The sequence below is a fragment of the Anomaloglossus baeobatrachus genome, chromosome 9 (assembly GCF_048569485.1).
Source record: "Anomaloglossus baeobatrachus isolate aAnoBae1 chromosome 9, aAnoBae1.hap1, whole genome shotgun sequence".
Taxonomy (NCBI): domain Eukaryota; kingdom Metazoa; phylum Chordata; class Amphibia; order Anura; family Aromobatidae; genus Anomaloglossus; species Anomaloglossus baeobatrachus.
In genome coordinates this window covers 190,641,356-190,713,444 of record NC_134361.1, presented here as the reverse complement: position 1 = coordinate 190,713,444, position 72,089 = coordinate 190,641,356, and the positions used below count along the sequence as shown (strand labels likewise).

General features: G+C 47.4%; 1 protein-coding gene across 1 annotated transcript; it reads left to right on the top strand.

The window, feature by feature from the left end:
- Positions 1 to 22,443: 22,443 nt before the first annotated feature.
- ARPC5L (actin related protein 2/3 complex subunit 5 like) lies at positions 22,444 to 64,585 on the top strand. The gene is made up of 4 exons (XM_075324132.1): positions 22,444 to 22,774; positions 57,354 to 57,425; positions 61,146 to 61,322; positions 63,186 to 64,585. Exons 1-4 carry the CDS (start codon positions 22,628 to 22,630, stop codon positions 63,246 to 63,248), a joined length of 459 nt encoding a protein of 152 aa, XP_075180247.1. The 5' UTR covers positions 22,444 to 22,627; the 3' UTR covers positions 63,249 to 64,585.
- The last annotated feature ends 7,504 nt before the right edge of the window (positions 64,586 to 72,089 follow it).

Below are 72,089 nucleotides of genomic sequence, written 5' to 3'. Positions count from 1 at the left end.
TCAGGGACACTCGGTGATTCCTTACCTAGACGACTTATTGGTCAAAGCTCCCTCTCGGGAGGCATGCCAACTCAGCCTGAATGCTACGCTGGAGACTCTACAGTCTTTCGGATGGATCATCAACTTTCCAAAGTCGATCCTATCACCGACTCAGTCACTAACGTATCTTGGCATGGAGTTTCATACTCTAGCAGCGATAGTGAAGCTTCCGCTGGACAAGCAGCGGTCACTACAGACAGGGGTGCAATCTCTCCTGCAGGGCCAGTTGCATCCCTTGCGGCGCCTCATGCATTTCCTAGGGAAGATGGTGGCAGCCATGGAAGCAGTTCCCTTTGCGCAGTTTCATCTGCGCCCACTTCAATGGGACATTCTCCGCCAATGGGACGGGAAGTCAACGTCCCTGGACAGGAAAGTCTCGCTTTCCCAGACGGCCAAAGACTCTCTACAATGGTGGCTCCTTCCCACATCATTGTCTCAGGGAAGATCCTTCCTGCCCCCATCCTGGGCAGTAGTCACGACAGATGCGAGTCTGTCATGGTGGGGAGCAGTATTTCTCCACCACAGGGCTCAGGGGACGTGGACTCCGCAGGAGTCCACCCTTCAGATCAATGTTCTGGAGATCAGAGCAGTGTATCTTGCTCTACTGGCCTTCCAACAGTGGCTGGAAGGAAAGCAGATCCGAATCCAATCGGACAACTCCACAGCGGTGGCATACATCAACCACCAAGGAGGGACGCGCAGTCGGCAAGCCTTCCAAGAAGTCCGGCGCATTCTAATGTGGGTGGAGGACAGAGCATCCACCATATCCGCGGTTCACATCCCAGGCGTAGAAAACTGGGAAGCAGACTTCCTCAGTCGCCAGGGCATGGACGCAGGGGAATGGTCCCTTCACCCGGACGTGTTTCAGGAAATCTGTCGCCGCTGGGGAGTGCCGGACGTCGACCTAATGGCATCCCGGCACAACAACAAGGTCCCGGCATTCATGGCGAGGTCGCGCGATCAAAGAGCTCTGGCGGCAGACGCCTTGGTTCAAGATTGGTCGCAGTTTCAGCTCCCATACGTGTTTCCGCCTCTGGCGCTCTTGCCCAGAGTGCTACGCAAGATCAGATCCGAGTGCAGCCGCGTCATACTCGTCGCTCCAGACTGGCCGAGGAGGTCGTGGTATCCGGATCTGTGGCATCTCACGATCGGTCGACCGTGGTCACTGCCAGACCGACCAGACTTACTGTCCCAAGGGCCGTTTTTCCATCAGAATTCTGCGGCCCTGAACCTGACTGTGTGGCCATTGAGTCCTGGATCCTAGCATCTGCTGGATTATCTCAGGGAGTCATTGCCACAATGAGACAAGCTAGAAAGTCGAATTCGGCTAAGATCTACCACAGAACGTGGAAGATTTTCTTGTCCTGGTGCTCTGCTCAGGGAGTGTCTCCCTGGCCATTTGCATTGCCCAAGTTTCTTTCCTTCCTGCAATCGGGGTTAGAAAAGGGCTTGTCGCTCAGCTCCCTTAAAGGGCAAGTTTCGGCACTATCCGTGTTTTTTCAGAAGCGTCTAGCACGTCTTCCTAAGGTGCGCACGTTCCTGCAGGGGGTCTGTCATATTGTGCCCCCGTACAAGCGACCGTTAGATCCATGGGATCTGAACAGGGTACTAGTTGCTCTCCAGAAGCCGCCCTTCGAGCCTCTGAAGGAAGTTTCCTTTTCTCGGCTGTCGCAGAAAGTGGCGTTTCTTGTTGCAATCACATCGCTTCGGCGAGTGTCTGAGCTGGCAGCTCTGTCATCTAAGGCTCCCTTCCTGGTGTTCCACCAGGACAAGGTTGTGCTGCGCCCCATTCCGGAGTTTCTCCCTAAGGTCGTATCCTCTTTTCATCTTAATCAGGATATTTCCTTGCCTTCTTTTTGCCCTCATCCGGTTCACCGGTATGAAAAGGCCTTACGTTTGCTAGATCTGGTGAGAGCACTCAGAATCTACATTTCCCGCACGGCGCCCATACGCCGTGCCGATGCACTTTTCGTCCTTGTCGCTGGTCCGCGCAAGGGGTTGCAGGCTTCTAAAGCCACCCTGGCTCGATGGATCAAAGAACCAATTCTAGAGGCCTACCGTTCTGCGGGGCTTCCGGTTCCTTCAGGGCTAAAAGCCCACTCCACCAGAGCCGTGGGTGCGTCCTGGGCATTACGTCACCAGGCTTCGGCTCAACAGGTGTGCCAGGCAGCTACCTGGTCCAGTCTGCACACTTTCACCAAGCATTATCAGGTGCATACCTATGCTTCGGCGGATGCCAGCTTAGGTAGAAGAGTCCTGCAGGCGGCAGTGACACCCCCATAGGGGAGGGCTGTTTTGCAGCTCTAACATGAGGTATTTATTTACCCACCCAGGGACAGCTTTTGGACGTCCCAATCGTCTGGGTCTCCCAATAGAGCGCTGAAGAAGAAGGGAATTTTGTTACTTACCGTAAATTCCTTTTCTTCTAGCTCTTATTGGGAGACCCAGCACCCGCCCTGTTGTCCTTCGGGATGTTTTTTTGTTGTTTGCGGGTACACATGTTGTTCATGTTGAACGGTTTTTCAGTTCTCCGATGTTATTCGGAGTTAATTTGTTTAAACCAGTTATTGGCTTCCTCCTTCTTGCTTTGGCACTAAAACTGGAGAACCCGTGATACCACGGGGGGGTATAGCCAGAGGGGGAGGGGCCTTGCACTTTTGATGTAGTGCTTTGTGTGGCCTCCAGAGGGCAGTAGCTATACCCCAATCGTCTGGGTCTCCCAATAAGAGCTAGAAGAAAAGGAATTTACGGTAAGTAACAAAATTCCCTTCTTTCTTCTCCAGTAAAAGCACAAACTCAATGTCATTGAATTTGTTCAATACTTAGATAATAAAAAAAGATATTTTAATAATTGAAATTAAACAAAAAAAAAAACTCCTTTACCTAAATTGATTTATATTTTTTTTAGTTCTCCAAATAGAGGTATTGTGGGGTTCCCTAACAACTTATATAAATATTTCAATTACGTGATCTCGGGGGGATCTGGGATCAGAAGGTCACAGCGTATTGCTGGACGCAGATCCGCTTTAGTGACTGCTCATCATTTACCTTGATTTGGAGCGTATATAATTCCTTCCGGTACTGAAGGAGTTAAGGTTCATTTCTATTCTGCAGTGATCTAACAGGTAGTTGTAACCTCAGCTGCAGCCACTCCCTTCTGCTATAATTATCCACCCCTCACTCATGCCGGCTATAGCACATACCTATGCTGTCGATTTGGAAGGAGCCAGTCTCTGGAGAAAGCTGAGGTGTTGCTTCAGTTGCAGCTGATAAGTTCCTGATGGACTGTCTCCCCTTCATTGTGTTGTCTTATTGCAGTGGTTAGACTAGCGTCTCACTGGCCTTCATTAGTCAGGGTTAGTTCAGGGCCAGTAAGGGCGTAGGCACGTGATCGAGAAGAAGGACCTGTCTAAGGACAATAGGAAGTTCAGTGATCAGCCTCAGGTTAGTGTTAGGAAGTGACCCCGCACCCTAGCACCAGGGCCATCCGTTGTATTATTACCCTGGTTTTCCCTCTGTGTTACGCCTCTCGACGGGTGTATTTTCGGACCCAGAGCGACAGGTGCAGTCACATTGGGACACACTGATTTAATTAAAACCATCAATATTAGTAACTGGGAAAAAGATCTCAGGGCAAATTTTCAATTGGAGGAATAGGAGAGAGGCTTGAGAATTATATATAAATGCAATATATGTTTCACGTTACATGAGACATAAAATATTTGCCAGGTGGTATCTACAGTTGAGTGAACCTTTGGAAGTTCGGTTCGCCGGGTACACTTCAACCCTAAAAAAGTTTGGATTTTAACCCCGACTTGATCTAAACCTCAATGGAAGTCAGTAATTGGGCATTTCGTGGCTCCACTCACATGCTGCCAGCCATGAACAGAACACATCCAGGGGCGGGTGGATGGGGTTTTTCAAATTTTTTTGTTTGTGTGTGTACCCTACATCTGATCACGCTGATTTTACCCCCAGTGCGAGCCGTTCAAATATTGCACATCGCTTGCACAGGGCTGACCATCCTTCATACCCAAGCACAGCGCTGCTCACTTGATTGGTTTGCACTGGTAACTCACTCTAACTTCGAACCTAAACTTTGTTTTTTTGGAAGTTGGTTTCTGAACCCGAACTCAGAATATCGAACCCCAGGTTCGCTTATCTTTATATCTAACTCTTAAAGATTATTAAACCAAATATTCCTGTCTCAATCACCTTTATATTGGAGGGAATGTGGTAATAAAGGGAATTTCAAACATTTGTTTTGGGATTGCAGAAATATTAATAATTTATGGAAAAAGGTGGAGAGTCTCTTATTCAGGACGTTATTGGCAGTAGTATCACACTCGCAGCTCAATTGGCAATGCTTAACTTAGGTATTGATAAGTTATAAAAAGAACAATACATTATCTCTCATATCCTAATGACCACCTGGAAAAGGAAGACTATTCCTACAATTGATATTAGCACGGTGGCTCAGTGGTTAGCACTGTTATTTTGCAGCACTAGGATCTTGGGTTCAAATCCCACCAAGAAATTCAACATCCGTAAAGAGTTTGTATGTTCTCACCGTGCTTGCTTGGTTTTTCTCCAAGTTCTTCGGTTTCTTCCCACATTTGAAAGACATACAGATAGGGAATCTATATTATGAGCCCCAATGGGGACAGTGATGATAATGTCTGTAAGTGCTGTGGAATATGATGGTTCTATATAATCAAAACATAATACTACTAATCATTTTAAGAATAGCCTTACACAAAATTCATGAGTATAAATATGACAATATATCAGTGTATAAAATAAATTGGGTCTTATAGGAATAAAGGGTGCATTACACGCAGCGACATCGCTAACGATATATCGTCAGGGTCACGGTGTTTGTGACGCACAACAGGCGTCATTAGCGACATCGCAGCGTGTAACACATATGAGCGACCTTAAACGATTGCAAAAGAGGCAAAAAATCGTTTGTCTCAGAGAGGTCGTTCACTTACCATTTACCGTTGTCTGGTCAGTAGCGATGTTGCTTGTCGTTCCTGCGGCAGAACACATCGCTATGTGTGACACCGCAGGAACGAATAAGAACATCGCACCTGCGGCCACCGGTAATGAGGAAGGAAGGAGGTGGGCGGAATGTTAGTTCCGCTCATCTCCGCCCCTCCGCTTCTATTGGGCGGCCGCATAGTGACGTCGCTGTGACGCCGAACGAACCGCCCACTTAGAAAGGAGGCGGACCACCGGCAACAGCGACGTCGCTAGGCAGGTAAGTATGTGTGACGGGTGTAAGCGACGTTGTGCAACACGGGCAGCGATTTGCCCGTGACGCACAACCGACGGGAGTGGGTACGCTCGCTAGCGATATCGGTACCGATATCGCAGCGTGTAAAGTACCCTTAAGAAATTCCTAACCTCACTATTCAAATAATCCATACAGCTCCTAACAGGTGAAATACGTCTCGAGCGACTGGTAGACGAATAATAGAATAATAATGTAGATTTGTGCTCATAATTATTTTGACAAATGATTGAACAAGCTATCATAATTTTCTTTTAATTTGCTTTTTAGATATATACAGTACATTAATTGACTTGTTTTTCCTCTTCTCTTCCCTTACATTCCCAATTTCCACCCTCCCGCTCTTCCACATATCACTGAATAAAGATAATTCTATGCTCCCATCCTTTGCACCCTCCCTCTATAAAATGTTTTAATATGCTGACAAGTTTTACGTTTGTTATAGTTAAAACCTAATAAAAACCACTTGAATAAGACGTATGTTTTCGTTTTTACTTGACCTGTGGGTGGTTAGAAATTATGTGGTTTGTTGTTTGTTGTAAAAAACTGGACTTCTCGTGTTTCCTCCATCTCCTAACCTTGATGAACTCAACTACGTTGAGTAGTTAGTGATTTTTTTACCTCAGTATTTGTAAGGCCACGTGCAGAAGTTGAGAATTTGGTGATTTTTTACCTCAGTATTTGTAAGGCCACGTGTAGACGTTGAGTATTTAGTGTTTTTTTACCTCAGCATTTGTAAGGCCATGTGCAGAAGTTGAGAATTTGGTGATTTTTTAACTTCGGTATCTGTAAGGCCATGTGCACATTTTGAGTTTTTGGTAATTTTTTTTTACCTCGGTATCTATAAGGCCACCTCAGTAATCTATAAAACCATGTGCATATGTTGAGTATTTGGTGAATTTTTTATCTCAGTGTCTGTAAGGCCACATGTACACGTTGAGAATTTGGTGAGTTTTTTACCTCAGTATTTGTAAGCCAAAACCAGGAGAGGAACAATCAGAGGAAAAGTATAAGGCTAGAGCCCCACTTTGCGTTTTCCTACGGTGCTTGCAGTTCTAAACGCACGTTTTTTGCTTAATTGATTTGATCAAAGTTGCCTTTTTCAGAAATTTAGTGCTGAAAACGCATGCGTATTTACCGCGTTTTAGATGCGTTTTCAGCGCTTTTTACCTGCTTTTCCACCTGCGTTTTGTTAGATGCGTTTTGAACATCATGACACTGCTAAATAAAGTTTAAATAGTCAAACTCAATGAAAAAATTGGAAAAAAAGAAACAAATTTATATTTTTGCAAAACATAATGAAAATAGAATAATTTAATGAAATTATAGCGGTAATATGATATTTAATGGAAAAATAGCAATAATTTATTAAAATTGTTATTTTTAATTGTCGGACTATGTGTGTGTGTAAAGGGACATATGAAATCATTATATTGATGTCCAAAAAGCATGCGTTTTTGAAGTCCAAAACGCATGTTTTCTGCACAGGAAAAGCAGGTAAAACGCAGGAATTTGCTAGAATCTTGGTTTTTGCCATTTCTCATAGACTTCAATGTTAGGAAAACGCACCCAAAATGGCTAAAACAATTGACATGTTGCTTCTTTGAACGCATGTTTTTTGCCACAAAATATGCAAATTAAGCGCAGCATTATAAAACGCAAAGTGGGGTCAGAAATTGCACAATTTCCATAGGATAACATGGAAAAACAAAACGCAAGCCATTTGGGCATAAAACGCTGCTACTCAAAACGCTGCAGAAACGCAGGTTAAAAACGCAAAGTGGGGCCCTAGCCTAATAGAACCACGGGCACCACTTCTGCATTTTTTACTCCTTGTTTTGGCTTACAAATACTGAGGTAAAAAAGTCACTAAATATCCATGTACTTGTGGCCTAAATGAGGTTTGTAGATTTTATTACCGCAACTTGTCATCATAGTCTCCTTTGCTGACAAGATAAAGCACAGAAAGCGCTCGTAGAACAATTGTCTAACTCCATCTTGTGTAAAATAGGCCAATACCAAAGTGACCCATTTCCGAATTAAGTACTGGGCCTTTGGGGACTACGTGTACTAATATGTGAGATCCAGACGTCCACCTGACACACATTGGATTTAACTGTAAGAAATAAAATAATCACTTTAAGGGCTCTCTCACATTGATGTTAAAAAAAAAAATCGCACTAATGTTACACAATTAGGCACTGCTAATCTGCAATTTTTTTTTCTTCAGCTATTTTCGGCCTGAGGAACAAACTGCAGCATGCTGTGTATGGTCACGTTAAACGACTGAGACTTGAGAATGCAAGTCTATGGGAGTGAGAAAAAAATGGACGTCACACGGACCATGCCTATGCCGTCCGTTTTTACGAATACACAATTTTGGACACCAGAGTCCAAAATGTCTCCATTTGCCTCATTATAGTGAATAATTCTGTTGTGGATTTCACCTGAATCGTATTATTGTGAGATTTACATCCAAACCAGACGTAAGTGCTCAGCATAGGACACAAGAATGTGATGCCAGTCGTATACAAAAAGTGATCAAAAAACGTTACCATGAAAAACCATAACTTATCCCGCACAAAACCAACCCCTACTCAGATTCTTCATCTGTCACTGTTGATATCGGGGTGCTCCCCCCCTCTTTCTGAGCACCCCAACCTGACTAAACCATAGTAAGTGTCCACATTTGTGGCATTATTGTAGGGTGAAGAGGCCAAGTAACAATTTAAAGGGTGTGTTTCGCCAGAAGAACAAGCTGGGCACAATGTATGGGGGTAATACAATATCTGTGTGCACTATGTTTGGGTAATAAATTGGCATATTTGCAATTCTCCAGAAAAAAAGCTTGTGGTTGAAGTTATAAAACAGTCACTGCAGCTGTAGATGAATTAATTGAGAGGTGTAATTTCTACAATTGGTTACTTTTGGGATTTTTCTCCTGTTTTGGCATCTTAGGGGCTCAGCAAATGTCACCTGAAAACTATTCCAGCAAAATCTGTGCTCCAAGAGCCAAATAAGCGCTTCTCAATGCTCAGCTCTGCCGTGAGGCCAGACATTAGTTTCTGAGGACATATGGGGTATCTCCGCATTCGGGACAAGTTGCAGAATAAATTGTGGGGTATAGTTTAATCTTTTGACAATTGTATAATTGATAAATTTGCAGCTAATAATTTTTTTTTATGAAATGTACATTTCCATGTCCTAATAATATAAAATTGTGAGGCACTTGTGGGTAATATCCACTACACCTCTAGATTAATTCCTTAAGCAGTGAAGTTTCCATTATGGGGTCACTTGTGGGGGTTTCTCATCTGACACCTTAGCTGTGCTGATTAGAGAAGCTATAAAACTGACCTTCCTTTGAGCTAGTTGAGAATCTGGAACAGTACATTTGTTGGTTCCATTAAAGGGAACCTGTAACCACTTTTTTGGCCTAAAAAACACTTTATAATACTTACCTCACGGTCGCGCTGTGGGCCTTATGGGCATTTCCGTTGTCCGGTGCCGGCGCCTCCTCTTTCGGCCAGCTTCGTCCTCTTTCTGAAGCCTGGGTGCATGACGCGGCTACGTCATACACACTCGCCGGCCCTGCTCAGGACCTGAATGCCGGCGATTGTGTATGACGTCGGACCGGCTAGAGAAGAAGAGATGCCGCTTCTTTTGGCCATCTTTGTTCTCCTTCTTCTCTAGCCGTGGGTCCGGCGTCATACACCCATAAGGCCCACAGCGCGACCATTAGGTAAGTATTATAAAGTGTTTTTTATGTTATACCCCCGGCCTGGGCTCTTATATACAGCATGTAAGAATGCTGTATATAAGAGTTTGGTGGTGGTGGCTGCAGCGTATAGGCCAAAAAAGTGGTGACAGGTTCTCTTTAAACCCTTAAAATTTCCAGAAAAAGAGAACTTTCATGTGAAACTCAACAGTCTATTCTTGTTCTTAGAAATTAAGGATATTCCATGTGAGAAATTGCCAAGAAACTGAAGATTTCCTACAATGGTGTGAACTACTCCCTTCACAGGAGAGCACAAACAGGCTCTAACCAGAGTAGAAAGAGAAGTGGGAGGCCGCGCTGCACAACTGAGCAACAAGACAAGTACATTAGAGTCTCTAGTTTTAGAAGTGGGAGATTTGTACAAGGTAAAAGGGATTTTGAATAATGAAGGCTATCTCTCCATTTTGCATTGCCATGTCATACCCTGTGGCAGCGCTTGATTGGCCAGGACAATGACCCAAAGCACACCTCCAAATTACGCATGAACTATTTAGGGAAAAGCATGCAGCTAGTATTCTATCTGTAATGAAGTGGCCAGCCCAGTCACCAGATCTCAACCTTATAGAGCTGTTGTGGGAGCAGCTTGACCGTATGGTGCGCAAAAAGTTCCCATCAAGCCAATCCAACTTGTGGGAAGGGGGAAGCATGGGGCGAAATATCTCCAGATTACCTCCGCAAATTAACAGCTAGAATGCCAAAGGTCTACAAAGCTGGAATTGCTGCAAAAGGAGCATTCTGTGACGAAAGAAAAGTTTGAAGGAGAAAATTATTATTTCAAGTAAAAATAATTATTTCTAAACTCGTCAATGTCTGGACTATATTCTCTATTCATTATGCAACTCATTTGATAAATAAAAGTATGATTTTTCATGGAAAAGACAAAATTGTCTGGGTGACCCCAAACTTTTGAACTGTAGTGTATTTCAGCCAAATTTGGGTTCCAAAATTCTAATGGTGTTCCTTCCCTTCCGAGCCCAGCTGTGTGTCCAAACTGAGGTTTCTGACCACATGTGGGGTATTAGCGTGCTCGGAAGAAACCAGATTGTGGGGTCCATTATGTCGTGTTATCCCTTGTAAAAGTGAAAAATTTGGGGCTAAAGCAACATTTTTTTCTTATTGCCATTTTACTTTGCATTAAGTCCTATGTAGCACCTGAACGGTTAATACATTTTGTTACAGCAGTTTGGAAGTATATGTGGTACAGTTTTTAAAATGGCATCACTTTTGGGGAGTTTCTAATATATAGACCACTCATAGTCAATTTAAATCTGAATAGGTCCCTAAAGAAACAGGTTTTGTAGATTTCAGGAAAAAAAAATTGCTGCTAAACTTTTTACCCATCTAACATCCTCACAAAATAAAATGACGTTTGAAAAAAAATGATGTGCACAATTAAAAACAAATAAAAATTACACATATTTTGTATCACCGTATTCCGAGATCTCAGATCTATCAAAATATAAGATAAATTAATCTGATCGGTAAAGGGCGTAATTAGAAAAAAATAAAAATGTCAGAATTACGTTTTTTGGGGTCGCCAAAACATTGGAACAAAAGCCAATAACAGGTGATTAAAACATCGCATCTACCCCAAAATAGTATAATTAAAAACATCAGGTCAAGACGCAATCAATAAGCTGTCACTGAGCCCCAGACCCCGAAAAATGAGAATGTTACAGGTCTTAAGGCCGCTTTACACGCAACAACATATGTAACGATATGTCGTCGGGGTCACGGAATTCGTGACGCACATCCGGCGTCGTTAGCGACGTTGTTGCGTGTATCACCTACGAGCCACCGCTAGTGATGAAAAATACTCACCTAATCGTTGATCGTTGATACGTCGCTCATTTTCAAAATGTCGTTGCTCGTTGTGGACGCAGGTTGTTCGTTGTTCCTGAGGCAGCACACATCGCTACGTGTGACACCCCAGGAACGACGAACAACAGTGTTTCTCAGTTCTCCGGCAACGAGGTGGGAGTGACATTAAAGCGGCTGGTCTCCGTCCCTCTGCTTCTATTGGTGGCCCGCTGTGTGACGTCGCTGTGACGCCGCACGGACCTCCCCCTTAAAGAAGAGATTGTTCACCGGCTACAGCGACGTCAGTAAGAAGGTAAGTACGTGTGACTCCTACTAGCGATATTGTACGCCACGGGCAGTGATTTGCCTATGACGCACGAACGACGGGGGCGGGTGCTATCGCTAGCGTGTAAAGCGGCCTTTGGAAATTAGTGCCAAAAGCACCCTTTTTTTTGTCAAATTTCTGGTTTTTTTTTTCACCACTTGAAAAAAAAACAAAACTATACATGTTAGGTATCTACGAACTTGTACTGACCTGGGGAATCATAATGCCAGAACAGTTTTACCATATAGTGAACATGGTAAATAAAAAACCTAAAAACCATTGTGAAATTGAACATTTTTTTGCCATTTCACCGTGTTTGGATTTTATTTTCCCATTTTCCAGTACACTATGTGGCAGAATGAATGGTGTCATTCAAAAGTGCGACTCTTCCTGCAAAAACAAGACCCCATATTGGCTATCTTCACGGAAAAATAAAAAAGTTATGGGGCTTGGAAGAAGGGGATGAAAAAATTAAAACGTAAAATGGAAAATGGCCACAGTGGGAAGGGGTTATTGTTGATTATTTTACATATTTAGGGTATGTTCGCATGTTGTGTATTTCCATGCGTTTACGCAGCGCTTTGCACTGCAGCGTAAACACATGCGTCCTGCGTCTCCAGCAAAGTCTATGTAAATTGTGCAAATTCCATGAGCACGTTGCGTTTTAGAACGCAGCGATTTGCATGCTGAAATTTGTGGCCAAATCGCTGCGTTCAAAGAAGCAACATGTCACTTATTTTGTGTGCTTTGGATACTGCTCCCACTCTGTCTATGGCCCCCTTCACACGTCCGTGATACACGTGCGTGTTTGGTCCGTTTCCGTATATACCGGAGACACGGCCAAACGTGCACCAATGTTATGCAATGTTTGAGGACATATGTGCGTTTTTCATTAAGGTCTGTGTGTCCGTGTGCGTGCTACGTTTGTGTCTCCGTTTTGCATGGAAGCATGTCCGTTTTCAGCACGCAACACGCAGCACGGACCCAATGAAAGTCAATGGGTCTGTGCGCACGTCCGAGTGACACGGACACATCTCTGTTTGCTCCCTGTACGTTTTGTGCTTTTTTCATGTGATGTCGGTCTTTTTTCTTTTTCTGTTTCGTTCTCTCCCTCAGTCCGTCGGTCGGTTTCTCTCTATGTCTGTCGGTCGGTCTCTCTGTCTTATCTGTCCCTCTCACTGTCTGTCGGTCAGTTCCCCCCCCCCCTCTCATACTTACCGTTCCCCGATCTCCGGCGCGGTGCTGCACTGCTGTTATAAAAGCTCCGGCGGCTTTTCCTCTTTTGAAAAAGCCGGCCGCTCATTAATCAATCTCGTATTCCCTGCTTTCCCCGCCCACCGGCAAATATGATTGGTTGCAGTGAGACACGCCCACACGCTGAGTGACAGCTGTCTAACTGCAACCAATCGCAGCCGCCGGTGGGCGTGTCACTATGGAGCAGAGAAATAAATAATTTAAAAAAACGGCGTGCGGTCCCCCCCCCCTATTTTAATACCAGCCAGATAAAGCCATAAGGCTGCAGGCTGGTATTCTCAGGATGGGGAGCTCCACGTTATGGGGAGCCCCCCACCCTAACAATATCAGTCAGCAGACGCCCAGAATTGCCGCATACATTAGATGCGACAGTTCTGGGACTACCCGGCTTTTCCCGATTGGCCCTGGTGCGTTGGCAATCGGGGTAATAAGGAGTTAATGGCAGCCCATAGCTGCCACTAAATCCTAGATTAATCATGTCAGGCGTCTCCCCGAGATACCTTCCATGATTAACCTGTAAGTTACAGTTAAAAAATAGACACACCCGAAAAATCCTTTATTAGAAATAAAAAACACTAACAAATACCCTCCTCACCAATTTATTAACCCTAACAAAGCCCTCCATGTCCGGCGTAATCCACGGACCTCCAGCGTCGCATCCAGCTCTGCTGCATGAAGGTGACAGGAGCAGCAGAATACACCGCCGCTCCTGTCAGCTCCACGCAGCAAATGAGGTGAGTAGCGCGATCAGCTGAGCTGTCACTGAGGTTGCCCGCGGCCACTGCTGGATCCAGCGGTGGCCGTGAGTTACCTGACTGACAGCAGCTGATTGCGCTACTCACCTCAGTTGCTGCGTGGAGCTGACAGGAGCGGCGGTGTTTTCTGCTGCTCCTGTCACCTTCATGCAGCAGAGCTGGATGCGACACTGGAGGTCCGTGGATTACGCTGGACATGGAGGGCTTTGTTGGGGTTAATAAATTGGTGAGGAGGGAATTTGTTAGTGTTTTTTATTTCTAATAAAGGATTTTTCGGGTGTGTCTATTTTTTAACTGTAACTTACAGATTAATCATGGAAGGTATCTCAGGGAGACGCCTGACATGATTAATCTAGGATTTAGTGGCAGCTATGGGCTGCCATTAACTCCTTATTACCCCGATTGCCAACGCCCCAGGGCCAATCGGGAAGAGCCGGGTAGAGTCCCAGAACTGTCGCATCTAATGTATGCGGCAATTCTGGGCGTCTGCTGGCTGATATTGTTAGGCTGGGGGGCTCCCCATAACGTGGGGCTCCCCATCCTGAGAATACCAGCCTGCAGCCGTATGGCTTTATCTGGCTGGTATTAAAATAGGGGGGGACCGTACGCCGTTTTTTTAAATTATTTATTTATTTATTTCTCTGCTCCATAGTGACACGCTCACCGGCGACTGTGATTGGTTGCAGTTAGACAGCTGTCACTCAGCGTGTGGGCGTGTCTCACTGCAACCAATCATATTTGCCGGTGGGCGGGGAAAGCTGGGAATACGAGATTAATTAATGAGAGGTCGGCTTTTTCAAAAGACGAAAAGCCGCCGGAGTTTAGAGAACAGCCGTGCTGCGCCGCGCAGGTGATCGTGGAACGGTGAGTATGGGAGAGGGGTACTCCATTCAGTCACTCTGGTGATTAGCGGTCACCGGTGAGTCCTTCACGGGTGACCGCTAATCAGGATGCGACACAGACAGAGCAGTGGTATGACAATGAAGTCGGGTAAGGTTCACCCCAGTTCATTCTCTACGTGCGACTCTGTCTGCTGTCAGCGGGTATGTATCTACGACATTGTGCATCACAAACACGCATACATTCACACGGACTACACATACACGTGTCAGTTATTTCTCTCAAGAATAAACGGACAATCAACACGCAAACACGGCTAGCATACGGCATTCCCACAGATGGCACACGGACACAAAAAAAGGACACAAAAATGGAAAACGGACCCGAAAAACGGACGTAACACACGTGCGTGTTTTTTCATGGATGTGTGAAGGGGGCCTATGGGAGAGGAAGCATCCAGAGCGCATGAATGCTACATCAATTCAGCAGTCACAATACATCCATATCGGCTGCATTTTGAAACGCACATGCGTTGCCAAATCGCTGCAGAATTTTCAGCATGACAATACGCAATGTGCGCACATAGCCAAACTGCTTTAGGGATAAAAAAATTGAAAGTTTGAAAATAGTTAATTTTTCAAATTTTTTTGTCAAAATTGTGATATTTTTAGAAATAAATGCAAAAAATACCGACCTAAATTTACCACTAACATGAACTACAATGTGTCATGAAAAAGAATCGAATCTTTGGCCACGGTCACATGCCGAGTTATTTTTACCTCCGTATTTGTAAGTCAAAACCAGGAGTGGAACAATCAGAAGAAAAGTATATGGCTGTGTCCGCACTTTGCGACGTCCTAGTTGCAGTTCTAAACGCATCCTCTGGCAGAAATTGCTTTTGACCACTAAATCACGGTAAATACGCATGTGTTTTTACCGCGTGTTAGCGCTTTTTACTTGCTTTTCCATTGCGTTTAGACAGATGCGTTTTGAACATAAAGACAGTGCTAAATAAAGTCTAAACAGTCAAACACAACGCATGCGCCCGGCAGGGCCATTCACTGTAATGGAGCGCACTGCGTTAGCGTGTGCTCTGTTTTGTGCCATAGAAAGGCATAGAAATAGAGAAAGAACAGCCACCGGTGGGCGCGCCCATATCGTGTAGTACAATAAATAAATAAATAATTTTAAAAAATACAACGTGCAGTACCCCCCAATTTTGATACCAGCCAGGGTAAAGCCACATGGCTGATGGCTGGTATTGTCAGGATGGGGAGCCCCACGTTATGGGGAGCCCCCCAGCCTAACAATGTCAGCCAGCAGCCGCCCGGAATTGCTGCATCCATTAGATGCGACAGTCCCGGGACTCTACCCGGCTCGTCCCGAATTGCCCTGGTGCAGTGGCAAACGAGGTAATAAGGAGTTAATGGCAGCAGCCCATAGCTGCCACTAAGTCCTAGGTTAATCATGGCAGGCGTCTCCCCCAGATACCTCCCATGATTAACCTGTAAGTTAAAGAAAATAAACACACACATCCAAAAAATCCTTTATTTGGAATGAAAGACAAAAAACACCCTCTTTCACCACTTTATTAACCCCTCAAAAACACCTCCAGGTCCGACGTAATCCCCGCAAGGTCCCATGACGCATTGAGCTCTGCTACATTGGAAGCTGACAGGAGCGGCAGTAGAACACCGCCGCTCCTGTGAGCTCCATGTAGCAACTGAAGTGAGTCGCGCGATCAGCTGTGCTGTCACTGAGGTTACTCGCGGCCACCGCTCTCAGGTGGAGGACTACAGCTGTGGCCGCGAGTAACCTGAGTGAAAGTACAGCTGATCGTGCGGCTCACTGCAGTCACTAAAGGGATTTGCGATCACAGGTGACCGCAAATCAAGCTGCGACACAAAGAGAGAGCCGCGCGATGTCAGTGAAATTGGGTGAAACTCTGACATCACTGCTGCGGACTCCTGTGTCCTGGCACTGACCTCGGAGGTTCATCTGAGTTCATGACAGCACACAGAGACAGAGCCGTGGAATGACAATGAAGTCGGGTGTTCATCCGAGTTCATTCTCATTGCCCGACTCTGTCTGTGTCTGCTGTCAGCAGGCATGTAGCCGAGCTGAATTGCCGGGGGACCGCACTGACAAAAATGCATCCAAAACGCATGTAAAATGCATGCAAAATGCATCCAAAATACATGCGTTTTGGATGAATTCTTTTTGTCAAAATGCAGTGTCAAGTCTGCCAGCGGGTGCGCTTGTTTCTGCACTGATCAGGACGCAACGTGCGCACATAGCCTTAAGGCCACGAGCACACGTATTTGGTGAAATTTTTACCTCATTATTAAGGTCACATGCAGACGAGTGTTTGGTGAGGTTGTTTACCTCGGTATTAAGGCCACGAGCACACGTTGCGTATTTTGTGATTTTTTTACCTCAGCATTAAGGCCACGTGCACATGTTGAGTATTCGGTGAGTTTTTTACCTCAGGATTTGTAACAAAACCAGTAATGGGTAAAAAAAAAAATGCAGAACTGGTGCCCGTGTTTCTATTATAGTTTTCCTCTGATTTTTCTGCTCCTGGTTTTGGCTTACAAATTCTGAGGTAAAAAAGTCATCAAATACTCACCGAGTCTACATGGCCTTAATACTGAGGTAAATGACTCACCAAGCACTCATGGTGTGAACATGGCCTTACTCGTCTAGTAAAATGGATGGAATTCAGCCCATGTGCATACATTGAGTATTTGGTGAGGGGTTTTTTTTTTTTTTCCAAAACGTTTTTTATTGATTTTTCAAATTTGTAAAAACATGACAAGTATCATTGCAAAAGAAGAACATTCGTCTGACAAAATGTGACATAGAGGTGGGTGATACCCCAATTTGGAGTTCCATGTTGCTGTTCGATTTAAGATAGTATACAGTAACATTAAACCAAAACATAGGTAATGAAATATAATATAACATATGCAATACAATTCGTTAAATCTCTGTGTCGTCCCTGAATGATTTCAATTTTGCTAGCGTGTCTTGGTATTCCCAACCGTCTCGTCTCCCCCTCCCACCAGAGCCCCCTCCTAGGTGATTCTCAGTTTACCCAGGCTGTCCTGGATATCGCTCAGGATATACCACTCCGAGTGAACAAAAGGTGCCATCAGGTTAATTATTTCTCCCTGTGTGAATTGGCTTTCAATAAAATGTCTCCATCTCACAAAAAACTTGGCTGTCAACCCATCTTTATCCCTCTCCGCTTCTAGTTTTTCCCACTTCAGAAGGTTGTGTAGTTCGCCCACAACCTCCTTTATGGATGGGCCCTCCCTTTGAATCCAGTGTTTTAAGATGCAACGCTTAGCTATCATGGCTATGTCATGCGTTATTGCGTATTTCCTCTTTTCCTGCGTGCTCGGTCCTCCTCCTACTCCTCCCTCAAAGGAGTGGAAAATCCACACCATTAAGTCTAGTTTGCTGAAAATTCCCCATGTTGACTGGGCAAATAGTCTGACTTGGTTCCAGAACCTAGCGATTGTCTCACATTCCCATAGCCCATGCAGCATATCCGTTTTTTCTTTTTGACACTTAGGACACCACCTATCCCTACCTGGTATGTTGAAACCTATAATGGCCCTATGTAGAATTCTGAATTGAGTGTCTCTCCATCTCTCATTGGTAATGTGTTTCCGCACTTGTACCCATCCTCTCAGTATATCATCCACCACTTCTTCCCTTCCCAATTGTTTCCCCCACGCTTTTAAAGTCCGACTATCCTCCCGAGAGATAAGCACCCCCCTTAGCGATCGATAAATTTTAGAGACATTTATACTTGTTACATCACATTCCAGTAACTCATCAATCGAACTTCTGTTCAGCTCTCTTCCAACCACACCCAGGTCTCCTATTATTCCATGTTTCAATTGTTCATACTGGATGACATGTGAGCTATTAAGGTTGTACTTATCCAGCACTTCCCGACCTGTCATCCACCTCCTGTCCTCCACATTCATAACATCTATCATTCTCCTGACTCCCCTCTCTTTCCATCTAGTAAATAGCTTGTTTTCTCGTCCCAGGGGAAAATTTGGGAATGCCCAGGGGTTCAAGTACTTGGACACTTTCCATGAGAGCCCCAGTTTTTTCCTTACCGACTTCCATGTTAGCATGGTGTCTCGGAATATAATTGAGTCCCTTATGTGCCCTTCAACCCTGGATAGTGGGGAGTGCAGAATGGACGTCAGATCCCACGGTGACGCATATTTAGTTTCCATCGCATGATCTGAGTGCCTACTCGTTCCTCTCACCCAATCAATTACATGCCTCATGATACATACAAGATTATACCCTTGGACATCTGGAAAGTTTAGACCTCCCTCCTCTGCTGACTTCATCAGCGTACGCAGCTTTATTCTGGGTTTCCTTCCCCTCCACAGAAATTCTGTATACGCGGAGTTGAGCTTATTCACATCCTTTAGTTTTAGCAATAGCGGGATTGTCTGGAAGGGATACAGCAGCCTAGGAAAGCTCATCATTTTTATCAGGTGACATCTTGCCAGTAATGGAAGTGGCAGACCTTTCCATCCCTTTAATTGAACTATAATTTTCCTGATTAGCGGTCCATAATTCAAGTTATAGATTGTTTCCACCGATCTTCCTATATGCACTCCCAGGTATTTAATTGAAGATTGTGCTATAGGAATTCCACATAGACAGCCATCCCTTATTTGTCCCCCCATTGTCCCATGATGCCCCTTTAGGAACATGATCTCGCATTTTTTTTTGTTCAGTTTGAAACCGGAGAATGAGCCAAATTTTTCAATCAAGGCAAGAGTCTGTGGCAAATCCGCACCGGGGTCCCCCATATAAAGTATGATGTCATCAGCAAAAAGCGCTGTCTTTACTTCTGAACCCCTTATCTTGATTCCTTTAAAGCTATTTTGTCCCTGTAGTATTCTTGACAACGGCTCGATTGCCAGGTTGAATAAAAGAGGAGATAATGGGCAGCCCTGTCTTGTTCCCTTCATCAAAGGGAACACGTCTGATAGAAAGCCCGGAGTGTGAACCCTAGCTCCCGAGTTGGCATAAAGGTTTCTAATGTAAAGTCTCATCTTGCCTACAATCCCTATGGCCTCCATTACCCTGTCTAACCACCCCCAATTTACATTATCAAACGCTTTTTCTGCGTCAAGTGTAACTAGGGCAGGTCTAGCCCCTCCCTCAGTGAGACCCAGTCTAACCGCGTCTACCACTAGAATTGTCTTTCGGATATTGGTAACGGCATTTCTCCCCTTAATAAACCCCACCTGGTGATTCGTAATGATCCTAGGTAAGATCTCGGCCAGTCTATTAGCCATGATCTTGGACATAATTTTTAAATCCTGATTTATGAGCGATATAGGTCTATAACTAGAGGGATCATCCAGGTCCTTGGTTCCCTTGGGGAGTAATTTAATATATGCTATGTTGGAATTTTTGGGTATTTCCGCCCCTCCCAGGAAAGCATTAAAGACTGAGGTTAGATCCGGCGAGATCAGATCCTTCAGAGCCTTATAGAATTCACTATTGAAACCGTCAGGTCCCGGTGCCTTGTTGGTGTTAAGCTCCCCAATTGTTCTCGTCACCTCCTCTACTGTGATATCTGCGTTTAAGGCACTCAAATCTTCCTCCGTCAAGCTAGGCATTTGGGCTTGTCTTAGCCACTCTGCCTCATCAGTCATGTCGTTATTCCCTGACCCATATAGTTTTCTATAGTAATCTCCCAACAGTTTATTAATGTCCTTAGGATCCGTAGTCACCTCTCCCCCCTTTGTTTTCAGTTTAGAGATCACTGTCATCTTTCTGCTGCCCCTTGCCAGATTGGCCAACATCCTTCCCGCCTTGTTGCCAAACCTATGTAAGTCAACCTCCTTGTGCGACCAGAATAGTTGTTCCTTTTTTTTGGCCCATTCGTCAAATCCCTCTTTTGCCTCCAACCATCTGCCTTTTGTCATGGGAGATCTATTTGTCACATAATTTGTATATGCTACCCGTACTGCTTCACTATGGAAATTATAATTCTCATTGGTTTTCCGTTTGATCATGGCTGCGTACCCCACCAGACGGCCCCTTAGGACCGCTTTTGCCGTTTCCCAAAATATCACTGGGGACTCTCTATGTTCCTTATTGTCCTCTGCGAATTCTCCCCACCACTCCTGTAGCACCTTGTGGAAATTATCTTGCCTGAGAAGGAACGATGGGAATCTCCATATGATATCTGTACCTCTCCTGAATTTCTCTCTAATGCCCAATCTCACCGGACTATGATCAGAGATCACCATATTCTCTATCACACAATCTTGCGTTCCACTCAGTAAGTCTTGCGAGATCCAGAACTGATCAATACGTGACCAGCTATCATGAGGGTGAGAGAAGTGTGTATACTCTCTGTCATGTGGGTGAGTTAGTCTCCAGATGTCTTTCAGTCCTACGTCTTCTAATGTTACATCCCTATTGTCTAAACTCCTGCCCACATTAGCTGTGGTGAGGGGTTTTTTAACCTCAGAATTTGCAAACCAAAACCAGGAGTGGAACAATTGGAGGAAAAGTATAGTAGAAACGCATCACCACATCTCCATTTTGTACCCACTCCTGATTTTGTCTTATAAATCCATTCCTGAGGTAAAAAAAAACCCTCAATGATGTCACGCTCCCCGGGTCCCCTGCGCTGCCCCCCGGCTCACCTGTCACGCTCCCCGGCTCCCCTGCCTCGCTTCCCGGTTCCTTGGTCCGGTCACCGCCGCTCCCCGCTCTCCAGCATCCATTGCCGGCGCGTCCCCGGCGTCCTGGTCCCCGCTCCCGGCGCCCGTCGGCTTCTCAGCCCCAGCCCAACCCTGCTGCTTCCTCCTCGCAGCTTCCTGCTCTGGCTTCTGGCACTCGGGCCGCGCGCATGCGCATTAGGGCGCGCGCGCGGTCATTGACCCTTTCTTAAAGGGCCAGCGTCCATTAACAGGAAATGATGCAAACAGGTACAGGGTATAAAGGGGTTTGATGTCCAAGGGGGCGGGGCCTGATCTTCGTGTTTCTTAAGCTAGGAGTCAGGTCTCCAGGTGTCTCTATGATATACTCACCTATCTCTCTTGTAGAGCCGTGCCTGCCTCGCCATCCGGTCCTGCCGAATCCCGAACCCCCGAACGCTGTCCATCTGCCATCCTGACAGTCCGCACCATCTCGGATCCCTGCGGTGACCCGTCATCTCGCTCCAAAGGTTCCGGACCCCGCCTGACATCTTCTCGGCTTCCGAACCTGAGCTGCGTCTCCCGGACTACCATCAGTGACTCCGTGGTCTCAGGGACTTCTCCGTTATACTCGTATGCACGGACTGTTCTGCTGCCTATAGTGCTCCAGCTACCGGACCCCTTACCATCATCAAGGAGTTCGGCCCAGTGGATCCACCTCCTGGGTCTACCCGTCCACCTGGCCCTGACAAATGAGTGAACGTCGCCTTACATTATTTTTTTCGTGACACATTGTACTTCATATTAGTAGTAAATTTAGGTTAATATTTTTTCATTTTTTGTGAAAATCGTAATTTTGGCAAAAATTTGGAAAAATTAGCAATTTTCTTTTTTTTTTTATATATGCTTCCTCACATTGGACGTACCGATGCGTCCGATTTTGGGGTGTTTTCTCACAAATGGCCGTACCGATACGTCCTGGTGAATGTGGGGGCACAGGGGCTGTGGGATTATGGATGTACTGATACGTCCTGGTGATTATGGGGGCACAGGGGCTGTGGGATTATGGACGTACCGATACGTCCTGGTGATTGTGGGGGCACAGGGGCTGTGGGATTATGGAGTACCGATACGTCCTGGTGAATGTGGGGGCACAGGGGCTGTGGGATTATGGATGTACCGATACGTCCTGGTGAATGTGGGGGCACAGGGGCTGTGGGATTATGGACGTACCGATACGTCCTGGTGATTGTGGGGGCACAGGGGCTGTGGGATTATGGAGTACTGATACGTCCTGGTGAATGTGGGGGCACAGGGGCTGTGGGATTATGGAGTACTGATACGTCCTGGTGATTATGGGGGCACAGGGGCAGTGGTATTAGTTGAAGGATTCCAGAGTTATCACGTTACAAAGTGGACATTGGTCAGATTTTTAAAAAATGTGGTCATTAAGCTCAAAATTTGCTCTGTTACTAATTAGTGGCATTTTTCACGCAGAAAGTGTTTTGTGTCACGATATGGACTACATTATGTCGCCCGCCCCAGCCTCTGACAAGCCTGAGACCCTTCGGTTTAGCGGGCCGCGGTTGCTAAGCAACAAGCAGGCGCCATGTTGCTCCTCCCTCATGAGGTCGCGATTGCGCTTCCGGTTCCTTTACACTCTCCGCCCGCCGGAGCCACCGGAAGCGGAGGGAGCCGGGCGGAAAGGTACGGGAAGCCCGTGACAGTAACCAGCGCCGCCACCTCCCTCCCTCCCGGCCACCCCCGCCATCATTGTGTGCACCCCCAGAGCGCCGGGACCCCCGCGCTGCCCGTCACACCCCCTCCCTGCCCGCCATGGCTAAGAACACACTGTCGTCGCGTTTCCGCAAGGTGGACATCGATGAATACGACGAGAACAAGTTCGTGGACGATCAGCTACAGGAGGAGCCGGCGGAGCCCCAGGGGCCGGACGAGTCCGAGGTGGACGGGCTCATCAGGCAATATCCTTCTCTGTCGCCCGCAGGTTTGGGGCAGCCGCCATTCATTCCCCATGGTGACCCCTCACCGGCTGCCAATTATTGGGGTCCATCCCTAGCTATCACCCTTTGGACTATACCGGACGATCTCCCATTGCAGGACCCTTTAGCACAACTTCTGTCATCCAGAGAGTCCATTGAAATCAATGGGATTTTTTCTTGTCAGAAAGCTCTGCGCCGTGCTAAAGGGGCTGGAAATCAATGGTGGTCCTACGTCAATGTGGATTGATTCCAGCAACTATATAGTGTATATAAGGGTTAATGAAGGGGGGATCACATTTGATGATCACCCCCCTTTCGACTTACTGATGGAACCAGATCCTGGGGGTCCTGGATGTGAGGATCGATGGGACCAGATCCTGGGGGTCCTGGATGTGAAGACTGATGGGACCAGATCCTGGGGGTCCTGGATGTGAAGACTGATGGGACCAGATCTTGGGGGTCCTGGATGTGAGGACTGATGGGACCAGATCCTGGGGGTCCAGGATGATTTTTAGCCATTGGGAGAAATCTCTGTGCCGTGCCAAAGGGGCTAATGCATTATAGAGCGACTGTCCCAGACTGTCATGTTGTGAGTGTTAATTTGGACTGTTTCTTAGTAACGGCGATGACCGGTGATGTCCACGGATCATATAGAAGGGCGATGGGAAGATTATTTTTCTACTTTTACTTTTTGCAATTGGGTTTCATTAAAAGTATTGCATCATTTGCCTTTTATAACCTCTGTTGCACTGGCTGCAGAGTGAGTTAACTGAGAATCTGTCATTCAGCTCACCATTGATTGGGAGCTTGTAAACGGAAGGTTAAATATCGTTCTGAAACCCAATTGCAAAAAATTACCCAAAAGTGGACACCCCCTTTAAATTAACGCACTAGGCATTTGTTGAGATCTTAGTCTAAGCTGAAATGGGGGCTCCTAAACAGCTGCAGTCCCTTTTATTATGACAGTAAAGGGCCAGAATTTGGGGGCACAAGTCCTTATATTTTTTACTTGATAGAAAAAAAATGACATTGTTGTCAGATTTTCAGATTGCGGCAAATTGTCACCTGGATTTCTTTTTGCTAATTCATTCTGTGCTGACTCCCTCTACTTCTAGGCCCTCGGTGCTGGGTGTGATGTACCTTTTTACTTTTATTACGTTAGTAAATTGGTTTATTGCTCTGTAAATATTTATATAGCATTTCCTGTAACATTCTGCAGTATTTAGAAGTCTTTGCTTCATGCTCTACTGGTTTGGCTACTAGTTGTTTGTGGCACCTAAACCCAGAAAGTTTGGCTGTGGCACCCGTACGCAGAATGTTTGGCTACTGGTTGGCTGTGGCACCCGTACGCAGAATGTTTGGCTACTGGTTGGCTGTGGCACCCGTACGCAGAATGTTTGGCTACTGGTTGGCTGTGGCACCCGTACGCAGAATGTTTGGCTACTGGTTGGCTGTGGCACCCGTACCCAGAATGTTTGGCTACTGGTTGGCTGTGGCACCCGTACCCAGAATGTTTGGCTACTGGTTGGCTGTGGCACCCGTACCCAGAATGTTTGGCTACTGGTTGGCTGTGGCACCCGTACCCAGAATGTTTGGCTACTGGTTGGCTGTGGCACCCGTACCCAGAATGTTTGGCTACTGGTTGGCTGTGGCACCCGTACCCAGAATGTTTGGCTACTGGTTGGCTGTGGCACCCGTACCCAGAATGTTTGGCTACTGGTTGGCTGTGGCACCCGTACCCAGAATGTTTGGCTACTGGTTGGCTGTGGCACCCGTACCCAGAATGTTTGGCTACTGGTTGGCTGTGGCACCCGTACCCAGAATGTTTGGCTACTGGTTGGCTGTGGCACCCGTACCCAGAATGTTTGGCTACTGGTTGGCTGTGGCACCCGTACCCAGAATGTTTGGCTACTGGTTGGCTGTGGCACCCGTACCCAGAATGTTTGGCTACTGGTTGGCTGTGGCACCCGTACCCAGAATGTTTGGCTACTGGTTGGCTGTGGCACCCGTACCCAGAATGTTTGGCTACTGGTTGGCTGTGGCACCCGTACCCAGAAAGTTTGGCTACTGGTTGGCTGTGGCACCCGTACCCAGAAAGTTTGGCTACTGGTTGGCTGTGGCACCCGTACCCAGAAAGTTTGGCTACTGGTTGGCTGTGGCACCCGTACCCAGAAAGTTTGGCTACTGGTTGGCTGTGGCACCCGTACCCAGAAAGTTTGGCTACTGGTTGGCTGTGGCACCCGTACCCAGAATGTTTGGCTACTGGTTGGCTGTGGCACCCGTACCCAGAATGTTTGGCTACTGGTTGGCTGTGGCACCCGTACCCAGAATGTTTGGCTACTGGTTGGCTGTGGCACCCGTACCCAGAATGTTTGGCTACTGGTTGGCTGTGGCACCCGTACCCAGAATGTTTGGCTACTGGTTGGCTGTGGCACCCGTACCCAGAATGTTTGGCTACTGGTTGGCTGTGGCACCCGTACCCAGAATGTTTGGCTACTGGTTGGCTGTGGCACCCGTACCCAGAATGTTTGGCTACTGGTTGGCTGTGGCACCCGTACCCAGAATGTTTGGCTACTGGTTGGCTGTGGCACCCGTACCCAGAATGTTTCGCTACTGGTTGGCTGTGGCACCCGTACCCAGAATGTTTGGCTACTGGTTGGCTGTGGCACCCGTACCCAGAATGTTTGGCTACTGGTTGGCTGTGGCACCCGTACCCAGAATGTTTGGCTACTGGTTGGCTGTGGCACCCGTACCCAGAATGTTTGGCTACTGGTTGGCTGTGGCACCCGTACCCAGAATGTTTGGCTACTGGTTGGCTGTGGCACCCGTACCCAGAATGTTTGGCTACTGGTTGGCTGTGGCACCCGTACCCAGAATGTTTGGCTACTGGTTGGCTGTGGCACCCGTACCCAGAATGTTTGGCTACTGGTTGGCTGTGGCACCCGTACCCAGAATGTTTGGCTACTGGTTGGCTGTGGCACCCGTACCCAGAATGTTTGGCTACTGGTTGGCTGTGGCACCCGTACCCAGAATGTTTGGCTACTGGTTGGCTGTGGCACCCGTACCCAGAATGTTTGGCTACTGGTTGGCTGTGGCACCCGTACCCAGAATGTTTGGCTACTGGTTGGCTGTGGCACCCGTACCCAGAATGTTTGGCTACTGGTTGGCTGTGGCACCCGTACCCAGAATGTTTGGCTACTGGTTGGCTGTGGCACCCGTACCCAGAAAGTTTGGCTACTGGTTGGCTGTGGCACCCGTACCCAGAATGTTTGGCTACTGGTTGGCTGTGGCACCCGTACCCAGAATGTTTGGCTACTGGTTGGCTGTGGCACCCGTACCCAGAATGTTTGGCTACTGGTTGGCTGTGGCACCCGTACCCAGAATGTTTGGCTACTGGTTGGCTGTGGCACCCGTACCCAGAATGTTTGGCTACTGGTTGGCTGTGGCACCCGTACCCAGAATGTTTGGCTACTGGTTGGCTGTGGCACCCGTACCCAGAATGTTTGGCTACTGGTTGGCTGTGGCACCCGTACCCAGAATGTTTGGCTACTGGTTGGCTGTGGCACCCGTACCCAGAATGTTTGGCTACTGGTTGGCTGTGGCACCCGTACCCAGAATGTTTGGCTACTGGTTGGCTGTGGCACCCGTACCCAGAATGTTTGGCTACTGGTTGGCTGTGGCACCCGTACCCAGAATGTTTGGCTACTGGTTGGCTGTGGCACCCGTACCCAGAATGTTTGGCTACTGGTTGGCTGTGACACCCGTACCCAGAATGTTTGGCTACTGGTTGGCTGTGGCACCCGTACCCAGAATGTTTGGCTACTGGTTGGCTGTGGCACCCGTACCCAGAATGTTTGGCTACTGGTTGGCTGTGGCACCCGTACCCAGAATGTTTGGCTACTGGTTGGCTGTGGCACCCGTACCCAGAATGTTTGGCTACTGGTTGGCTGTGGCACCCGTACCCAGAATGTTTGGCTACTGGTTGGCTGTGGCACCCGTACCCAGAATGTTTGGCTACTGGTTGGCTGTGGCACCCGTACCCAGAATGTTTGGCTACTGGTTGGCTGTGGCACCCGTACCCAGAATGTTTGGCTACTGGTTGGCTGTGGCACCCGTACCCAGAATGTTTGGCTACTGGTTGGCTGTGGCACCCGTACCCAGAATGTTTGGCTACTGGTTGGCTGTGGCACCCGTACCCAGAATGTTTGGCTACTGGTTGGCTGTGGCACCCGTACCCAGAATGTTTGGCTACTGGTTGGCTGTGGCACCCGTACCCAGAATGTCTGGCTACTGGTTGGCTGTGGCACCCGTACCCAGAATGTCTGGCTACTGGTTGGCTGTGGCACCCGTACCCAGAATGTCTGGCTACTGGTTGGCTGTGGCACCCGTACCCAGAATGTTTGGCTACTGGTTGGCTGTGGCACCCGTACCCAGAATGTTTGGCTACTGGTTGGCTGTGGCACCCGTACCCAGAATGTTTGGCTACTGGTTGGCTGTGGCACCCGTACCCAGAATGTTTGGCTACTGGTTGGCTGTGGCACCCGTACCCAGAATGTTTGGCTACTGGTTGGCTGTGGCACCCGTACCCAGAATGTTTGGCTACTGGTTGGCTGTGGCACCCGTACCCAGAATGTTTGGCTACTGGTTGGCTGTGGCACCTGTACCCAGAATATTTGGCTACTAGTTGCTAGCGGCAGCTATACCCAGAAAGTTTTGCTACTGGTTGCTTGTGGCACCAATACCCAGAAATTTTGGCTACTGGTTGCTAATGGCTCCTATACCTAAAAAGGCTGGATACTGATGGTTGTGGCACCTATGGCCATAAAGTTTGGCTACTGGTTGTTAGTGCACCTATACCCACAAGGTTTGGCAACTGATTTGCTGTGGCACCCATACCTGGCAGAAAGTTTGGCTACTGGTTGCTAGTAGCACCCATACCCAGAAAGGTCCGCTTCTGGTTGCTAGTGGTACCCATACCCATCAGAAAGCTTGGCTACTGGTTGCTAGTGGCACCCATACCCATCAGGAAGCTTGGCTACTGGTTGCTAGTGGTACCCATACCCATTAGAAAGCTTGGCTACTGGTTGTTAGTGGCACCCATACCCATCAGGAAGCTTGGCTACTTGTTGCTAGTGGCACCCATACCCATCAGAAAGCTTGGCTACTGGTTGCTAGTGGCACCCATACCCATCAGTTGTTTTTTTTTTTTAAATTAATTTCTGCATGGAAAAAAAATGGCGGCATCCGCGATGCTGAGATGGAAAGCAAAGCTTTTTAACCCCTTCAGCCCCCAGCCTGTTTTCACCTTAAAGACCCGGCCATTTTTTGCAATTTTGACCAGTGTCACTTTGACAGGTTATAACTCTGGAACACTTCAACGGATCCTGGCGATTCTGAGATTGTTTTTTCGTGACATATTGTGCTTCATGTCAGTAGTAAATTTAGGCCGATATGTTTTGCGTTAATTTGTGAAAATTTCGGAAATTTGGCGAAAATTTTGAAAATTTCGCAATTTTCAAAATTTGAAATTTTATGCCCATAAATCTGAGAGATAGGTCACACAAAATAGTTACTAAATAACATTTCCCACTTGTCTGCTTTACACCAGCGCAATTTTTGAAAAAAAAAAAATTCCGTTAGGAAGTTAGAAGGGTTCAAAGTTCATCAGCAATTTCTCATTTTTCCAACAAAATTTACATAAAAAAAATTTTTAGGTACCACATCACATTTGGAGTGATTTGAGAAACCTAGGCGACAGAAAATACCCAAAAGTGACCCCATTCTAAAATCTGCACCCCTCACTCTGCTCAAAACCACATCCAAGAAGTTTATTAACCCTTTAGGAGCTTCACAGCAACCAAAGCAATGTAGACGAAAAAATGAAAATTTTACTTTTTTAACACAAAAATGTTACTTTAGCCATAAAAATTAGTATTTTCACAAGGGTATCAGGAAAAATGCATCATAAAATGTATTGTGCATTTTCTCCTGAGTACGCAGATACCTCATATGTGGTGGAAATCAAATGTTTGGGCACACGGCAGGACTCGGAAGGCAAGGAGCACCATTTGAATTTTTGAACGCAAAATTAGCTGCACTCATTAGCTGACGCCATGTCGGGTTTGAAGACTCCCTGAGGTGCCTAAACAATGTAGCTCCCCCACAAGTGACCCCATTTTGGAAACTAGACCCCTCAAATATTTTTTCTAGATGTTTGATGTGCACTTTGAACCCCTGGGGGCTTCACAGAAGTTTATAACGTTGAGCCGTGAAAAGAAAAAAAATTTTTTTTACCACAAAACTGTTGCTTCAACCAGGTAGCTTTTTTTATCACAACGGTATCAGGAAAAAATGCACCATAAAATGTATTGTGCATTTTCTCCTGAGTACGCAGATACGCCATATGTGGTGGAAATCAAATGTTTGGGCACACGGCAGGACTCGGAAGGCAAGGAGCGCCATTTGAATTTTTGAGTGCAAAATTAGCTGCACTCATTAGCGGACGCCATGTCGGGTTTGAAGACTCCCTGAGGTGCCTAAACAATGGACCTCCCCCACAAGTGACCCCATTTTGGAAACTAGACCCCTCAAATATTTTTTCTAGATGTTTGATGTGCACTTTGATCCCCTGGGGGCTTCACAGAAGTTTATAACGTTGAGCCGTGAAAAGAAAAAAAATTTTTTTTACCACAAAACTGTTGCTTCAACCAGGTAGCTTTTTTTATCACAACGGTATCAGGAAAAAATGCACCATAAAATGTATTGTGCATTTTCTCCTGAGTACGCAGATACCCCATATGTGGTGGAAATCAAATGTTTGGGCACACAGCAGGACTCGGCAGGCAAGGAGCGCCATTTCACAGCAAAATTGGTTGGAATTATTAGCAGACGCCATGTTGCATTTGGAGACCCCCCTGAAGTGCCTAAACAATGGAGCTCCCCCACATGTGATCCCATTTTGGAAACTAGACCCCTCATGGAATTTATCTAGCTATTTAGTGAGCACTTTGAACCCCTGGAGGCTTCACAAACGTTTGTAATGTTCAGCCGTGAAAATATTTTATTATTTTTTTTACCACAAAATTGTTTTTTCAAACAGGTAGCTTTTTTTTCACAAGGGTATCAGGAAAAAATGCACCATAAAATGTATTGTGCAATTTCTCCTGAGTACACAGGTACCTCATATGTGGTGGAAATCAATTGTTTGGGCATACGGCGGGGCTCAGAAGAGAAGGAGCGCCATTTCACAGTAAAATTGGTTGGAATTATTAGCAGACGCCATGTTGCATTTGGAGACCCCCTGAGGTGCCTAAACAATGGAGCTCCCCCACATGTGATCCCATTTTGGAAACTAGACCCCCCCCCCCATACAAAAAAATTAGTTTGGCGAAATAAAAAATACAGACATCAGTAAAAAAAAAAAAAAAATGAATAAAAAAAAAAAAAATATGAGCGCCTGCCACTAAGACCAGTGCCAAACGTGAGAGCAATGCACGAGTCTCGCATCGCATCATCCACTCCAGTCTGGAAGCAAGCAACTGCGCTGGATAATGCGATGCGAGAGGGCGGGGCGGCAGATGAGAAAGGGCGCAGCGGATGGAAGATGAGAAAGTGCGCAGCGGATGGAGGAGCGGCAGAGGATGGGAAAGGGCGCAGCGGATGGAAGATGGAAAATGGCGCAGCGGATGGAGGAGCGGCAGAGGATGGGAAAGGGCGCAACGGATGGATGATGGGAAATGGCGCAGCGGGTGGAGGAGCGGCAGAGGATGGGGGGGGGGGAGGTGAGATGGGGATACCTACCTTACAGGATGGATCTAGGCAGCAGGATCACAGCAGACAGAAGAGGCAGCAGATGAAGGAGGCAACAGATTGAGGAGGGTGAGAGGGGGCAGTAGATGAAGAGGATGGGAGAGAGCAGGCAGCAGATCGGGGAGGGGGGCAGAGTCTGATGGGAGAGAGAGATGGCTCATGGAGGAGGGGGGGCCCCAGAACATGGAGGGGGGAGGGGGGGAGGGTGGCTTGCAGCACATGTGGGGGGGGGAGGGTGGCTTGCAGCACATGTGGGGGGGGGAGGGTGGCTTGCAGCACATGTGGGGGGAGGGTGGCTTGCAGCACTGCAAGCCACCCTCCCCCCCCACATGTGCTGCAAGCCACCCTCCCCCCCCACATGTGCTGCAAGCCACCCTCCCCCCCCCACATGTGCTGCAAGCCACCCTCCCCCCCACATGTGGAGCACTGCAAGCCACCCTCCCCCCCACATGTGGAGCACTGCAAGCCATCCTCCCCCCACATGTGGAGCACTGCAAGCCATCCTCCCCCCACATGTGGAGCACTGCAAGCCACCCTCCCCCCACATGTGGAGCACTGCAAGCCACCCTCCCCCCACATGTGCTGCAAGCCACCCTCCCCCCCCCCACATGTGCTGCAAGCCACCCTCCCCCCCACATGTGGAGCACTGCAAGCCACCCTCCCCCCACATGTGGAGCACTGCAAGCCACCCTCCCCCCCACATGTGGAGCACTGCAAGCCACCCTCCCCCCACATGTGGAGCACTGCAAGCCACCCTCCCCCCCACATGTGGAGCACTGCAAGCCACCCTCCCCCCACATGTGGATCGGAGCGGCGGCCGGGACAGCGGTGGATCGGAGCGGCGGCCGGGACAGCGGTGGATCGGAGCGGCGGCCGGGACAGCGGTGGATCGGAGCGGCGGCCGGGACAGCGGTGGATCGGAGCGGCGGCCGGGACAGCGGTGGATCGGAGCGGCGGCCGGGACAGCGGTGGATCGGAGCGGCGGCCGGGACAGCGGTGGATCGGAGCGGCGGCCGGGACAGCGGTGGATCGGAGCGGCGGCCGGGACAGCGGTGGATCGGAGCGGCGGCCGGGACAGCGGTGGATCGGAGCGGCGGCCGGGACAGCGGTGGATCGGAGCGGCGGCCGGGACAGCGGTGGATCGGAGCGGCGGCCGGGACAGCGGTGGATCGGAGCGGCGGCCGGGACAGCGGTGGATCGGAGCGGCGGCCGGGACAGCGGTGGATCGGAGCGGCGGCCGGGACAGCGGTGGATCGGAGCGGCGGCCGGGACAGCGGTGGATCGGAGCGGCGGCCGGGACAGCGGTGGATCGGAGCGGCGGCCGGGACAGCGGTGGATCGGAGCGGCGGCCGGGACAGCGGTGGATCGGAGCGGCGGCCGGGACAGCGGTGGATCGGAGCGGTGGATCGGAGCGGCGGCCGGGACAGCGGTGGATCGGAGCGGCGGCCGGGACAGCGGTGGATCGGAGCGGCGGCCGGGACAGCGGTGGATCGGAGCGGCGGCCGGGACAGCGGTGGATCGGAGCGGCGGCCGGGACAGCGGTGGATCGGAGCGGCGGCCGGGACAGCGGTGGATCGGAGCGGCGGCCGGGACAGCGGTGGATCGGCGGCCGGGACAGCGGTGGATCGGCGGCCGGGACAGCGGTGGATCGGAGCGGCGGCCGGGACAGCGGTGGATCGGAGCGGCGGCCGGGACAGCGGTGGATCGGAGCGGCGGCCGGGACAGCGGTGGATCGGAGCGGCGGCCGGGACAGCGGTGGATCGGAGCGGCGGCGGGGACAGCGGTAAATCGAGCGTGGCGGCGGGGCGATCGGAGACAGGGGCGAGCGGCTGGGACAGGGGCAGGCGAGCGGCTGGGACAGGGGCGGGCGAGCGGCTGGGACAGGGGCGGGCGGGCGGGCGAGCGGCTGGGACAGGGGCGGGCGAGCGGGGGCAGCAACTTACCGATGGGCACCCGCAGAGCTTCGGCTTCCAGGGACGGTCACAGGCCGCAGATCCACATTGATTGGAGAGAGCGGTCACAAGACCGGTCTCTCCAATCAGAGCTGGGGGCGGGTGAAGCATCGATCACCCAGCTCCAGCCAATGGCCAGTGCTACAGCAGCACTGATCAGGGCTGGATTTCAATGTTCCAGCCATTTTCAATGGCTGGAACATTACAGTGGCTGTAATTGGCTGAGCGGCGTTCGTCAGCCAATCACAGCCTCTGTAGGTTCGGGGAGGAGGCACCACCCCTCCTGACGTCAGGCAGAGGTCCCCTCCTTCCCGAATCCACCGTTTAAGTAAATAAATTTCACTCCCCGGGGCTCCGGGACCGCGATTTCGCCAGGACGTACTGAGTACGTCATGGGTCCTTTAGCACCATGTCACCATGACGTACTCAGTACGTCCAAGGTCGTTAAGGGGTTAATTGCTGCGTTATCCATAACATGGACTGCAATGCTCAGCCCCTGCAGATAATCGCTGTATTGTTTTATTTTTAGGAAGATTTTCAGTCCTTTCAATATTCACCCCGTTTCTTGATGTCACCAAGGCTAAGGGCGCCCCATATTTTTATCTTCTGTTGTGGGTACGTGCTTGTAGTCCTATACTAGCACTACTTAGACTTTTTTTAGGTGTTTTTCTGCAGTACTCCAGACAGAGGCCGCGACACTTGTTTGGTCTCCATCTGATAACGTTTTATACGTTTCCATATTGCAAAATCTGCAATGAAAATCCATGATAAAACGTAATCTCCACTTTCTCATCCTGTCTGCAATATCTGTGCAGGATTATTTTTTTTTCGTGTCTCGGTGAAAAATGGGTTTTCTGGTTTCGGGAAAGCCATCACCTAGCTGTAGTTATTAAAAAACAAAAAAACAAATTAAAACTGAGCTTTACTCACCTTCCCCTTGTCCAACAGTGAATCTCCACCGCTGCTCTGTGTCTGTTATTGTCTGCAGTGCTAGGCTCACGTCATCACCGCTGCAGCCAACCAGTGGGCTCTGATGCTCGGTGGGCAATAACAGACACCTGGAGCAGTGGGAGAGACTTGGCGCAGGACCTGGGAAGGGTGAGTAAAGCACGCTTGTTTTTTATTATTTTTTTTTTTATTCTTTATAAACATAAGTTAATATATTTAACAGCAAAGTGGACCAATATATTATAATAAAATCACATGACAGAACTTAGTCCTGCTTTGCAGAAAGCAAAGTCTTGAGGGTTTTTATTAAAACAGAAAAATACTGTATTACATTGTGGATTTCCCTCCTGTTTGTCTGGACCAAAAATTGTGCTTTTTATCTGCACTGAGAGCCCATAGTGTTGCAAAATTACAACTCTCATCATGCCCTGGCAGAGTCGTAGTTTTGAAACAGCTGGAGTGCTTCAAATTGGGGAACATGAGTTTAGAAGATATTTTAAAGGGAACCTGTCAGCAGAAATTTTGCTCTAAACCTAAAACTTTTCCCCTCTGCAGCTCCTGGGCCGCATTCTGGAAAGGTTCCTATAGTTTTTGTGCCCCCTTTTAGACCAAATTAAATACTTTATAAAGTTGTACCTTTTGGTATGCAAATCTTCTAAATTATCCATGGGGGCCGGCGGTCTGGTGTCCGTTACTGAATAGGATAACTGAAGTGAGCACTAATATATATATATTATGAGTGCAAGCCAAAAATTACATACTATATACGGATAAGGCTGCACATCAAACTTAGATAATAGTATAATGCCTCAAGCATATGGACAAATATTGGAATATACAATGAAAAATGCTACTTGCTAATTTGAACATGTGAATAATGAATTGCATACCTGCCATGAATATTAGGAAAAAGGAGATATTTAGCAATCGCATTGATCAATGTAACTGAGCCCCAAGGCCTCGTCAAGGCATATCTCTATATTGGGGTCCCTAGCTCTGTGACCCTAACTGTGTGTCATCTCATTGCAATTAAAAACTGCTATGGGTGGAGAGGGGTAACTAAGGACTTTCTTATATAGATGGAAAAAACATGGCCGAAAGGGGCGGAGCTGTGTTCACATTCAGAAAAAAACTACATATAACTGAATAGGATAACTGAAGTGAGCACTAATATATATATTACTAGAAGGTGGCCCGATTCTACGCATCGGGTATTCTAGAACTTACGTATTGTGTAGTTCATGTATGATTTTTGTTATATATATATATATATATATATGTTGTTGTGTGTAGTTACCAAGTGTTTGTGTAGGGCGCTGTACATGTTCTGGATGTTGTCTGGGTGAGATGGGGGGTGAGAGCGGTGTTGTTTGTGTGTTGCGTTGTTTGTGGAGCGCTGTGTGTCTGTAGCGTTGTGTGTGTGTTGCGCGGTTTGTGTGTGTGTGGTGTGTTTTGGGGGGAGGTATGTTTTGTGCAATGTGTGTGTTGTGCGGTATGTGCGTATATTTGTGTGTGCAGCGTTGTCTGTGTGTGGGTGTCTGTGTAGGGAAGTTGTTTGTGGTTCCCAGTGTGTGTGTGTGGTGTGTTGTGCAGTGCGCGCGCGTGTGTGTGTTGGGGGGAGGTGTGCACTTCCCATCGTGCTCCATCCCCCATGCAGCGCACTCCCCATCGTGCTCCATCTCCTATGCTGCGCACCTTCCATCGTGCTCCATCTCCCATCCTGCGCACTCCCGATCGTGCTCCATCCGCCATGCAGCGCACTCCCGATCGTGCTCCATCCGCCATGCAGCGCACTCCCGATCGTGCTCCATCCCCCATGCTGCGCACTCCCAAAAGTGCTCCATCCGCCATGCTGCGCACTCCCAAACGTGCTCCATCCGCCATGCTGCGCACTCCCTTTCATGCTCCATCCCCCATGCTGCGCACTCCCTTTCATGCTCCATCCCCCATGCTGCGCACTCCCAAACGTGCTCCATCCCCCATGCTGCGCACTCCCAAACGTGCTCCATCCCCAATGCTGCGCACTCCCCATCATGCTCCAAGCCTCCCCCTCCCAGCCTCCCCCAGCATCAGCCTGCCCCTGCATCAGCCTTTCTCCTTCTAGCCTCCCCCAGCATCAGCCTCTCTCCTCCTAGCCTCTTTCCTCCCAGCCTCCCCCAGCATCAGCCTCCCCTAGCATCAGCCTCTCTCTTTCCAGCCTCCCCCAGCATCAGCCTCCCCCAGCATCAGCCTCTCTCCTCCCAGCGTCCCTCGTCCCAGCCTCCTCCAGCATCAGCCTCCCCCTCCCAGCCTCTCTCAGCATCAGCCTCTCTCCTTCCAGCCTCCCCCAGCATCAGCCTCTCTCCTTCCAGGCTCCCCCAGCATCAGCCTCCTCCAGCATCAGTCTCCCCCTCCCAGCCTCCTCCAGCATCAGTCTCCCCCTCCCAGCCTCTCTCAGCATCAGCCTCTCTCTCCTTCCAGACTCCCCCAGCATCAGCCTCCCCCTCCCAGCCTTCCCCACGATCAGCCTCTGTCCTCCCAGCCTCCGTCTTCCCCTCCCAGCCTCCCTCAGCATCAGCCTTCCCCAGCATCAGCCTTCCCTTCCCAGTCTTTCCCAGCATCAGCCTCCCTCTCCCAGCCTTCCCCAAGATCAGCCTCTCTGCTCCCAGCCTCCTCCAGCACGCCGTGCTCCTCTGCCGACACTCACACACCCGATCGCATACACTCACACACACCCGATCGCATACACTCACACACACCCGATCGCATACACTCACACACACCCGATCGCATACACTCACACACACCCGATCGCATACACTCACACACACCCGATCGCATACACTCACACACACAGACACTGACAATATCGCACATACGCGCTCACAGTCACAACATCCGGAGATACCACATGCTTCTGGCCATGTGATTCTCCGTCAGGTCCTGGAAGGTCACAACAGCACAGTATCGAGGTCGAGAAGCAAGTGATATCGGCGGATGCTGTGAGTATGTGGATGCGATGTAATGTGTGTGTGAGGTGTGTGTGAGAGTGAGTGTGATCTGATGTGTGTGTATGTGTGTGTGTGCTGTTATGTGTGTGCGTGTAGATGTCCGGCCGAAGCAGGACCTTGATGCGCTGGTAACTATGCAACCATGGTTACCAGCGTATCTCGTCCCCCGCTCGCACGGGAGCCCACACCAGCATACGGCAAGGCCAGCAATGCGAGGGTAAGTGTCGGCTGGGCTGGCGGCGTACGCTGATGTGGGCTCCCGTGGGTGGGGGGGGGGTCGGGTACAGTACTCACCCGGGAGTCGTTTCTCCGTCCGTGTCAGTTCGGGGACTGCGTGCGGGGGGCGGGGCCAGAGCTAGCGTGCATTGCGTGAGGGGGGCGGGGCGTGGCGTGGCCGAGTTGCCAATCCCTGCAGGGTGCCGGGGCGAGAGGCCAATCTGTGGGGGGGGCGGAGCCTGGGCGAGCGGCTGGCCAATCTGTGTGGGGGCGCAGCCTGGGCGAGCAACCAATCCGTGTGGGGGGGCGGGGCCATGGCGAGCCCAGCGGCCAATCAGCTTTGTGTCACCGTAAGGACACTGTCACCGTGACACAATTTTGGAGCATGACAGACAGACAGACAGACAGACAGACAGACAGACAGACAGACAGACAGACAGACAGACAGACAGACAGACAGACAGACAGACAGACAGACAGACAGACAGAATAAGGCAATTATATATATAGATGAGTGCAAGCCAAAAATTACATACTATATACGGATAAGGCTGCACATCAAACTTAGATAATAGTATAATGCCTCAAGCATATGGACAAATATTGGAATATACAATGAAAAATGCTACTTGCTAATTTGAACATGTGAATAATGAATTGCATACCTGCCATGAATATTAGGAAAATATGATTACGCCGTCCCCCAACACTCCATTTCATACCTCAGGACGCCGCCCAGTGCGCCCGTGGTCTCGTGCATGCGACGTGCGACTGTACCGGGACTGTGCACTGTGACTGCTGGTGACGTGATTGCGCAGGCACAAGATTATGGGCGGCGCTGTGATTGTCATCAGCAAGTACCCGCCCATAATCTCGTGCCCGCGCTTTCCCCTCTGCCTCCAGCGTTCTGCGCAAGCGCTGGCCAGATGACCCGACGTCACCTCTTTCCCATCTTGCCCTGGAGCAGGAAATAGATGGGAGGAGCGGAGCAGGACACCACCGGTTACGAGAGGTGACGTTGGGTCATCTGGCCAGCGCTTGCGCATAACGCTGGAGGCAGAGGGGAAAGCGCGGGCACGAGATTATGGGCGGGCACTTGCTGATGACAATCACAACGCCGCCCATAATCTCGTGCCTGCGCAACACGTCACCAGTGGTCACACAGTGCACAGTCCCGGTACAGTCGCACGGTGCATGCGTGGGACCTCGGGTGCACTGGGCGGCGTCTTGAGGTGTGAAATGGAGCGATGGGAATGGCGTAAATTAGCAGGAGGGACAGTAACGGACACCAGACAGCCCGCCCCCATGGATAATTTAGAAGATTTGCATACCAAAAGGTACAACTTTATAAAGTATTTAATTTGGGCTAAAAGGGGGCACAAAAACTATAGGAACCTTTCCAGAATGCGGCCCAGGAGCTACAGAGGGGGAAACTTTTAGGTTTAAAGCAAAATTTCTGCTGACAGGTTCCCTTTAAGATGCAATTCTTATGAGAGAAAGCAGTTGAATGAGTGCAGCGGAGCGTTTCCAGTCTCTACACCTTGTTTTCGAGGTGCACACGTTACACGCCGGTGCCACTGAATGGACGTCTGTGTAATCCACTGGGAGGGACGTCTGTAATGAAGGGCGCTCGCCCACCACACCCTGATTATGTTTGACTTTGAATGGGTTGTGTAAAAAAAAAAAAAAATCCTGTCTGTAGCTACATTCCTCCCCACAACCTGAGGACGCCACCATTGGCTTCTTAGTCACACCGGTACTTCCTTCCGAGACCGTGGCCATGTCTAAAATATAATTTACAGATGCGTTTTTTCGTTCCTGCGACCACTGACTTTGCATCTCTGCTCAGTAACTTTTCACATGTATCGTTGTGTATCTAAGCCCCCAGATTGGTGGCGGGTGGCACGTGGTGGAGCAGGATATTCCTGTCCAGGATACTACTTGGTTAAAAAAAAAAAAAATTGTAGTAGATTATGTTCTAAAATGAAGTACTGAAAATTGTACTTTAGTGGAAAGTGAAATAATATTTATTCATTTATATAGCGCTATTAATTCCACAGCACTTAACATACATTGGAAACACTGTCCCCATTGGGGCTCACAATCTAGAGTCCCTATCTGTATGTCTTCTGGGAAATGGCGGCGGAGAGGTGAGTGAGATCGTCCTCTGACGCTGCACATTCATTAGTATGATCGCACACCCACAGGGGTATACTAACATGCTAATGAAGCCAACTAGCCAAGGAACTAACGCCCAGGGGACTAGTCCCCGCACTCATTAGCATACGATAAAAGATCTTTTCTATAGATCTCTTTATCTATGCTAGTGTATACAGGGACGGTTAGGCAGGGATTAGCAATATACACCCAGAACTGCTCGTGGCTCTGGCTCCATATTGGACCTGACAGGTTCCCTTTAAAGAAATGGTGTGCACATACTCCTGTTTAGATTTTCAGACATAAATAAAAAACTTGATGGATGGATGGATGGATCCCTGTCACACAGAGATAAATCTGCGGCAGATCTGTGGTTGCAGTGAAATTGTGAGATAAATCTGCGGCAGATCTGTGGTTGCAGTGAAATTGTGAGATAAATCTGCGGCAGATCTGTGGTTGCAGTGAAATTGTGAGATAAATCTGCGGCAGATCTGTGGTTGCAGTGAAATTGTGAGATAAATCTGCGGCAGATCTGTGGTTGCAGTGAAATTGTGAGATAAATCTGCGGCAGATCTGTGGTTGCAGTGAAATTGTGAGATAAATCTGCGGCAGATCTGTGGTTGCAGTGAAATTGTGAGATAAATCTGCGGCAGATCTGTGGTTGCAGTGAAATTGTGAGATAAATCTGCGGCAGATCTGTGGTTGCAGTGAAATTGTGAGATAAATCTGCGGCAGATCTGTGGTTGCAGTGAAATTGTGAGAGAAATCTGCGGCAGGTTTGTGGCTGTGTACAAATGGAGCAATATGTCCATGATTTCACTGCAACCACAGATCTGCCAAACATTTATCTCTGCGTGTGACGGGGCCTTTAGGCGATGATCACACAATGCAGCTATGTTTTGCTTTGTTTTGTTTTTTTGCCACAATTTTTCCGAAACGTCTAATATTACCACGTTTTTACATCATGCGATCATGGTTTTAGGCTATGTGTTGTGCACCTTGCCATTTTTTGTGACTACAAAGATGCAGCATTTTTGGCCGCTAAAAATGCCCAAACGCATGCGTTTTTGCGGTGTTTCGGTGCGTTTTTGATCTCAGCGTTTTGCTACATTTTCCCAATACATTGCATGGGTGGAAAAGCAATAAAACGCAGAAAAGAATTGACATGACCATTTTTTTTCCCCAGCTCAAAAACGCAGCTAAAAAAAAAGTTGTGTCCGGACAGCAAAAATGAAAACTCGTAGGCTTTGCTGGAAAAGCAAAGTTATGCAGTTTTGATCCCAAAAACGCTGCAAAAAAACGTAATGTGCATACATAGCCGAAGGGTGCTTTCTCAGTGTTGTAAAAAAAAAAGGTTGTTTTTTTTTTAGTAAATATTGTTGCACCTACTGTAGATGTTAGCAGAGAGCCATTGTACACAGCTGTGTCCCATATAGAATGAATGGAGTTGGGCCATGCATGTTCAGCCATCGCTCCATTCTTAAGTGGTCCGGGGATCAGAGAAGGGTCCCGGTAGCTGGAACCCCCACCCTGTGATCTGGTAGTTATTTTTGCATTGCACGTGCAACAAAAATCTTCCAGAAAAATCCTTGTTTCCCACTGACTCCCAATATTCTTGGGTACTCGAGTTGGGCATCCAACTGCTCATCACTAGTATCCCAACTTTCAGTTTGCACTGACCCTTAAGGCCCCGTCACACGCAGAGATAAATGTTTGGCAGATCTGTGGTTGCAGTAAAATCATGGACTTATTGTTCCATTTGTACACAGCCACAAACCTGGCACTGATTGTCCACAATTTCACTACAACCACAGATCTGCCGCAGATTTATCTGTGTGTGTAAAGTGGCCTTTATTTCTATTCCCAGGCAAGACCTTTCTATAGGGCTAATTCCTGCCCCCATATAGTGGCTGTATCCATATTACACCTGCAGATCCATGAGGATGTTGGTTCTTGCTCTCGAGACCTGCTGTCAATTTTGAGACTTGTTTGTGATTGCCGTGTTTTGAAATAGCCCTTATTTCTATAGTAGTTCAATAACCAACCTACTAGTCAATGCGTTGTCTCTGGCACCCTATTAACTATGAAGGACCGGCATGCGATGTTACGTTTAGGCAAGTCCAGCCAGAATACAGACCCTTCGTTAATTGTCACTTATCAAACTTAAGAGCCCCTACTTTGTTACTCAGTAAGCATCTTGATACGCAGCACCCCATATCTGTGCATTTTCTTGGGCCAGGATCATTCATTTCTTTAGTCATCGGCCCACAGAACGGTAGACCTCTACTTTCCTGCCTAAGGAGCAGATTGAGGGGATATCGGTCACTGGGTGATAGTAAGTGGAGCTGCTGAGCTGTGGCCTGGAATCTGGTGTTATACACACAAGCTGACTTTGTGCTGTCGCTTTGTATAGTTCTTCCCCTCGCTCTTTTTCCTTTACGTTCCTGTGTAGTGAATCATTACACGAGCTCTCGCCGGCCTCTGGTTTATACATACCTGCTGCTACGTCACAGCCAAGTTTTCTTTCCAAATTCCCTATTTTAGAAATGTATCGGCCTAAGCACTAAATATAGGATTGTGACTGGGCGAGATCTGTATTCCTGGGGGAAGTATTAAGCCCGAGCCTGCCGTGGATTGTCCGCGTATCCCCACGGCTGCGACATAAGAACCCTGACAATATGCTGGGAGAACGGGGCGACACGAAGGAATAGAACTGGCAAGATCTAATAAAGCCCTGTATTTTTTGTTTTATTTTGTGTAACCAGTAAGTGATTTGTGTACAGGATGGGCATCCTGGGTGTATGAGAGTGACTGCTGCACTTTGTAGTCCTTCTTTGATCCGACTGATTGTAGAAGGCTGTGCTGTTCTGTTTCACCCCTTTCTCTAAAAATTTAGAAGCCCGTGAAAGATGGTCCAATGTTGCTCGGACTAGTCATTGTAATATAGGCCTTTGTGGCTATCAAGTTTTGAATTCGGAGACCTATGTCCAGTCCGTGGTCCATACCCTAATCGTGATACACTGGCATTTAAATCCGGCCTTAGAGAAAAGTCAGGCAGTCCTGACAATCATATGCTATGTATGGGACCCTCCTAACGTTTCCCAGATGGCGAGGGAGAGAAGGATGGGCATGGGTATTTTAGGAGTCATCTACCTATCTACCTATCTATCTATCTCTCTCTCTAAAGGCCCATTTAGATTGGACGGTTTGAGTCCGTTAACAAAGGGCAAATTAAAGGTCTCAAACCGTCCAATCTAATGGGCCTTTAGATATACAGTAGAACCTTGGTTTACGAGAACAATCCGTTCTGGGACTGTGCTTGTAAACCAAGTTACTCGTCTAGCAAAGCAAAATTTCCCATAGGAAATAATGCAAGCTCAGACAATTCCTTCCACAACTTGTTCAATGTCCCATCCTGGTCCTCTATTGTGCCATTCCACGCACAAACACACATTATGCTCACCTTACCTTCTGCTCCATCACCGGCCTCCTGGTTCTTGTAGTTCGCCAGTACAGGATGTGTATCGGGTAACCATCGCGACCGATGTCTGAGCTTCCGCTGCCAGAGCGCTGACGTCAAAGGCAGGAGCCGCTTACCTCTGATTGGTCAGCATGCTGCCTTTGAGAAGCGGCTGACAGCGGACGTTCCGGCATCAGTCGCGATGGTTACCCAATACACATCCTGTACTGGCGAACTACAAGCACCAGGAGGCCGGTGAGGAAACAGAAGGTAAGGTGAGCATAATGTGTTTTTGTGTTTCTGTTGACTGCAATTGCGGGTCAGAGCGCGATGGACGTACGGGACCGGAAGTGTGCGCGGTGAGTATTTTTGCTCGGACAGCAAAGATTGCTCATAAACTGAGTTACAAATTTACAGCAAGCTTTGCTCGTATAGCGGAATACTCGCACACAAAGTTACTCGTAAACCGAGGTTTTACTGTATATCCCGAATTCTTAAATCTGCACAATCACTTGTGTTCACACCCATTCACACAGGCCGATGATGGGAAAGAACAATCGGCTGCACTTAAGAGCCAGGATAAACCACCTGAGGTTCATTAGGTGGTTGGAGGAATGCTTGCATGGGCCGATGATTGAAAAACAAGCATTGGCCCTCAAAAAAAAAAGAAGCTCCTTTTTAAGGCTATGTGCCCACGCTGCGGAAAATGCGCGGATTTTGCCGCGGATTTCTCGCGGAAAAGCCGCGGATTTCCCGAAAATCTGCAGCTCAGGCACTTCCCATCTATTTCTATAGCATTTTGGAAATGCTGTGCCCATGCTGCGGATTTTTCCGCAGCGGATTTCGTGCGGATTTTGATCTGGAAGAATCTGCAACATGTCAATTATTGTTGCGGATTTTCATCCGGATTTTGGCTTTAACCCCTTCACGACCCTGGACGGATCTATCCGTCCAGGATCGTGTCCCGTTAAGCCCCGCCCCCTGCCGCGGGCAGGCGGCGTGGATCGGCACACATATCAGCTGTTTTCAACAGCTGACATGTGTGCCTGCTAGCCGCGGGTGGAATCGCTTCCACCCGCGGCCATTAACCCCTTAAATCTTGCTGCCAAAGTCTGGCAGCAAGATTTAAATGCGCGCGGCCATGTTTGTTACTCACCGCCGCCCCCACCGGAAGTCACGTGTGTTATCACGTGACTATCGGTGGTTGCCATCGTAGCACAGGGTCATGTGATGACGCCTGCTGCTACGATGTTTCACTTTCATTTTCCCTCGGCCGAGAGCAGAGGGAAAACCAAAGTGACTGAATCTGCTGATTACAGAGGTATAGCTGTGATCAGCAGATAGCGATCAGCAATCGGATTGCTGATCGCTATAGCCCCCTAGGGGGACTAGTAAAATAAAAAAAAAAAGTAAAAAAAAAAGTTTAAAAAAAAAAAAACAAAAAACCTAAAAGTTCAAATCACCCCCCTTTCCCCCCCATTGAAAATTAAAGGGTTAAAAAATAAATAAATATACACATATTTGGTATCGCCGCGTTCAGAAATGCCCGATCTATCAAAATATAAAATCAATTAATCTGATTGGTAAACGGCGTAGTCGCAAAAAAATTCCAAACGCCAAAATTACGTTTTTTGGTCGCCGCATGTTTTACGCAAAATGCAATAACAGGCGATCAAAACGTAGCATCTGCGCAAAAATGGTACCATTATAAACGTCAGCTCGAGACGCAAAAAATAAGCCATCACTGAGCCATAGATCCTTAAAAATAAGAACGCTACGTGTTTCGGAAAATGGCGAAAAACGTGCGCCACTTTTATTGGACAAACTTGTGAATTTTTTTAACCCCTTAGATACAAGTAAACCTATACATGTTTGGTGTCTACAAACTCGCACCGACCTGAGGCATCACATAGATACCTCAGTTTTACCATATAGTGAACACAGTGAATAAAATATCCCAAAAACTATTGTACGATCACACTTTTTTTGCAATTTTTCCGCACTTGGAAATTTTTTGACGTTTTCCAGTACACTATATGGTAAAACTTATGGTTTCATTTAAAAGTACAACTCGTCCCGCAAAAAACAAGCCCTCATATGGCAAGATTGATGGAAAAATAAAAATATTACGCCTCTCAGAAGAAGGGGAGCAAAAAACAAAAACGCAAAAACGGAAAGTGCCCGGGGGCTGAAGGGGTTAAAATTGGGGAAAAAAAAAATCCGCGGCAAATCTGCACCTTTAAAAAGGTGCGGATTTTGCAGGAAAGCTGCGGATTTTGATGCAGAAAAATCCGCAGCTACATTCTCCCGTGGACACATAGCCTAAAAGATATCCTCATGTCCGTTAATGGTTAAAATAGTAAAGTAGAGAAAGCAAGCAAGTTTGTTCTCAAGATAACACATTTTTTTTTTTATTTTGTTTACTTTTTTTTTGCCAAAGGAATACGGGTAGCGCTTACAAACTCTTCTCTAGAGCTTGTAGGTGCCGCACTCTTCTCTAGAGCTTGTAGGTGCCGCACTCTTCTCTAGAGCTTGTAGGTGCCGCACTCTTCTCTAGAGCTTGTAGGTGCCGCACTCTTCTCTAGAGCTTGTAGGTGCCGCACTCTTCTCTAGAGCTTGTAGGTGCCGCACTCTTCTCTAGAGCTTGTAGGTGCCGCACTCTTCTCTAGAGCTTGTAGGTGCCGCACTCTTCTCTAGAGCTTGTAGGTGCCGCACTCTTCTCTAGAGCTTGTAGGTGCCGCACTCTTCTCTAGAGCTTGTAGGTGCCGCACTCTTCTCTAGAGCTTGTAGGTGCCGCACTCTTCTCTAGAGCTTGTAGGTGCCGCGCTCTTCTCTAGAGCTTGTAGGTGCCGCGCTCTTCTCTAGAGCTTGTAGGTGCCGCGCTCTTCTCTAGAGCTTGTAGGTAAATCCCTGATTTATCTGCTGCAGCTGTACCAGTTCTCTCAATGCTGAATGTCATATAACCCACCCCACACCACTGATTGGCAGCATTCTGCCTATGCACAGTGTATACAAGAAGCTGCCAATCAGCGGTGGAGGTGGGGGTTATACAGAGCTCATGAATATGGAGGACTACCTGGCAGCAGGTTTACTAGTCCTCTAGTGATCTGTTGCCGATGAGTGATTCTATCAAAACTGCAGCAAGTGGCCCAGTAAGGCTAAGTTCACACTTCAGTTGTTTTGCATCAGTCACAATCCGTAGCCTTGAGGAATTACGGAATCCTGCAAAATATTTTGCAGGAATCCTGTATTTCCCCATAGACTTCTATTAGTGACGGATTGCGACTGATGACCCTGCGTTGCATCCGCTGCGTCGCGGTCCGTCGTTTTTGACTGACCGCCGAGCAGGGAGCAACGCAGAATGTAACGTTTTTCGGGCCGTCAAAATTAACGCGCCGCGCAGGAATCCGTCGCCATCCGTCAAGCTTGTAATGCATGTCTATGGTGCTGGATTCCGTCGTAATCCGTCTTACAACGGAATCCAGCGCAGGATTCCGTCATGCTCTACTGAGCATGCCCAGCATGCTTGGCACGCCCACTGGGCTGTCCCAAACACAGACGGATCATGACTGATCCGTCAAAAAACGGACGCACAGCGGATGTAACGGACGCAACTGATCCGTTTTTTCACAGGATTCCTGTGAAAGGAATCCTGTGAAAAACACATCAGTTGCATCAGTTGACATCTTGAAAATGACTGATCCGTTGCTGACGGACCTGACGGATTGAAAACACAGGATGTGTGAACTTAGCCTAAGTGACACATCGCTGAAATCAGGGTCTGTCTTTATACTCAAAATCCTGGTGATCGATTCATTTTACGTCCCATATACCTAGAGCGACTGCCGAGAAGCATTGTCTTTTTAGACCTAGCCAGTGTGGTGTGTGTGTGTGAACTGTACGTATATTTCCTGGAAGAGCACAGAGGCCATGCAGTAGATATATACCTTGCTATACTTGTGATTGGGCTGAAGGCGTCTTCTGTGCCGTCCCACCTCCTATAAACAGCTGCCGCTCTGTATTTTCACTTTCCGCCCTGATAGAGAATGGCTTGTGGGACCGCTGTGTGAATGAAGCCTTGTGGTTAATCAGTGGTTGGAATTTTCCCCAGCGTCACAATGGTGAAACTGTTTTTACTGCGTACATGGTTATAGCTGGCTGAGGCAGCTGCAGTCTCACATTATGGTGTGAGGTATAAATATAAATGAGCTCAGATCACAGTTTTAGGTTAGAAGTATGACAGAATCCAGGAAACCTTTATTGTGCCGTGAGTATGATAATGACTCGGTTATTGGGCACGGTAAAGGCGATATTTCATGACTTCTTTCACATTGATGGTTATGCTTGATCTGAGCTTGGTGGGATTTTGTGATGCTGTGTCGCTCCGCCCTGGCTTCGCTGCGTTCCGCGCCGCCCTGGCCTCGCTGCGTTCTGCGCCGCCCTGGCCTCGCTGCGTTCCGCGCCGCCCTGGCCTCGCTGCGTTCCGCGCCGCCTTGGCCTCGCTGCGTTCCGCGCCGCCCTGGCCTCGCTGCGTTTTGCGCCGCCTTGGCCTCGCTGCGTTCCGCGCCGCCCTGGCCTCGCTGCGTTCCGCGCCGCCTTGGCCTCGCTGCGTTCCGCGCCGCCCTGGCCTCGCTGCGTTTTGCGCCGCCCTGGCCTCGCTGCGTTCCGCGCCGCCCTGGCCTCGCTGCGTTCCGCGCCGCCCTGGCCTCGCTGCGTTCCGCGCCGCCCTGGCCTCGCTGCGTTCCGCGCCGCCCTGGCCTCGCTGTGCCCTACCTGTCCTCAGGATGGGTGATAACTGTGATCAGATCAGTGCCAGTTTCACTGCTAGGACCCCACCGATATCCCAAATGCTCCAGCAGAATCGAACCGTGGTTGCTCATGCCCCTCACAGCACCTTTTTATTGTCTATGAAATGGTTGGAGACCGCTGTCAACAGCCACCTGTTTATAGCTTTTAATATTGGGAATAATCCTTTTAGCCCTCAGCGATGGCTGTCATACATGTACAATGGCCGTACGCCTTCACTGTATTGTGCGTGCTCAGGTGCTGGGCCCGCTCCATACAATGTGGATGTCATAGCTAGTAACTGATGTGATTTGGAGCTAGCTCCAGTCATATCAGTTTAACCTCTTAAATGCTACTGTCAAGTGTGACCGCAGCGTTTAAACAGTCTCCATCACTCCGGAGCCCATCAGCTCCCCCGAGGACCAACATGCCGATTGATTATCAAGGCCTTCTTTAGGCCCTTGTCTGCCATGGGATTACTTTTATGAAGCCCAACCTATGGCCAGTAATTTTACAATACTTCCTCAATCAGGAGATCATAGGTTCACGTCTTTCAAGAGGACTAAAAAGTGTGCGAAAAAGGGTAAAATTATGTGAAATCTGCCCCAAAATCAGTCCTCATGTTATTAGTAGGAAAGTATTAGGGGTTTTATTCTTCCTACATGAGATTATCTGGGGCCTTAGTGTGAACAATTAATGAGACTGCAGGTGCCCGAGCCGAGGTTTCACCGTAACCAAATGCTGAGGAAGCCGTGCGAGGAACGTCCTGGGTGCTATTGTCATTCAGTACTACTTGGGTTTTCATACGATTTAATAAGAAAATAGGTGAAAGGATCCGTGTACACCGTGTTCCCTGTGTGGCAGCTCTCGCCTCCTCTCTACCAGCAGGAAGTCCCAGCACCATTGTAGTGCATAATGCACCGACCCGCGGGATGTGACCTATCGGCTCTATTTATGGCTCTGATGTCGAGGAAAAAGCCTCCCCGCTAGTCAGCACGTGGTACGGGGAAAGCTCGGCCAGTTGTTTAAAGGGATTGTGTCATTAAAAAATGACCTGTTGGTTAAATCATGTTTTTTCTTTTTCTTCATGTTGCTACACAAAAAAAATATCTTGCAATTTTCACGTTGGCCAGTAGGCTACTAATTCCAGCTTTCCACATGGATATTAGTAGATATCGACTAACTCAGACCCCACTTGTTTGGGGGAGACATTGCTGAGCATGGTCTAATCGGGACAATGATCAGTGTGCAGGGAGGAGGAGGTGAGCTGTGACATCACCTATTGTGAATGGTGGATCCTGGGTTATCTACTGTATATAGAGGTCATTATGGTATAGGTATATAGAGATCTCAGTCATTGTAGAGGAGGGGAGCTGTGACATTATCTACTGTATATCAAGGTCTTCAGTCTTTGTACAAAAGGAAGAGGTGAGCTGTGACCTCACCTAATTGTTAATTGTGTATCCTGTGTTTTCTACTATATAGAGGTCATTATGGTATAGGTATATAGAGATCTCAGTCATTGTACAGGAGGGGAAGGAGGCGAGCTGTGACATTACCTATTGTGAATGGTGGATCCTGTTATCTACTGTATATAGAGGTCATTATGGTATAGGTATATAGAGATCTCAGTCATTGTACAGGAGGGGAAGGAGGCGAGCTGTGACATCTATTCTGAATGATATATCCTGTTATCTACTGTATATCGAGATCTTCTCAGTTATTGTAGAGGAGGAGGTGAGCTGTGACCTCACCTAATTGTTAATTGTGTATCCTGTGTTTTCTACTATATATAGAGGTCATTATGGTATAGGTATATAGAGATCTCAGTCATTGTACAGGAGGGGAAGGAGGTGAGCTGTGACATTACCTATTGTGAATGGTGGATCCTGTTATCTACTGTATATAGAGGTCATTATGGTATAGGTATATAGAGATCTCAGTCATTGTACAGGAGGGGAAGGAGGCGAGCTGTGACATCTATTCTGAATGATATATCCTGTTATCTACTGTATATCGAGTTCTTCTCAGTTATTGTAGAGGAGGAGGTGAGCTGTGACCTCGCCTAATTGTTAATTGTGTATCCTGTGTTATCTACTGTATATAAAGGTCATTATGGTCTAGGTATATAGAAGTCTCAGTCATTATACAGGATGGGAAGAAGGCAAGCTTTGACATTACCTGTTGTGAATGGTGGATCCTGTGTTATCTACTAGAGGTGTTCAGTCATTGTACAGGAGGGAAGGGAGGTGAGGTGAGCTGTGACATTACCTATTGTGAATGGTGGATCCTGTGCTTATCCACTGTATATAGATGTGTTTTCAGGCATTGTACAGGAGGAGGAGGTGAGCTATGACATTACCTATTGTGAATCGTGGATCCTGTGCTTATCCACTGTATATAGATGTGTTTTCAGGCATTGTACAGGAGGAGGAGGTGAGCTGTGACATCCCCTATTGTGAATGGTGGATCTTGTGCTTATCCACTGTATACCTAACTGTGAAAATTAGAAGACCTCTGATTTTGCAGATCGAAGAACATATATTTTTTTAATATATATTTATATAATATTTATTTAACATTATAACTAGTAGTTTGTTTTCAGATGACATATTCCCTTTAGGCTATGTGTCCACGAGAGAATGTAGCTGCGGATTTTTCTGCATCAAAATCCGCAGCTTTCCTGCATCAAAATCCGCACCTTTTCAAAGGTGCGGATTTGCCGCGGATTTTGGTGCGGATTTTTCCCCCCCCCTCCAATTTTAAAGCCAAAATCTGCATGAAAATCCGCAACAATAATTGACATGTTGCAGATTTTTCCAGATCAAAATCCGCTGCGGAAAAATCCGCAGCATGGGCACAGCATTTCCAAAATGCCATAGAAATGGCTGGGAAGTGCCTGAGCTGCAGATTTTCGGGAAATCCGCGGCTTTTCCGCGAGAAATCCGCGGCAAAATCCGCGCATTTTCCGCAGCGTGGACACATAGCCTAAATGTTAGATCTTGCATTTCTGTAGTGACAGGTTGTAGTATTCTGCACCCCGGTCTGTGCTGCACTGTGTGCGCTCCACCAGCGCAGTGTAATGATGGTTAATGACTGATACATTTACTGGCCGCGGCGTCAATGTTTATCCTGTGAACAGGTTTTTCTTGTTTATAAGAACTTCCAAAATGATCGTTGTTTTTCCAGTATCCCAGTGTAGGAACGTGCGTGCTCCAGTAATGTGTGATTATCCCATACAATGCGTTCTTTGTGGAGTATCGAGAACCTCAGTTAATATATTACATTATTTATCTTGTGCTACTCCTGTCTGTGTAACAGTCCCAAACTGCATTAAGGCTATGTGCGCACGTTGCATTTTTCCCCGCAATAACGCTGTGTTTTGATCTGCAGCGTTTCAGTGCCAAATTGCATGCGTTCTGCTTCCCCAGCAAAGTCTATGAGAAGTCTGAAAAATCAATGCACAAGCTGCATTTTTGATGCCAAAAATCGCTGCGGGAAAAAGAAAGCAGCATGTCACTTCTTTTGTGCGTTGTAGCTGCGTTCTCCACCCATTGAAATTAATGATGTGGGTCAAAATGCAACCAAAATGCACTTGGACTGCATTTTTGCTGCGTTCCGCATGCTTTTTTTGACAAACACAGGTCTTTTCAGTCTCTCTCTGTCGGTCGGTCTCTTTCTCTGTCAGTTGGTCGCTTTCTATGTCGGTCGGTCTCTCTCTGTCCGTCGGTCAGTCTCTCCCTCTCTCTTTCATACTCACCAATCATAGGCGCGACGTTGCACGGCTGTCACAAAGCTCCGGCGGCTTTTCCTCTTTTGAAAATGCCGGCCGCTCATTATTCCATCTGGTATTCCCTGCTTTCCCCGCCCACCGGCGCCTATGATTGGTTGCAGTCAGACACGTCCCCACGCTGAGTGACAGCTGTCTCACTGCAACCAATCACAGCCGCCGGTGGGCGAGTCTATATCGAGCAGTAAAATAAATAAATTAAAAAAAAAAACGACGTGTGGTTTCCCCCAATTTTGATACTAGCCAGGGTAAAGCCACACAGCTGAAGGCTGGTATTCTCAGGATGCGGAGATCCACGTTATGGGGAGCCCCCCAGCCTAACAATGTCAGCCTGCACCAACCCGGAATTGCCGCATCCATTAGATGCGACAGTCCCGGGACTCTACCCAGCTCATCCCGAATTGACCTGGTGCGGTGGCAATTGGGGTAATAAGGAGTTAATGGCAGCAGCCCATAGCTGCCACTAAGTCCTACGTTAATCATGGCAGGCGTCTCCCAGAGATACCTTACACATACACCCGAAAAAATCCTTTATTTGGAATAATAGACAAAAAAAACCACCCTCTTTCACCACTTTATTAATCCCCAAATACCCCTCCAGGTCCGACGTAATCCACATGAGGTCCCGCAGCGCATCCCGCAGCGCCACAGACCACGACCGCTCTCTATCAGCTCTACGCAGCAACTGAAGTGAGCCGCACAATCAGCGATGACGTCAGTCAGGTTACCTGCGGCCACTGCTGGATCCTCCACCTGTGACAGCAAGTCGCCAGAGTGACTGAAGTGAGCTGCGCGATCAACGATGACGTCACAGGTGAGTTGCGGTCTCGGGTGCAGGACTCCAGCTGGCCACGGGTAACCTGAGTGACGGCAGCTCTGATCGCGCTGCTCACTTCAGTCACTCAGAGGATTTGCGGTCACCGGTGAGTCCTTCACGGGTGACCGCTAATCAGGACGCGACAAACAGACAGCCGTGGCATGACAATGAAGTCAGGTGAAGTTCCTCCGAGTTCATTCTCATCGCCCGGCTCTGTGTGTCTGCTGTCAGCCGGCATGTAGCAGAGCTGAATTGCCGGGGGAACGCACTGCAAAAAAATGCATCCAAAATGCATGGAAAAAGCATCCAAAATGCATGCGTTTTGGATGCATTTTTTTGACAAACGCAGTGTTTCCATTTGTCCAGTCTGACAGAGGGTGCGTTCTTTTCCGCACTGCACAGAACGCAACATGCGCACATAGCCTAACAGTGTTCTGGCTTCAGAGCTGTAATCTCGGTATTTCTTGCCAAAGTGTACAGAGCATATACACTGAATTATTGGTGGTTCTGTGGCCTCAGTTTTAATGGATTGAAGGGGTGGGGGCACACATGCCGGCTTTTTCATTCATAACCTACAGGACTGACTACGGTCGACAGTGAATGGAGTGTGCACCTGCAGCCTGATGAGGATCTTTAGGGCAGAGGACCAAGTTCATATGATTCTTTAGTCCCTGTGGACAACCCCTTTAAAAGGTGACCTAGGGGATCCCATAGAGCAGTATGTAAAATAACCAAAATGCTCGCCCTCTTCAGGTCCAGCCCTCGCTTTCCGCTGCTCTTGTCTCTGTATTTTGGTTGCAGCCGTGACCTCACAATTATGGCGCATATCACCGCTGCAGCCAGTCACTGAATTCGGCGGCTCCTGTCATATACATCCACAGAGATGCTGAGCTCAGTGATTGGCTGCAGTGCTGATGTAGGCTGCAGCCAGTCACTGAATTCGGCGGCTCCTGTTATATACATCCACAGAGACGCTGAGCTCAGTGATTGGCTGCAGTGCTGATGTACACTGCGGCCAGTTGCTGAATTCGGCGGCTCCTGTTATATACATCCAAAGGGATGCTGAGCTCAGTGATTCGCTGCAGTGCTGCTGTACGCTGCAGCCAGTCGCTCAATTCGGCGGCTCCTGTTATATACATCCACAGAGACGCTGAGCTCAGTGATTGGCTGCAGTGCTGCTGTACGCTGCAGCCAGTCACTGAATTCGGTGGCTCCTGTTATATACATCCACAGAGACGCTGAGCTCAGTGATTGGCTGCAGTGCTGATGTATGCTGTCAATGTCAGCCAACGCTGGGCTCGGGGAGGTGCAAGTATGATCTAATTTCTTATTTACATGATTGCTGTTATTTGGAAGCCATTTTTTTAAGTGAAAAACTCTTTAACATTTCTAAAATTAAGCTAAAGGGAGGCCTAAATGGGTTGACCCTTAAATATTTATCACTTGTCCAATAGTTAGGCTGATTGCGGGGGGGTCTGGCTACTGAGATTTCCACCTTATGTCCTCTGTGAATGGAGCAGTAGTGAGCATGTGCGACCACCACACCTATAGCAGTGGTCGCACATGCTCACTACTTTATTTTTTTTTCCTCTCAAAAGGTATTTCCTGGTGACTAGAGAAGGGGGCCAAGTGGTCAGACATACAGTAATCTGACCTGTGAATAGGTGATGTATGTACGCACAAGCTTTTTAATGTAGATGATACCTTCGTAAATAATTTGAAAGGGCGATTTCGGTTTTCATCAGTTAACCTTTTAATACCCAGAAATGTAGAAAAAGAGCAACTTCCAGACCGAAATTCAGTAAAATTTTCAGACTCTTTATAAGCTTATTTCGACAGTTACATAAATAATCTGTATATGTATATGTGTATATAAATGTGTGTGTGTGTGAATATATATATATATATATATATATATATATATATATATATATATATATATATATATATATATATATATATATATATATATATATATATATATATATATATATATATATTTATATTATATTATATTATATTATATTATAATATATTATAATATATTATAATATATTATAATATATTATTTTATATATATATATATATATATATATATATATATATATATATATATGAATGACCTGGATTCCAGATATAAAACAACTGTGGAAATAGAAAGCACAATAGGGTCTTACCCGGTATATACCGAGAGAAGTGAAAGATTTACACTCACCTCAAGGAGTTGTGCCAGTCACAACTCCTGTATAAGCATGTGGTATTAAGGTGAATTCTGCTGCAGCCCCCATGGTAGATAACAGAGAGTAATAATGGAGAAGGGGTTTTATGCCGCACTATTCACCAGGCACAAGGACGAGAAGATATTCAATGTTCCTTTATTGTAGCTTGAGTCTATGCGTTTCAGGAGCTCTGCTCCCTTCATCAGGACTAAGGCGAAAAATTAACATATCTCTATCTATATTGATATGTTAATTTTGTGCCTTATGTCCTGATGAAGGGAGCAGAGCTCCTGAAACGCATAGACTCAAGCTACAATAAAGGAACATTGAATATCTTCTCGTCCTTGTGCCTGGTGAATAGCGCGGCATAAAACCCCTTCTCCATTATTACTCTCTGGATTCCAGATATGGCATAGGGGTAACTCAAGGGTAATCTGCCTGCAGGTTTTTGATATGTAATGTAGGGGCAGAGATCCTGATTCCAGCTAGGCTGTATTTTACTGTTTCAATACAATCAGTGTTTTATCAACGAGAGATTATCATTACAGGACTAGGTGTCTGGTGCCTCCTATTCCAACCACACCCCCACCACTGATTGGCAGCTCTCTGTCACTATACAGTGCACACAGAAAACTGTCGTGTGGGCAGTAACTGAGCTCTGCTAGATTTTCAGCAGAATTGCTGCACCCGGTAAATTAAGTGACACATCACTGGAATCAGGGTCTCTGGCCTTACTGCTGTCAAATTATATAGCAAAAACCTGCTGACCGATTCACTTTAAAGGACTTATATGGTAATAAACGGCTTCATCTTTGCACTTTCGGCAGTGGGATGAACGGTTGAACAGACGGCTATTCGGGGGGTTATGTGATTACTAGACTATTACCATAGATCTTTTTATAGCATTGTCCTCCAAAAATTGAGGTTCTCCTGAATTACCTGAGCATTGTGTTACCTACCAGGGTTGGACATGACATCTGGTTGGTTGAGGAATGATACCGTACTCCTGACCTTTGTGTACCTTAGATAAGGGAGGAATGTCACGTATGGCGATGCCCTTGAATCATGTACTCGGCAGTGTCTTACTATGACGTCTCCTATAGTAAGAAGCCAGGTGTACCTATATATGTACCTACCATAGGGTGGCTGACCTGCAGTATGTGACCATTATATACTCAGATTTTCCCCCTCATAAGGGTATGTGCACACGCTGTGTTCTTGATTTGCAAAAAAATGCACCCTCTGGCAGACTTGACAACTGTAAGCACCGCGTATCATGACAAAAAAAAGTGGTAAAAACGCATGCGTGTTTGCGTTTTTGTCAGTGCATTTTTTAAAGGAGAAATGATAGGATAGGATAATTGATAGCCAGAATAGATAGAAATAACAGAATTACTTGATAGGATAGCCAGCTTGGCTAGCTGTGTTTTTATTTTATTTTTTTTGTAAAAAAAAAAAAAACGACGTGGGGTCCCCCCATTTTTCATATCTAGCACAGGAACAGCAGCAGGTGCAGGCTGCAACGCTCAGCTGTCTGCTGTACCTTGGCTGGTTATGACAAATACAGGGGATCCAACACTTTTTTTTAATTTGATTTATTTAAAAAAAACAAACGTGGGGTCCCTTTTATTTTTCTAAAACCAGCCAAGGTGCAACAGAGAACTGGGGCTAATATTATTAGGGTGGGCCATCGTTATTTGTCCCTTTTCAGCCTAACAATAGCAGCCCACAGTTGCCCCCAGAAGTGGCACATCCATAAGATGCGCCAATTCTGGCGTTGGACCTGGCTCTTCCTGTTGGACTGGTGCGGTGGAAATTGGTGTAATAAGGAGTTAATGGCAGCCCACAGCAGCCACTAAGTCCTAGATAAGTGATAGCACTCGTCTGAGACCCCGCCCCTATCACTAATCTGTAAGTGAAAAGAAAATGAACACACACAGCCCACAAATCCTTTATTTGGAATCAAATACAAAAAACAACCTCTTTCACCACTTTATTAACCCCTAAACACTCCTGCAGGTCCGAAGTAATCCACACGAGGTCCCACGGTGATTCAGCTCTGCTATATCCCTGTCCTGTCACAGCAGCACCAACTGCCCGCTGACAGACAGAGCCGCGCAATGAGAATGAACTCTGGTGAACCTCTGGCATCAGTGCCACGACACAGGCAGTAGTGCGGGGCCCGTAGTTGTGATGTCAGGTTCACCCGCGTTCATGCTCATAGCGCGGCTCTATCTCTGTGTCACAGCCTGATTTGCGGTCACAGGAGAAGGACTCCAGCTGTGACCGGAAATCACCTGAGTGATGGCACCGCTGATCGTGCTGCTCACTTCAGTCACTTGGGTGATTTACTGTCACAGGTGGAGGACTCCTGCTGTGGCAGCGGCTAACCTGAGTGACGTCACCGCTGATAGCGCCACTCACTTCAGTTGATATATGGAGCTCACAGAGAGAGTCTTGTCCTTTGGTGCTTGATTTCAGTGTCAAATGTAGCAGAGCTGAAAGCATCATGGGACCTTGTGTAGATTGTCGGACCTGGAGGGGTGTTTGGGGGGTTAATAAAGTGGTGAAAGAGGGGGCTTTTTTGTCGTTTATTCCAAATAAAGGATTTTTCAGTGTTTGTTTTCTTTCACTTACAGATTAGTGATGAGTGGTGTCTCATAGACGCTTGCCATCACTAAGCTAGGACTTAGTGGCTGCTATGGGCTGCCATTAACTCCTTATTACCCCGATGACCACCGCCGCACAAGGGCAATTGGGATCAGCTTGTTAAAGTCCCGGGACTTAAGCATCTAATGGATGTGGGAATTCCTGGGCAGCTTCTGGCTGATATTTTTAGGTTGGGGGGCTCCCGATAACGTGGATCTCCCCAGTCTGAGAATACCAGCCCCTAGCTGTGAGGCTTTATCTTGGCTGGATATCAAAATTATTTATTGTAGTGTACTATATAGACCCGCCCACTGGCGCCTATGATTGGTTGCAGTCAGACACGCCCCCATGCTGACTGACCGCTGTCAAAATGCAACCAATCATAGCGCCGGTGGGCGCGGGAAGTAGTGAATATGAGATGAGCCTAATGAGTGGGTGAAGTGAATATGAGATGAGCCTAATGAGCGGCCGGCACTTTCAGAAGCAGGAGAGGCCGCGGGGTTTTGTTTTTACATGGGAAAGTACTGGGGGTGTGTCAGAAATTAGAAACAATCGGTGAGATCTAGGACCAACCAATGTCATAGTTCACGGGGTTAAAAAAAAAAAAAAAAGTTGTAAGCTACACTTAATCCATTTTTTGCCACTGTTGTGACTAGATCTCATATACCTTGAGCCCCAAACCTAATTGCATATTTTTCAATGTCTTCCCTGCCCCCGACATGTGTGGCTTCCATTTCTTCACTATATCATCCTTAACAGCGCTCCGTACAGGGGACCTGCTCCGCGCCTTCCACGCTGCCTTCCGGAACTCTCCCGTCAACTCCAAAAACCAAATAGTAAAGGTGAGTCCCCTGCGCCAACCAGGATCCAGCATTCATTTTTCAGAAAACGGGGCAGCTTTAAAAGGGTTATTCCTATCCCAATATGTACACCGTGTGCAGAATTATTAGGCAAGTTGTATTTTAGAGGATTTTTTTTTATTACTGATCAACAACTATGTTCTCAATCAATCCAAAAGACTCATAAATATCAAAGCTTAATATTTTTGGCAGTTGGAGTGTTTTTTTTTTTTTAGATTTGGCGATCAGGAGGATATCTCTATGTGCAGGTAAGTATTACTGTGCAGAATTAATAAAAACCAAATATATTCCCATCTCACTTATTTATTTTCACCAGGTAAACCAATATAACTGCACAAAATTTAGAAATAAACATTTCTGACATGCAAAAACAAACACCCCAAAAAATAGTAACCAATATAGCCCCCTTTCTTTCTGATGACACTCAGCAGCCGACCATCCATAGATTGTCAGTTGCTTGATCTGTTTACGATCAACATTGCGTGCAGCAGCCACCACAGCCTCCAGACACTGTTCCGAGAGGTGTACTGTTTTCCCTCCTTGTAGATCTTACATTTTATAAGGGAACCCAGGTTCTCTATGGGGTTCAGATCAGGTGAACAAGGGAGCCATGTCATTATTTTTTCATCTTTTAGACCTTTACTGGCCAGCCACGCTGTGGAGTAGTTGGATGCATGTGATGGAGCATTGTCCTGCATGGAAATCATGGTTTTCTTGAACGATACCGACTTCTTCCTGTACCAATGCTTGAAGAAGTTGTCTTCTAGAAACTGGCAGTAGGCCTGGGAGTTGAGCTTCACTCCAACCTCAACCTGAAAAGGTCCCACAAGTTCATCTTTGATGATACCAGCCCATACCAGTACCCCACCTCCACCTTGCTGGTGTCTGAGTCGGAGTAGAGCTCTCTGCCCTTTACTGATCCAGCCTCTGGCCCATCAAGAGTCACTCTCATTTCATCAGTCCATAAAACCTTTGAAAAATCAGTCTTAAGATATTTCTTGGCCCAGTCTTGACGTTTTATCTTATGTTTCTTGTTCAAAGGTGTTCATTTTTCAGCCTTCCTTACCTTGGCCATGTCCCTGAGTATGGCACACCTTGTGCTTTTTGATACTCCAGTAACGTTGCAGCTCTGAAATATGCCAAACTGGTGGCAAATGGCATCTTGGCAGCTTCACGCTTGATTTCCCTCAATTCATGGGCAGTTATTTTGCGCCTTTTTAGCCCAACACGCTTCTTGCGACCCTGTTGGCCATTTGCCATGAAACGCTTGATTGTTTGGTGATCACGCTTCAAAAGTTTGGCAATTTCAAGACTGCTGCATCCCTCTGCAAGACATCTCACAATTTTGGACTTTTCAGAGCCCGTCAAATCTCTCTTCTGACCCATTTTGCCAAAGGAAAGGAAGTTGCCTAATAATATCGCACACCTTATATAGGGTGTTGATGTCATTACACCGCACCCCTCCTCATTACAGAGATGCACATCACCTGATTTACTTCATTGGTAGTTGGCTCTCAGCCTATACAGCTTGGAGTAGGACAACATGTATAAAAAGTATCATGTGACCAAAATACTCATTTGCCTAATAATTCTGCACACAGTGTAGTAGGTGTAATAATAATGGCAAATACCTCCAATTAGAATCAGGGATGACAGGTCGCTTAAATCAGTAATAGACACGAGGCAAGCCAAGGGCCAGAAAAATAAAAAAGACCCCACCCGCCCGACCCCCTCTGAGACATTGAGCCGTCATTAGAAGAAAACTTTAAAGGTTGATCACACAAGAACTGGAGATCGGATTCCTTCACCTTAGGTATACGTATAATGGCCATACCTTTCCTTTTATATTGCTACATCCTCGTGAGGTTCCCATTGAGGAAGTTAAGTTTCGATAGGTTCTAATATACATAAAGATTATTCAAATTAAAGGGATTGTCCTATTTTGATAATTGACACTTCCTTGTTGTATAATGAAAGGTTCTGTTATTCTAACATAGTTTGTGTTTTAAAGGGACCCTGTAAACAGGATTAGGAACTTCAAACCATCACTCTTGCTGTCAGGACAGTATCTGATTACAGAACTTTAAGCGCCATATTTAAATAGCTGTAATTAGGCTCCGCCCCCCTGACTATCTGGAGTAGTCACACTGACCGATCCCAGTCTTGGCTTGATTGATGTCCCACAGGTGTCATCACAAGCCCTGTCTAATGGCATGTGATGAGAAAGAAGGTGTATTGGTACTCCTCGAAGGTTCCTTGTAATGGGGCAACCGGCCTGTGGAATCTCAGCCAAGCCAGGAGTGTGAAGGACTGGGGTGACTGCTCAGGAGAGGGGGCTCCACCTCCCCAAATCTTTTTCAGAAATGATCTGATATTTACTACTCCTAATCTTAATGGGACATTTTAAAGGGAACCTGTCACCAAATTTTACACCATTAAACTATCCCCTTCTGCAGCTCCTGGGCTGCGTTCTATGAAGGTGCACCTTGTTCTCAGACTCGCAAACCCCAAAAATAACTTTATAAAATCTGACCCCCATTTATGCTAATTACCTGATCTCGTCAGATGGGTGTCCTCTTTTTCGGCTCCTGTCCCCCCTCCTGCCGCTGTTCGCCGTCCTCCTTTCTTGATTCATGTGAATGACGCCTCCGTCATCATACTCGTTGCTATTTCCAATCTCGTGCCAGTGCAGAGTAGTGTCCGCTCGCGCAGGCGCAGTTCGCTCTGCCATATTGTGAAAAAACATGCGAGTCGGTAAGCAGGCGTGAGATTATGGTAGGGTACGAGGATGACGCAGTGACGCCATGCACAGCACCAACCATAATCACGCGCCTGCGGAAATAGCTCACCGGCGCGCGCGCACGAGGGCAAGTATGTTTTCTACTTTGGCCTCAATATAGCAGAGCGAACTGCGCCTGCGGACATGACTCTGCACAGGCGCAAGATTTGAAAGAGCAACGTGCATGATGACGGAGGCGTCATCCATGTCAATCAAGAAAGGAGGACGGCGAACAGCGTCAGAAGCCGAAAAAGAGGACGCCCATCTGACTAGTTCAGGTAATTAGCATACGTGGGGGTCATGTTTTATAAAGTTATTTTTGGGGTCTGCAAGGGGAGTTGGGGCACAAGGTGCACCTTCATAGAACGCAGCCCAGGAGCTGCAGAAGGGGACACTTTTAGTTTAATAGTGAAAAATCTGGCGACAGGTTCCCTTTAAAGCTAAGTTCACACAGGACATCTTTTGGTGCGCTTTTGAGGTCACAAAGATCCTTGAAAAAAAAATGCATTTCCTTCTCCCAGCAAAGTCTGAGATTTTGATTTTGCTGTCCACACTGGGCATCTTATTTTGCCTGCGATTTTCAAGATGCAGCATGTCAATTCTTTTTGCGTTAACGCATTTTTGAGCCCTTCCAGCATTGCGTTTTTGCCGCATTTCGTTTTTGGTGCATTTTAAGATGCTCTCAAGATAAACTGACAAAGATGTCGCGTGTGAACATGGTCAAATCTCAGGAAGGGTTAGGCTATCACATATCATAACTCATACCCAGTTTACAAATGTATTCACTCGTTTCCAGGAGGAATGACAGAGGAACGTTAGACTTTGAAAGTACAGAGGGTCTTTCCAGGCAGGGAATGTTGTGAGATGCTTTGTCTTCTTATTCCTGTCTCCGTCCTGACGCTCTTGCCACTTTCTGACCGCAGGAACGTACCCAGGCAACAGTACTGAGGGTCCTGACATCGTTTAAAAGCAACGAGATCGAGCAAGCGGTAAAAACACTGGATCGGAATGGGATCGACCTGCTAATGAAATATATCTACAAGGGCTTTGAAAAGCCCACAGAGAACAGCAGTGCTATATTGCTACAATGGCACGAAAAGGTACGTCACCTAGATGAGACCACCTTAGTTTTGGCACAGTAAATATGTGACCACTGAGGCCAGCGATTGGCTGCAGCGGTCACGTGGGTAGACGGAATTTGAATGGTGCAGGGAAGTAAACAGATAAGTGACGGAGGAGATTATGATAGAAAAGAGACGTTATTTCCAAGTATGAAGGTTATTTCACACGTCACCCACGTGAAGATGTCTGACCAGGCATTTTGCCCCGTTTTTGCTAATGGTAGAACTAGCGATAATCAATGTGCCCCGACCCCTGATGACGTCCGCAGCTGTTCTTTTGATTAGCCACCAATCTTGCATATGTGGCACTCCGCAATGATGGTGTTGCCCCAGGCCAGCTAATTAAAGAAGCGCCGCGGATGTTGTCAGTTAAGAAGCGGTTCTCAAGGCGGTCCGTCCAGTGTCCACTGATTACCGACGTGGTCTGTGGACAATTTGCACCAGCTCTAATCAGTAGGTGTTCATGCATGAGCTGCTCATTATTAGAATTTTTTATTTTTATTTTTACTTTTAGATACCTTTTTGCATAAATAGCACATTATAAATTGTGCCTCTCTCCTGCTTCCTCCATGCGGCATTGACGTGATAGTTTAGGGATAATTTCCATTCAGACAGCTCAGCTATGACAACAGTACACACTCACAGCTCAGCTACGGCAGCAGTTTCCGTACAGCTCCGCTATGGCAGCAGTTTGCACGCGTGCACAGCTCTGTGACAACGTCAGTTTGTGCGCGCCCAGCTCTGTGACGGCGGCAGTTTGTGCGCGCCAAGTTCTTTGATGGCGGCAGTTTGCGCGCGCCCAGCTCTGCGACGGCGGCAGTTTGCGCGCGCCCAGCTCTGCAACGGCGGCAGTTTGCGCGCGCCCAGCTCTGCGACGGCGGCAGTTTGCGCGCGCCCAGCTCTGCGACGGCGGCAGTTTGCGCACGCCCAGCTCTGCGACGGAGGCAGTTTGCGCACGCCCAGCTCTGCAACGGTGGCAGTTTGCGCACGCCCAGCTCTGCGACGGTGGCAGTTTGCGCACGCCCAGCTCTGCGACGGTGGCAGTTTGCGCACGCCCAGCTCTGCGACGGTGGCAGTTTGCGCACGCCCAGCTCTGCGACGGCGGCAGTTTGCGCGCGCCCAGCTCTGCGACGGCGGCAGTTTGCGCGCGCCCAGCTCTGCGACGGCGGCAGTTTGCGCGCGCCCAGCTCTGCGACGGCGGCAGTTTGCGCGCGCCCAGCTCTGCGACGGCGGCAGTTTGCGCGCGCCCAGCTCTGCGACGGCGGCAGTTTGCGCGCGCCCAGCTCTGCGACGGCGGCAGTTTGCGCGCGCCCAGCTCTGCGACGGCGGCAGTTTGCGCGCGCCCAGCTCTGCGACGGCGGCAGTTTGCGCGCGCCCAGCTCTGCGACGGCGGCAGTTTGCGCGCGCCCAGCTCTGTGACGGTGGCAGTCTGCACAGGCACATCTGTGTACATACCATCACAGCTCAGTTCTTTCTTGTCTCCACTGTCTTCCCAAAAACACACTATGTAGAGAGTGGATGTTCCCACCAGCAGGACCTTAAGGTCACATGAGAATGTCACAAGACCAGGAGGTCCTAGCAGGATCTTCAGTCTCTACAAAGACTGAACGGTGGACTAGGGATCCAGTGCTCTGTGCACCACTCATATATCCAGCACTATCTGTGTCCTGAGGAGACTGATACAGCTGAAGTTGGAACAGCTCCTCAAAATCAGGACTGTCCCTCTAAATCCAGGACAGTCGGAAGGTTTGGGTTACTATTTTAGCATCTTGTGTCTGATCTGTCTGCCTTGTATTCTGCTCCAGAGTGCTATAACATGGTCTTTCTTTCCTCCCCCCACAGGCATTTGTAATAGGAGGCCTTGGCTCCATAGTTCGAGTTCTGACCTCACGGAAAACTGTGTAAAAGACTGTATTAAGCTGAATGGAGAAATGTTTATGTTCCGGGGCTCCAGCGCAGTGAAGGAAGAGTGGATGCAGAGGCCCATCTGTCTGCAGAGTGCTATAAATTAAACTGTTTTGGAAAATTCAATTGGGAATGCTTCTTATTACTGACTGTGGACGAGACATGAATGTATGTTTGTTTAATGGGGTATATTTTGTTTCAAGCACCAGTCCTCCTTAGCAAGGCAATGTAAACTGACAAAGATGAGGAATATTCTTTAAGACGGGCGAGCAGCGAAAAAAAAAATGCCTAAAACAAGCCAAGAGCCACCTCCAAATCCGACCAAGCCAAGAGGCAGCGCTTACGTAGCGAGGCTGCGCCAAGTCCCAAAATTCCGTGCCCTTCTAGAATTCCCACGGTAACACGCCAGCAAGATTAGCATCAGACCCCAATCCTTGGGTCATAGGACTGGTGGCTTTTTATTTGTTAACTTGTACATACAGGATTTTAGGAGTTCCTCGAGTTTGGTCTTACTTGAAATAACGGCTTTAACCCTTTCCTCTGCCCCAGAGGCTGTGGCAGCGCGGCGTCGTTCTTCCATGGGAGGGAGGTGCCAGCGTCTGCGGCACAGAAAGGGTTCAAAGCCTTGTAGTGATTGGGGGAATAAATAATAATAATAAATAAAAAAAACCGATATGTGTTTTGTGATGTTTCTAAATTAAACCTGCAGTATCGCTGGGGGCGGTTTGGTATTCTTTGTCCCGATGGTGAGTGTTTTTTGGAGAAAGACGACCACTCTCCTGCAGTGCCCACTGCTCTACTGATACCTGTAAACTTTATTAAACTGACCGCTTCCATGAGTGAAGTGATGGAAATACTTTTTGTTTTATCTTTGTGTTAATTGGTTGATAATTTGTATTTTTTTGCCTTTAGAAGCAACATTGCATGATTCACCCTTGAATATTTATTTAGTTTTACCCAGTAACATACATTGACCTGGGTAGGATTGTCCTGCTGCAGGCAGTGTGCTGAATTTGGGAGGCGGAGGAGGAGGCGGTGGCGGCTCATCCGGTAGGTTGTTCTGAGCCATTTCACCTATATCTAACAACCCTTCCCAAAGAACATGCAATGTTGCTCTTACGGTAGCAGGGGCTTAGACTTTGGGATATTCCTGAAGAGCAGTGTTGTCTAGTATGTGGTGTGTGCACCAGTGACAACTGGGGGCCACAGGCTGCATTGGGGCCAACACCATCCATTGGACAGACCTGCTTTCATACAATACTGAATGTGGGTTTATTGTCCAGAGAAGGATTATCTGTAAAGTGCCTGCTACATCAATAAATCTCTTGGATCACTGATTGCAAATGGTTTTGTTTGTAGACAGAATGGTTTTTTTTTTTTTTTTTTTTCTTCCTGCCAGCTCCTCGTCTGGCCACTGTGAGTTTTTCTGTTAATAAATCTGTGCCTCTTCTCATTACCGAAGAATATTGTAAAATAAATAAATAAATATACATTTTAGGTATAATATATACATGCATACATACTATACATGCATACATACTGCATATACAAAATATTATATTTTATATATAAAATATTGTTATATATATTATATTTTGTATATATAAAATATATATTATATATACAAAATATATATTTTATATATACAAAATATATAATTTGTATTTATAAAATATATAATTGTATATATAAAATATATAATTTGTATATTATATATACAAATTATATATTATATAATTGTATATATAAAATATATAATTTGTATATTACATATACAAATTATATATTATATAATTGTATATATAAAATATATAATTTGTATATTATATATACAAATTATATATTTCATATATACAATATTATATATGAAATATATACAAAATATATATACAAAATATTTTATATATACAAAATATATTACATTTTGTATATATATATTTTGTATATATAAAATATTTTGTACATATTTTGTATATATTTCATATGTATATATGAAATATATAATTTGTATATAAAATATATAATTTGTATATATAAAATATACAAAATATATATTTTATATATACAAAATATGTAATATTTTGTATATATTTCATATATAATTTGTATATATAAAATATATATTTTATATTTACAAAATATATATATATATATATATATATAATACAAAATATTTTATTCATACAAAATATTATAATAGATAAAATACAGATTTTATTTATTATAATTTTTATATACATACAAAATATATACGGTATATGAAAAAATAAGAAAAAAATATACACAAAATATTATAATATATTTTATATATGTATATAATAAGTTTTATTTCTATAGCGCCAACATATTCCGCAGCGCTTTATCTCTACTCTCTCTCTCTGTGACTGCATTCTGTAGGTTACAATGTGAACTTTTATCTATCTGTATATAACTTTCAGAACATCTAGATGTCCTGATATAGGGTAAATAGATGTCAAAAGTCTACTTAACTAAAGTAGCCTTTTGACCTCCATTTTCCCTTTATCAGGAAGTACATATGGCTGATAATCAATTTAATGGGTATGGTGGGGGAAAAAAAGGTTGGTTATATATGATTTCAGTATGCCCAATCCTTTGTTTTTTGGGAGAATTAAAGGGAATCTGTCAACAGATTTTTGCCACCTAATCTGAGAACAGCAGCAGAGATCCCGATTCCGGCGATTTGTCACTTACTGGACTGCTTAGTGTAGTTTTGATAAAATCACTGTTTAACCCCTTCACGACCTAGGACGTACCGGTTTGTCCTAAATCATGTCCGTGTAATCACAGCAGGCTGCTTCCCTGATTTGAACAGCAGACGTGCAGCTAAGAGGTTGTTGCAAAATGCAATAACAGATGATCAAAACGTAACATCTGCGCAAAAATGGTACCATTAAAAACGTCAGCTCGAGGGTCAAAAAAATAAGCAGTCACTGAGCCCCAGATCCGGAAAAATAAGAACGTTACGAGTCACGGAATAAACTTCTACATTTTTTTTAACCCCTTAGATAAAAGTAAACCTATACATTTTTGTTATCTACGAATTCATACTGACCTGAGGCATCACACAGACATATCAGTTTTACCATATAGTGAACACTGAATAAAATATTCCAAAAACAATCTCACTACTTTTTTTTTTTTTGCAATTTTTCTGCACTTGGAATATTTTTTTGCCGTTTTTTCCAGTACACTATATGGTAAAACTCATGGTTTCATTTAAAAGTACAACTTGTCCCGCAAAAAACAAGCCCTTATATGGCAAGATTGACGGAAAAATAAAAGTTACAGCTCTCGGAAGAAGGGGAACAAAAACGGAAAATCACCCGGTCATGAAGGGGTTAATCAGCAGTAACTTATCATTAGGGGACTACTTGGCGTAGTGCCAGGTAGTCCAGCATATTCATGAGCTCTGTATAATTGATGAAATCAATGTTTTCTCTGCTGCAGATTTAGCAAAGAGCCCAGTAAGTGACACACAGCTGGAATCAGGGTTTCCGTCTACATTAGGCTGCTCTTAGATGGGGGAGCAAAAAGTTGGTGACCGATTCCCCTTAAAGTGACACAATATTACTTCCCAAACTATTTTTTTTCAATTGTTTAGTGTCAGTTTGGGAAATTATTTCCAAAACTGTCTATTTAGCAGTTTAAACATTTCCAGTTGCTCTTTTTTTTTTTTTTTTTTTCTTTCCCTATGGACTTTAGTAGGTTTAAACTACAGTGCTGAACATGATTTGTCTGTGATACAATTTTGAAGCAATGTAATTCTGGCTGCCTGCAGGGAGCTCCCCCTAGAGGTGACTGCAGGTAGACAGTATTTGATAATTTAAAGAGGTGGTCCAGCACCTAAAATGTATTTTATTTTAAATATTTATGTTTCCACCCTAACCCCTTTGCTAACTGGCAGCACAACACCCAACACTTCTCCTTATCTAGCTAATCGTTGTGGTTTTTTTTCTTTTAACTACACTTCATGTAACGTTTTGTTTGAGAGAAGTCTCATTTGTGATGTTACAGAAGGCTGGAGCTGCACTTGCTTATCTGCATTGTCCAGGACATCAACAGTGCTGCAGTTACTTTCTTGCTTTGCCCACCCTTCTAAAGACTTATTGCAGTTATGATGAGAGACGCTGTGGGATATGTGAGTGCAGCACTGACACTCTGCTCTTATCTCTGCCACCGTAGTTTCTGTGGAAGATGATGTCATTAGAGGGGTAGCGATAGAAGCAATTTGTGACACTGCCTCTCCCTGATGTTGATTCGTTTGAAGGGATCACAAGAAGCTGTGGTGCAGAGCTAATGTCAATCACTACTTCCATCTCTGCTCCTTTATATTTTTTTCTTCTTCGCATAATATGTCTGCTGTGGAAATAGACCCTGAGAGTGCAGCGCTGGATCCATCATCATGATAGATCCAAGATATTTTCAGATGGGGTGTGAGCTAATGTCACTCACTACTTCCATATCTGCTCCCTTACATTTTTTTCTTCTTCACATAATATACGTCTGCTGTGGAAATAGACCCCGAGAGTGCAGCGCTGTATCCATCATCATCATAGATTCAAGATATTTTTAGATGGGGTGGTGAGCTGATGTCACTCACTACTTCCATCTCTGCTCCCTTACATTTTTTTTTCTTCACATAATATACGTCTGCTGTGGAAGTAGACCTTGAGAGTGCAGCGCTGGATCCATCATCGTGGATCCAGGATATTTTCAGATGGGGTTGCGATGCAAGATATTTTCATATGGGATCCAATGCAAGAAACTACTAAGTAACTGCAGCACTGCCCCCTGGTGACCTGTTCCAGGAGGGGCGATGGATGTTGCGGGGAGTGACTGCAGCCCCTGCCTCCTGTGACGTCACATTTGAGACTTCTCTAACTCAGTAGAAAAAAAAACACATTTAGGGATTCGCTAGATAGGGAAAAGTGTAGGGTACTGAGTACCAAAACTAATTATAAAAGTCGAAAAGTCGTTAGGGTGTGACGATATCTAGAAAATATATTTTATATGCTGGCCCAACTCTTCAACCCTAAAGATATGTTGTAGAATTAAATTACATTAGGTATATGAATTTAGGTGAAATTTTATAGATATATTTGTAAAATTTTAGACATTGCATACACTTATTTTTTCCCTTGTAACACAAATGTGTACAATTTATCATCTTAAGATTATTTTGAACAGTTTACCTGATATTTCTTGCTCAATGGGCACTGCCATTATGAATGTGTTCAGAGACTACTGCTAACCTGCTTGTGACCTACTCAGATATCTTAAAAATTGTAAAAGAGGACCTTTTACCACATATTTAATTTGAACTGAACACACTATGCAGGTTTTGTTTTTTTGTAGTTTTTTTATTTTTTACTAGCTGTACTTCCCGGCTTCGCCCGGGTTAATACCCGTATTTTTCGGACTATAAGACGCACCCTGGTTTTAGAGGAGGAAAATGGGAAAATAAAACTTTAAGCAAAAAATGTGGTCATGACACACTGTTATGGGGCGAGGATCTGCTGCTGACACTGTTATGGGGGTAATGTCCCCAAATTCTCTACTAAGGTACCCCATCCTGGTAATGATCCTCCTGCCTTGTATATGATCCTGCTATAAACCCCCATCCAGCCTGTTCACATACCCCCCCATCCAGCCTGTTCACATACCCCCCCCCCATCCAGCCTGTTCACATACCCCCCCCCATCCAGCCTGTTCACATACCCCCCCCCATCCAGCCTGTTCACATACCCCCCCCCCCATCCAGCCTGTTCACATACCCCCCCCCCATCCAGCCTGTTCACATACCCCCCCCCCCCATCCAGCCTGTTCACATACCCCCCCCCATCCAGCCTGTTCACATACCCCCCCCCCATCCAGCCTGTTCACATACCCCCCCCCCCATCCAGCCTGTTCACATACCCCCCCCCATCCAGCCTGTTCACATACCCCCCCCCCCCCATCCAGCCTGTTCACATACCCCCCCCCCATCCAGCCTGTTCACATACCCCCCCCCCCATCCAGCCTGTTCACATACCCCCCCCCCCCATCCAGCCTGTTCACATACCCCCCCCCCCCCCATCCAGCCTGTTCACATACCCCCCCCCCATCCAGCCTGTTCACATACCCCCCCCCCATCCAGCCTGTTCACATACCCCCCCCCCATCCAGCCTGTTCACATACCCCCCCCCCCATCCAGCCTGTTCACATACCCCCCCCCCCATCCAGCCTGTTCACATACCCCCCCCCCATCTAGCCTGTTCACATACCCCCCCCCATCCAGCCTGTTCACATACCCCCCCCCATCCAGCCTGTTCACATACCCCCCCCCATCCAGCCTGTTCACATACCCCCCCCATCCAGCCTGTTCACATACCCCCCCCATCCAGCCTGTTCACATACCCCCCCCATCCAGCCTGTTCACATACCCCCCCCCATCCAGCCTGTTCACATACCCCCCCCCATCCAGCCTGTTCACATACCCCCCCCCATCCAGCCTGTTCACATACCCCCCCCCCCATCCAGCCTGTTCACATACCCCCCCCCCCCATCCAGCCTGTTCACATACCCCCCCCCCCCCCATCCAGCCTGTTCACATACCCCCCCATCCAGCCTGTTCACATACCCCCCCATCCAGCCTGTTCACATACCCCCCCATCCAGCCTGTTCACATACCCCCCCATCCAGCCTGTTCACATACCCCCCCATCCAGCCTGTTCACATACCCCCCCATCCAGCCTGTTCACATACCCCCCCATCCAGCCTGTTCACATACCCCCCCATCCAGCCTGTTCACATACCCCCCCATCCAGCCTGTTCACATACCCCCCCATCCAGCCTGTTCACATACCCCCCCATCCAGCCTGTTCACATACCCCCCCATCCAGCCTGTTCACATACCCCCCCATCCAGCCTGTTCACATACCCCCCCATCCAGCCTGTTCACATACCCCCCCATCCAGCCTGTTCACATACCCCCCCATCCAGCCTGTTCACATACCCCCCCCATCCAGCCTGTTCACATACCCCCCCCATCCAGCCTGTTCACATACCCCCCCCATCCAGCCTGTTCACATACCCCCCCCATCCAGCCTGTTCACATACCCCCCCCCCATCCAGCCTGTTCACATACCCCCCCCCATCCAGCCTGTTCACATACCCCCCCCATCCAGCCTGTTCACATACCCCCCCCCATCCAGCCTGTTCACATACCCCCCCCATCCAGCCTGTTCACATACCCCCCCCCCCATCCAGCCTGTTCACATACCCCCCCCCCCCCCATCCAGCCTGTTCACATACCCCCCCCCCCCATCCAGCCTGTTCACATACCCCCCCCCCATCCAGCCTGTTCACATACCCCCCCCCCCATCCAGCCTGTTCACATACCCCCCCCCCCATCCAGCCTGTTCACATACCCCCCCCATCCAGCCTGTTCACATACCCCCCCCATCCAGCCTGTTCACATACCCCCCCCATCCAGCCTGTTCACATACCCCCCCCATCCAGCCTGTTCACATACCCCCCCCATCCAGCCTGTTCACATACCCCCCCATCCAGCCTGTTCACATACCCCCCCATCCAGCCTGTTCACATACCCCCCCATCCAGCCTGTTCACATACCCCCCCCATCCAGCCTGTTCACATACCCCCCCCATCCAGCCTGTTCACATACCCCCCCCATCCAGCCTGTTCACATACCCCCCCCATCCAGCCTGTTCACATACCCCCCCCCATCCAGCCTGTTCACATACCCCCCCCCCATCCAGCCTGTTCACATACCCCCCCCCCCATCCAGCCTGTTCACATACCCCCCCCCCATCCAGCCTGTTCACATACCCCCCCCATCCAGCCTGTTCACATACCCCCCCCATCCAGCCTGTTCACATACACCCCCCCCATCCAGCCTGTTCACATACCCCCCCCCATCCAGCCTGTTCACATACCCCCCCCCATCCAGCCTGTTCACATACCCCCCCCATCCAGCCTGTTCACATACCCCCCCCATCCAGCCTGTTCACATACCCCCCCATCCAGCCTGTTCACATACCCCCCCCCATCCAGCCTGTTCACATACCCCCCCCCCCATCCAGCCTGTTCACATACCCCCCCCCATCCAGCCTGTTCACATACCCCCCCCCATCCAGCCTGTTCACATACCCCCCCCCATCCAGCCTGTTCACATACCCCCCCCCCATCCAGCCTGTTCACATACCCCCCCCCCATCCAGCCTGTTCACATACCCCCCCCATCCAGCCTGTTCACATACCCCCCCCCCATCCAGCCTGTTCACATACCCCCCCCATCCAGCCTGTTCACATACCCCCCCCCATCCAGCCTGTTCACATACCCCCCCCATCCAGCCTGTTCACATACCCCCCCCCCATCCAGCCTCTTCACATACCCCCCCCCCATCCAGCCTGTTCACATACCCCCCCCCATCCAGCCTGTTCACATACTCCCCCCATCCCTCCTGCTCATATACTCCCATCCTGCTATATGCCCCCATCGTGCTCATATACCATCCTGGTATATGGCCTGTATCCTATAGCACAGAGAAAAAAATAAACGTTTATACTCACCTTTTCCTCACTCCCTGCAGCACCAATCACATCTTCCTCTCTGGCACGCTGACCTGTGTGTGTGGAGCCGTTCCCCTGCTGCATCGCGATGTCTTCCTGACTGTGCCGATCAGCTGACCAGCTCGGCACAGATCAGCTGACCGGCACAGACAGGAAGACATCGCGTGCAGCAGGGGGGCGGCTCCACACACGGGGACGGGTGAGTGTACTGATTCACTGCACCCCGCGCTGGTAATGACGCGCGGGG

Excerpts from the sequence above, each read along its gene's own strand:
- ARPC5L (XM_075324132.1), top strand. The coding sequence starts at position 22,628 with ATGGCTAAGAACACACTGTCGTCGCGTTTCCGCAAGGTGGACATCGAT. Across the intron at positions 22,775-57,353 it reads TGGACGGGCTCATCAGGCAA|GGGGACCTGCTCCGCGCCTT; the intron begins TATCCTTCTCTG and ends GCGCTCCGTACA. Across the intron at positions 61,323-63,185 it reads TGCTACAATGGCACGAAAAG|GCATTTGTAATAGGAGGCCT; the intron begins GTACGTCACCTA and ends CTCCCCCCACAG.